Here is a 66,761-nt window from a genome sequence, read left to right as displayed (position 1 = left end):
TAACCTTTTTGGTGGTGATATTCGGTTCAGCTTTTTGGGAAACCAAAACAAACTGCGAGATCAAACCAGGGTGCATGCTTTTAATTTTTATTATCCATTATTGAGATCTGAAATAGCCTAGATTTTTTATATAGGGTAGCTGGAATTTTCACTATGTATAAACATGTGCCTATGAGTAGGGGTGAGGATGGTTCCCAATTTCGGGATTTTCACTATGTATCACCCTGGAACTAGGAACCATTCACTAATGACCGGTTTCAAAAAATTGGAACTGAGAATGGCCTGTTCCAATCCGATTCCCGGATTGGTTCATAAAATCTATCCCCAATCCTTACAAGTATTACCTTGGACCTCGTCCACCAACACAAGAAGGGCATGGTCCAAGCAGTTTCAATGGCCACAAATGGGATCAATGTCTTCCATCAAAGATTACTGCAAGCCTCTCCCAAAAAGCAACAAAAATTGTGAGTTTTCATTTGGAACTGATGCAAGACATATCAGTTTCATTTGGACCGCAATACGGATGGTAAGTGACTATGCCATAGTTTCATTCTACCACTCGGCTTGTTCTTTGCTGAGATTCACTTGACAACCAGGGGATGTTTTGATTCCTACGGAAGTTGGCATCAACATGGCTAAAGTAGGTTGGACAATGAGGCATTGAGCAAGAGGCATTATGCAAGAGCATTTATATTTGCTTCTGGGTCGGTCCGGTCCGGACAATTCCCGATTCTTTTGCACACCCTTAGCTATGTGGTTCATTTTCTTTATGATTTGTACGTTCATGAAATCAAGAATAAGATTTCATCTTTAGTTTTGGTCCGATTCAAAACATAATTTGTTTTCACTTGATACAATTGGGGTCAAATCATGGTAAAACAAATTCTTCGGCGAATGACCGAATCGCACGGGACGAAGCCAATGTTCTCCTTCTTTTTCTCCTCCTAAACGAAGCAAGGAACCCTGACAATCCTCTTTCTTTGTTCTACAGTTGGTTTTGTTTATTTACAAATTGACAAGAGACAATCGCCTGGGACAAACGATGTTTATTATTTGATTGTGGAAATACAAAATCACATGCAATGTATATTTGATTGGTATCTTGTAGGCTATGAATGTATGACCCCAATAGTCTTTTTATACCGTATAGGAAAAAGCAAAATTACAAAGAAAGCCCAAAGGCCACTATAATCCCAAAATACCATTTACCTTCAACTGGGAATCCAATATGTTTTTTGGATCATTAAGGAGGAACAGTTCCTTAAAGTTGCAAACATCAAGTGTCAACTAGAACCTAAAACTAGGACTCATTCTATAGTTTCGTGAGGATTTACAATACACAATTATTGCAGGCTACCCAACAGTTGACAGCGGATAAGTTTTAGTGCTAATATCACGAAAAATTCAAAACTGCTACACCTATGACAAATTTACCATAAACTAATTTTTTTATCACTTAAATCTCCAAACCGGTATACTTATGACAAATTGGATTAATACCATGAAAAATCACAAATTGGTAAACCTTTGACAAACGGCGAAGTAAAATCCCAAACTGGTACACCCTTAAACTATTATGTGTTATCCAATTCAGCAATTTAACGGCAAAATTGAACGGAAACTAACGGAGGGTAAATTTGTGACAGGTGTACCAGTTTGGGGTTTTTTATGGTCAAAAAATTACTCCGGGATAAATCTGTCACATGTGTACTGATTTGGGGTTTTCCATGGTATTAACCTTAGTTTTTATTTCAACGGTTGTGAATGTCTGTCAGTTTAACAATTGACCGTTTGATCTTACCTTCACTTGCTTGCACCCACTCCGACTACAAAACCCCCCCAACTTCAAACTTTTGGCAGCAGAATTCACAAAAACTCGGGAACTGAAAATCCATGGTCGAGAGCTCTGCCCATCGCATGATCCAAGGCAAACTCTCTGGCGAATAACCGAACTGTGAGAAAACAAAGCCAACCTCATTCTTCTTCTTCTCATTCGAAACGAAACGAAGTGAGAACCCCAACCATTTTATCTTCACGATTTCATCGACGCCTAACCCAAAGCCATAATACGCTGCATCTATCCCTCTTGCGCATTGAAGGCATAGTTAAGACCTACGTCCTCTCCAAGTGGTGGCGATGCACCTGGCCTATCGCCACCTACCTCCTTTTCTTCAGCGGCTTCGTGCGCCAGGATGCTTACGCTTGCTAGCCGATCAAAGCCTTCTCTGCCTTTGTAGACGGGGTCCTGGCCCGTGCGGCTCGGCCATGGTGAAGAGGTTTCGGATCACCCACATCCTCTATCGGGAAGCAAATCACCCTATTCATTCCCTCAAGCTCCTAATTCCGATGAAGATGAATCATGACATTCACGCATGAAAGCATAATGTTTGGAGCAAATCTTACTAAGAGAGTGGAAATTGTTGATTGTGATGTCCGTCATCATGGTTTGTAGCATGTACACTTGTGCTGGAGAAGTTGATCATCAAAGCGAGGATGGATATACCTAGCAAAGAAAAATCATTCGAGGCAGGTGATCTTGGGGAGCTGCTTGATTTGATCCAACGTGTGTAGAGCCACCGAAGCGCTTTTAAACTTGCCCGAGTTATCTTCAATTCTCCCTACAGGGATGATCGTTTCAAGGCATACGCAAACCTTGGCCCTAACCTAGGTGTGCTTCGGTTGTTGATGCACTGGTCTTCCCTCATTAGACGTTAGGATTTACACGTGCATGGGTCATGCTTTTCTATGAGCTTCGTTTGGTTGGAATTTTGTTTTTGTCTTGTTCTACTCTAACTCTCAACTCACTTTTAGACTTTTGCTATTCTTCTTTGCAGAGTGTGGGAGTCGAACCTCATACTTGAAACTAAACGTCCCGCCCTCTAGCCCTCTTGAGAATGTGAGGATTATGGGAAGGGTGGCCATTAGGGCAACCCCCGGTGGTTGATTGAAACTTAGGGAAACACTTAATGCAGAAAGGGATCGTCTTGTGATTTTGTCAGTGAGTGCTCTCGACAACTTTTGCTAAGTAATTGTAAAAAAAACATAATCATAGTTATTAGCACACTTTTTTTGCTTAACAAATGTTCCTTGCGAGTCATAATAATCGATAAAAACGGCTTTTGTTAAGGAATTGTTCATCTTGCTCGTTTTGGAGTATAGCCTTTGAATTGCAACATAGTTTTCTCGGAGCCTTCATTGGAGAGGAGACATGGGATTTGAGAATAAGGAAGAAAAGATTTGTAACCTCTGAATTGCAACATAGTTTTCTCGGAGCCCTCATTGGAGAGGAGAAATGGGGTTTGAGAATAAGGAAGAAAAGATTTGCCTCCATATAACCTCGACGAGCTTAGTTATCATGGAATTTGACTAGCTCGTTATATATACTTAAATAGGATTAAAGAAAGAGGTTAGTTGAGGAAGAAGAAAACGAGGGCTATTGGAGATGGATGGCGTGGTTGAACTTTGGTCATTGAATATGTGATATAGTACCACTTTAGATGAACTGCTAGTGATCCTTTTGTAATTAATCTCCATTTGTGCAAAAGTATAGACCCCGATAAGCAATTTTGGACTAGTAGTATCAAGGTGAGACATGTCTACACTTCTCATCATATAAGAATTAACATTACTACTCTATTTATATAACAAGAATGCCGATAGTACTTGTATACTTGTAATTCGACGATTGAAGTTGCTAAACTGTGTAATGCGGTCATGTCGTACTTCTTGCATTGAGATGTTTATCAAAGATCGAGAGTAACGAGAAAATGGGTCCGACCGGTTTCTGATAATGCGCTCAAATCCAAACCGACGTGAGCGAAAATTCATCGAACCAGATCCTTAGGAGAAACCATCGTAATCAAGCCGGATCAAACAGACCGATTTTTGTTCGCAGGGTCAGAACAATTTCAATGGAAATGCACCAGTTTCTCTTCCTTTTAATTTTTTATTCAAATGAACACGAAATTGGAAAGGAAGGAAATGGAATTTGACCCAATAAAAAAGGGAAGAGAAAGGAAGAGAAAGGCACATATTCTCAAGCGGAAAGCACCACACAACAAATATCGTATACCACTACCTGAAAAATAAAAGAAAAGGGGAAAAATAAAATAAAAAAGAAGAAAAAGCAAAAGCGCTTTGTGTCCGGACTTAAGGTATATAGCTTCCGAAGCCCCTCCCGCCGTCGATCCCGCCACCCGCCCGCACCCTCACTCGCGCTGCAGGCGCTACACGTGTCCCATCAGAATCATCGCCCTCCTCAGCAACCCCATTTTTTTTTATAAAAGTTGACGTCAACCCTCCCCGGAGCGATGCGAGGAAAGGCGAAAAGCGGGAGATTATAAAAAAAATTAAGGAAATTATATAATTGGTTCCCGAATTTTTGACTCGATGTGTAGCGCGGTGTCTAGCTAAAATTTAACCTAATGCGCAATATAGTCCATGAGTTTTTAATCTGTTCGATATAATAATTTGGTTTTTGGTAAATGTTCAATTTAGTTTTCGGCTCCCTGGAAAAAGAATTTAGTCCCTACTTTAATATAGTCCCCGAACTTGAATTAATAGAAGGGATAATGACACAAACGGTTCTTGAACTTCGGCTCGAATGTGCAATTTGGCCCATGAATTTTTGATTTATTTAACGTAGTCCCTGAACTTTATCCTAATGTTCAATATGGCCCATGAACTTTGTTTAATTTAGTCCCCGAACTATACGAAAATGTTCAATGTAATCCCAGAATATAGTCCCTGAACTACATGAAAGGAACCTTATTCGGGGACTATATTGAATATTTTCATATAGTTTGGAAACTGAAAAGAAAAGTTCAGGAGCCACATTGCAAAATAAACGTTTAGGGACTATATATTGAACAAATTAAAAGTTCAGGGATGATATTACAAGGTCGAGCCAAAGCTCGGGGACCATAAATCTTCGCGTCACCACCTCACAGAAAAATTGCGACAAAGCCACCCGCCACGTGTTGGGCGGAATCGGGCAAGAGCGGGAGGTCGGGCCACACCCGAGCGTGTGGCGGGGGCGTTGTCGGTTTTTGGTTGTAATTAACGATGTGTTTGTTTCAGGGAAAGTATTTTCCGATAATCCGTTTACCGGACTTTTACCCGTTTGATTCACGGAAAATGATTACTCAACCGAAAACACTTTCCGGTCAAGGAAAACATTCATGTATAAAATTAGGAAAGTGAATTTCCTAATCTAAGAAGGTGAAAACACTTTCCGGAATTACTTCCCTTTACTTTTTTAATATTTTATTCTTTTCTTTTTTTCTTTTTTTAAAAATTCAAATTTTTTTTTTTGCTTGAGATAAAATCATGGGATTAAAATCACTTTCCAAACATTTTTCAAATGAAATCCAAACACTAGAAAATGTTTTTGATAACATATCACCAAACAAAAGAAAACTAACTATTTTCCTGAAAAATGATTTTCCGAAAAATATTTTCCAAAAAAGTTACATTTTCCGTGAAACAAACGTATCCTAAATTATTAATTTTTTAAAATTACGAGATCGAAATCATTTTCCAAACATTTTCCAAATGAGATCCAAACATTAGAAAATGTTTTCGATGACATATTACCAAATAAAGGAAAACTAACTATTTTGCGGGAAAATGATTTTCCGAAAAACATTTTCCAAAAACGTTACATTTTCCGTGAACACAAACGTACCCTAAATTATTAATTTTTTAAAATCATGGGATTGAAATCATTTTCCAAACATTTTCCAAATGAGATTCAGACACTAGAAAATATTTTCGATCACATATCACCAAACAAAGGAAAACTATCTATTTTCCTGAAAAATGATTTTTCGAAAAATATTTTTCAAAAACGTTATATTTTCCGTGAAATGAACACATCCTAAATTATTAATTTTTCCGAAAACGCGTCCTAAACGTTATATGCTTGTGTGATCCATCCTCTATAGGGCGAATTGTCTAACATGCGGGGCGCAGTCGAGGCCCGTGGCTCAGTCTGCCATGCTGAGCGCTGGCTTGGAGCCGGACTTGGCCCAGGGCTACACACCTCAATGAAAATCCGCACCAAGCCAAGCTCGTCCCATGCCGCCACAACATGAGTACGAGACCATACGACACCTCGTTTCATGACCCGTACGTGCCTTGACTCACAGCCATGTTGTACAATAACAAGCACAAAACAAGCATCAAACAAGGTCACCACTCGAGTCCAAACGCGCAACACCACATTCTAACCAAAGTATAGGAAATTCACTTATTACACGGGCTATCCTACGGTGTTTGGTGATGGTGTGGCGGGTGAGAGGGAGTGACCGGGAGTGATGTCGAGACAATGACCGAGAGAGAGTGTGTGGCCGAGAAAAGGGAAGGAGACTGAAGGGAAGAGAAGCCAGTAGAGAGAGAAGGGAGAGAGAGTGAGCTGTTCGGTTTGAGGAAAGAGTAGAATGAAGTGGTAATCTTCCTATTTATAGGCCAAGCTCTCATGATTATCATGCCAAATGGTCAAATAGTACTCAGTGATGTGGCATCTAATAATAGAGGCAGTATCGTGGAAATCGTATCCAAATCTTTAGACCTTATAATTGAATGGTCTAAATGATCACCAAGTGTCATATTAGGATCATCATGCCCTAACTTAGGGTATATGAGTCACCTAAGGCATAAATTTTCTGGAGAACACATAAGCCTCTAATAATGGTCTCTTAATAATTGTTCTTGTCTTGGCCTCCATTATTGTTCTCCAATCTAGGTGGCATGTGATACTCTCTAGATCATGCAAGATCACTCAAGATTCTCAATTAATGAAGATCTTTCAAGATAAAATCTTCCTAATGATTATCTTTCAATAATTGGTTCAATGTTGACTTAGTCAAAATTGGCTTATTGCTCCCCAAGCTTGGCCGAATCTTACTTGTTCTTGACACTTAATAATCCACTAAGGACAATCGGCCTATGGTCTGCCCCTTCATTAAGGATAATCTTCGATCATGTTACTAAGCAAAATGACCAAGTGAATGGGAAATTTCCGGGTTTAATCCGATCGACCAATCCATTCAAATTGAGGTTTGGTGTAGGAATACCTCCAAATATGACCAAATACAACCAAGCCAAAGTCCGAGTCCAATTGTGCAAGTTCGGGCCAGTCGAACTGACCAGGCTCATGGCCTGTACGGTCGGGTTTGACCAGGCATGGGGCCTGGCACACGGCCGGGTCACATGGGCACGAGGCCGGGCACATGGCCAAGTGCACGGGCGCGGTGCCAGGCTACACGAGTGGCATGCCGGGCACAATTCTGGGTCATACGAGCGAGGGACCGGTTCATAGACCAAACACATACATTGGCTTATGAATGGGCACAATGCATGGCTCATGGCCAAGTCCATTAGGCACGGAACTAGGTCGGAGTTGGATCTGACGAGCATAATGTCGAGCACAATGCCTGGCACAAGGGTCAGGCACAATGACTGGCACACGGCTGGGCACAAGGCCAGTCCGTGGCCTAGCTTACGGGCACAATGGCCGGTCATGTCTAGGCACGAGGCTTGGCAGGCGTGGCGGGCACAAAGCCTGGTCCGCGACCAAGCCACTAGGCTCGTGGCTTGGTGTCGCGACCTCCCTAAACCGGCCCCGCCGCCTAAGGGGTTAGGCTAATGGATTACTAAGTTAAACCTAGCTCGAGCTCTCCCAAGCTCATACCAATTCGCGACTTAAGTTAAAGTTATTAACATGGAAATCAATTTCACCTAGGAGTCGCCACTAATCGATTTTGGTGGGTCGATTAGACACCCAAGCAAAGCGAGGGAGAAATGCTTTACTTCTACGAACCGAGATTCAATGGGTACGGGGACTTGATTACACTAATTGACCAACTAGTGCCCTTTCGGTACCTAATATTGCTCAATTCACCACCTAACGTGTTCACACTAACTGGGAGGTTAAAAAATTCATTCCTAACCAAGCTAAGGAAGCAACAATCACTACATGAACCTAACATGCATAATCAACCACATGCGAGTTTAAATTAAACATGCAATTCAAAGCGTGCGAATCAAGCGAGGAGCAATCAAACATACGCTAATCACACAAAAAGGGAGAGAAAAGCAATTCGAGCCCAATTTCCAATTTTTGGATTTTCGAAATTTTTCTATTTTTTTTTTAATTTTCGTTTTTTATTTAAAAATAATAATAATTCCCTAAATCGGCCTATGCTCGGTTTACGTGAACATGAAACAACTCAGAATATGAATATTACGAGAACCGGGCTCAAATCAACCGTTTCAAGATCGAAACTTGGTTTGGGCATTTCGTCGAGCATTTGGTGTGCATTAAAATGCCCCAAATGGCTTCCTCGAGCCATATTCGTGGCCTTCAATCTTACTCCGTGTGTAATATCAAGTGGAACCGAAGTATCAAGGTTATATTATCACATGCAAAGAACAAGATTAGCTAGAAATCACAACCTAAAACGCACGAGAACCAAGTTGGAATCGGCCTCCAATATGTGGGTTCGGGCTGCTTTTGCAAATTTGGGTTTAAACCCAGGTCAAGCAAACCTGTTGCATGCCCAGGTTTAAGCCCCGACACTCATCACGTGCAAGATCTATGGGAAACATCACTTCATCTGAGAGAATATACGTAACATCTACTTTTAAATGAAACAAACATCATGGAGAATGATCAAGCGAACACGTCGAAACAACCCCCCCAAGAAGCATACATGCATGGTTCATAATGACTAGCCATGAATCAATGTTGGATAGCTAGGTTTGACTCAAGTTGCAAGCGATCTCATGGTTCACACGGGGCTTCAAAGACCAAACCAAGTGGATCTCAGCCTAATTTGTACACCCATATAACATTCATCAAGCTCACGAAGGTAGAAAACGCATGCAAAGAGGAGTAGCAAGTCAAACATTTAGGGCTCATGAAGGAGCTCTAACACTTTGAAAAATTCCAGCCTCAGAAATCAGTTCTCTGGGCTGGTTTCTCTTGATTTTTTCATAACTAAAACATATTCAAAATTGAACAAAAATACATGTAGGATACTCACCTTGCTTCCTAGTTTCTCTTTGAAGTATCCCTTGGCCGAGGGAACCAAAACCTGTCTTCCAAGGGCGCGGGGAACTAGGCTTCTTCAAACTGGAAAATGAGATCTGCAAAGAAGGAACTGACAACGAAGGTTTTTGTTGGTCTCCAAAACCAGAATCAACGACCTCCTTTTCTGACTAATTTGACACTAACCAAAACTAGATGTATTCTAGTTTAATTTTCAAGTCACAGGTATCCTCATATATTCCTCATGTCTCTCAAAAACTCCCACTTTCCCTCACCAGTAACCGTCTGACTTCAACACTTAGAAGATTTCTGGGTTTCTCTCTTGACCCGAGAATGGGCTGCTTTTCGAGGGGATTTTGGGTGGCTTCCCGACATCTATTTGGGGCTTGCGACATATGGTTGGAAAGCTCTTTGAATGTAGTTCCACTCTCTAGTTGAAGGTTTTGGCTAATTTTGGCTCGACGTTCACGAAAATCTCACTTTCCTCTCCAAAAGTCAGTCTGGAACTTTTCTGGGTTTGTGTTTCTTTTGAGTTGCGTCTGAGGGTGAGTTTTTGGAACGACCGTGAACTCCCTTCCTCTTGTCTCATCCCTTTATTTTTATCCCCCAAAAGAACGTGCTTCAGAGATCCTATCCATCAAATCCAACCCGATTTTTAGCCCGTGATTGCCCACTTACCAAGCCTGCAAACTGAGTCTCTTCACCAACTTTCTGACTCCAAAATCATCATAATTTGCAGCTGTTGAGTGAGCAGGTTTGACTGAGATTATCACGTGTCTTCAGCAGCTTATCCCTGGCAAATTTTTGTCTATTTGCACTCCTAATGATGGTCTCACACCTCGGCCAGAGTTCACGCTGATCGGCTGGCTGAGTAGGATATGGTGGGGCCACAAATTTGGCTACTCAGCAGCCTCGAATTGAGACCAAATCGTGGACCGGTTTTTGGAAGCTAATTTAAGTGCTTTAATCCATTCATTTGGTCGGAATTTTTGATCAGTTTGAAAGTTGAAGTATATTAGTTTAAGATGATAATCATAATTTGCAATTTTCCATGCCCAAGTTTGCAGGAAAGTCCCTCAAAATTAGCCACTTTCTTGTCCGAGAATGCCCGATTTGAGCCAATTTAGTCTTTTTGGCTTGATCTGATCAATTTTACCTTGCTCGTTTTCAATTTCAAGCTTGATTAGGGGTAAAAATGATGATTTAAGGGCTTGGGGGCAAATTTTACAAATTTTGCGATTTGGTCCCCCAACTTTTGGAAATTGTATTTTGGCCCCAACTTGCTGGTTCATTTGCAATTTGATCCCTCAGGTCTCGGTTAGCTACACTCGAATCCTTGGCCCTTGCTCTTCCGTTTTTTTTTTTTTATAGAATAATTCCAAAATATTTTTGTGGAAAAACAAGCTCCAATTTTTTTGAAAATGATTTTTGGGCAAAAAATTTAGGTGTCAACACTTGGCACATGGCTCGTCCATGGCCTACCCGACTTAACACAACGATCCATGGCTGATTTGCGACCGATCCATGTTCAAGTATCAACGATCCATAGTCAACCCTCGGTTGTCATGTAATAGTATGAAATCAAGTACCACGGGATTAATCCATGGTCATTTGGGACCGATGCATGGCCGTGCGGAATCACCCGCAACCGACACATGCCGACACGCCACTGATCCATGGTCGTCCCGGAACTTCCCACTAACGGCCATTATGGTCGAAGGGTCAATCCACAGTCGTATCACTCTAATCAACTTGCATAATCGGAGAGTCATTACATTGTCGATCTCATGGCCAATCCATGGACAATCTTTCGATCGAACCATGACTAATCCTCAATATACTAGTTTCGGCCATGTTATCCATTCCATTACTGACCCTCAGATCAACTGCTCGCTCATTTTATTATCATTTACCTTCGGTCATGTAAGTCCAAATTCGGGGATGTCACATGGATGACGTGGTTGAATTTGCTTATGCACTTTGGTCATGGAATATATGATATAGTACTAGTATAGATGAACTGCTAGTGATCCTTTTGTAATTAACTCCATTTGTGCAAAACTATGGACCCGATAAGCAATTTTAGACTAGTATCAAGGTGAGGTATGTCTACACTTCTCATCATATAAGAATTAATATTGCTACTCACTTTATATAATGAGATAAACAATAGTACCTATTATTTGACAATTGAAATTGTTAGGGAAAAAATCGCAAAAAATCCAAAACTATGCTCACTGTGACATATTTATCTTAAAAATTTTTTTGTTATTAAAAATTTCAAACTTGTACCCATGTGACACTTTTACTCTTTGTCAAGGTTCTATCAATGAGTATAGTTAAAAATTTGCCTATATAGACGTCGGAAAAAAAAAAACGGTGTTGATATGGCGTCATGCGGCATAAGTGAAATAAGAATAACATTGTTTTGATTGAAAAATCATCTGACGGAATCATAATGGGTAAATATGTCACATAGGTACAAGTTTGGGATTTTTATGTCATAAGAAAAAATTTATGGTAAATGTGCCACAGTAGACATAGATTGGGGTTTTTGATGTCATAAAAAAAGTTCAAGGTAAATTGACACAATGGGCATATGTTGGGACTTTTTATGTCTGTTTCTCAAATTACTAAACCATGTGATGCGGTCATATGGTTCTTCTTGCATAAAGATGATTATCAAAGATCGAAGAGTAATGTGCATATATGTCCAATCCATTTTTGATAATGCACTAAAATCCAAACTGACATAGAGCAAAAATCTGTCGAATAAGATCCTTTAGTGAAATTATCGTAATTAAGTCAGATGGAACAAACCGATTTTATTTGCAAAGTCAATTATTTGAACGATCGAAAAGCAAGTCGTACCAAAATATTCATATGCTCAAGCTCTATTCAATCGAAATGCATCAAATTGGATTTAAACTCAAATCAACTCAATTTTTTTTTAATTCAAATGAACGCAAAATTGGAAAGGAAGAAATGGAATTTGACCCAAAAAAACAAGAGAAAGGAAGAGAAAGTCACATATTCTCTCAAGCAGAAAGCATCACACAACAAATATCAAATACTACTAACTAAATAAATGTTAACTTGTTTAATTAAACGTTTCTACGGACGTGATAAAAGCGTTGAAAGGTTTAAATTCGTGACTTCGTGTTTATTTATGTATTTAAACATGTTCATCGATTCATGGCATAGTATTGATTAAGCTTCGATTGAGCACGCTCAACTTGGTACCATTTAAACACATTACGTCTTCTGACAAAAAAAAAACACATTATGTTGAAAATTGCCAGCCTCAGTTGGAGGCGACCGGACTCCAAAGTATGCTCGGAGGTAAGGGGGGCCGAGTGGCAGGTGCGGCGACGGCTATGGCAAAGTTGACAGAGGAAAGAGAGTTAGGAACATTGGAAATCAGAAATATTTTATCTTAGTATTTGACGAACCTGGATTTCTATAAGGAGAAAAGAAATATTGAGTGAGTTATTACATCACGTAAATTTTGTATGAATTACTTAATATTTTTTCTCTAAACTCGAGTTTAATTTTGATCTTCTTTTTTTTTTTTTCACATTGGGATCGTCTAATTTGTTTTTGCAGTGAATTATGAAGTAAACAAATTATATGTTTCCATAAAAAACTCTAAAGACAAAAAAGATAAAAACAAAAAAACAAAAAAGAAAAAAAAACTCTTATAAATTTTCATTGTTCTTCGCCTTTACCTTGCTCAATGCTCGGCTATGTAAAATGATGCAGAGTTGCAGACAAGGAAAAACCCTTCGGAAACGCGGCCGGAAAATCCGCGGAAACCCTAGGATTTCGATTCCACGACGGAGGCCTCCGTCCACCGCGCCATCCACCGCGAATCCTCCGGCGACGGGCGGAATCGCGCCAAACGAAACCGACCTCCTCCTCATTTGCAGCGGCGACGCAGGAGCCCTAGCGATCTCATCATGGCGGAGACCTCCGTCCGCCGCGAATCCTCCGGCGACAACCGGCGGAATCGCGCCAAAAGAAGCCGACCTCCTCCTCCTATGGACCGTAGGGATCTCATCAGCGACTTGCCAGACGCCGTGATCCACCACATCTTCTCCTTCCTGCCCCTGAGAGACGTCGTGAAGACCAGCGTCCTCTCCAAGCGCTGGCAGTCCACCTGGACCGCCACCACCCACCTCGTCTTCAACAACCTCCGGCCTCGCCATCGCGACCCCTACTACCTGGACTTCCCGTCCCTCGTCGACAGCGTCCTGTCCCGGTGCACCTCGCCCGCGGTGAAGAGGTTCCACATCACCATTTTCAAGTACGACGAGGCCCTCCACCCCAAGCTCGACCTCTGGCTCCGCTTCGCGGAGAAGCGCCGCGTGGAAGATCTCCGCCTACGTCTTGATGCCCATCGGAAGTTCTTGTATAAACTGCCACCGTTCTTGTACTGCTCGAGTCGGTTGGTGCGCCTGGAAGTCAAGGGCTGCTGTTTTTCGTTGGGTACTGCTCTGGTGGCCTTGCCTTAAGGTCTTGTCGATAGGATGTGCGGAGATGAGTGATGATATCCTGCAGGGAATTGTCGGGGGAAGTCCTGTTTTAGAGTCCCTTGAGTTGGATTGTTGCAGGAGCCTGAAGAGCATTGTAATAGATTCGACGAGTGTGAAAGAGTTAATACTCATCCATGGCGCGTATTCTAACTTGGAGAAAATTTGGGCCCCGCATTTGCTGTCGCTACGGGTATTGGGGGTTTGGCCTCTTCATTCCGTGTTCAGACTTGACGACGTATCTTCTTTGGTGGAAGCCGAGTTAGATTTCGCGGTGCCTCGTGACGGGAAGGGCCGCGACTTGTTAAAAGAACTTCTTGAGAAGCTGTGCGGAGTTTCTACAATCACCATTGGCGTTTGGTGTTTGCAGGTACCAGCTCAGTATTTCTGCCCTTTATAAGGCGTGCTCGTGTTGAATGGTGGTTGTGATGGGCACCATTTAGTGCTGCTGTATGTTGCCCCGGGTTGAGAGACCTCAGCTCCCTATGGCATTCTAGTCTTTCATCTGGGGGAATCATTGTGAGCGGGATGATTCATAACTTTGGCTTCGTTCGTTTGGCGGAAAATATTCTCCTTTTGGAAAATATTTTTCCGAAAGTCATTTTCCTGAAAAATATTTTCCCGGAACATAATTTTCCGGTGTTCGGCGATCAATATGAAAAAGTTTCGGAAAATATTTTTCGCCGGCGACCGGCGGCCGGCGGCGGCGTCCGGCGACCGACGGCCAACGTCCGGCGTCCGGTGGCGGAGCGGCGGCCGGCGACCAACGAGCCTTACGTCCGGCGGCGGCGGCGTCGGCCGGCGGCCAAAAAGTCCGGCGGCGGCCGCGGCGGCCACGACCGGCGGCGGCGGCGGCGGCCAGCGACCTTAGTGAAGAAGAAGAAGAAGAAGCTCCGGAAAATGATTTCCGCTTTTGAAGAAGCGGAAGTCATTTTCCGTAGATTTAGGCTATTTTGTGAGGAGGGGAAGGAAAATATTTTCCCAAGGAAAACGTTTTCCGCCCCCCGAACACCGGAAAACCCGGAAAATATTTTCCGGGAGAATATTTTCCGCCAAACGAACAGAGCCTTTGTGTTTTGAGTTATTGTTGCGTAAGAACACAAGGTGAACCTTGGAGCTTCTTCCCTCTGTTTAGTTTCAAATAAATGGATATGGGATTACTCAATTAGGGACACCGAATGCCACTAGATATTTCTAATTATCGTGGATGCTACTCACCGCAACACTGTTAGATGTTTGATTTGCATAAGATAAATGCATGAAGAGATTATTCGAAAAGGTTACATTTTCCATTCGCTCTTTCAGTTTATAGAAAAAATACTATTATCTGGAAATATGAGGAAGAGTAATGGACCTAGTCATCTTAGGTTGCTAGAACTGGGTCATGCTCTCTCGTCACACTAGGCTGATGTCCCATAATCACCTTACTGAGTATTCTTACAATATTTTAGAATGGCAATGGATGGATTTTCTCGAAAGCTTCAGTCGATAACGAGGTTTGTTGTCTCATGTGACCAACTATTAGAATTTTCAGATCCTTCGAGTATCACAAGTTTTATGTAAATAGTCTTGATTCTTAAAGAGATTCACTTGTTCATTTCTACTTGTAGTAACCTTATTGGTCTTTTCCTGGCTGGGAGACTCTGTCAGAGGATATTGCATCTGGATGAACCGTAATTTTGTTATTCTTTATTCATGTTAAACAGGAACAGAAATACTAACTAATTTTTCTGTTTTGCTTGCTCAATGTGGTAAGACTCTGTCCTCTTTGGAGATGGAAGGAGTGCCATGTCCATTGTCAAAACGTCAGAATTTGATACTATGCGCGTCAATTAATCAATGGGTACTTCCCGGGATAGCATGCATGCTACGAAGTTCACAGCACCTGGAAAAATTAGTCATACACCTGACTCCCTCTCGCCCATTGATGGTTTGTTACATTTCTATATTATTTTCAGTTCACTTCTTGTGCTGACATCCTCTTTGCATGAATGAGTTAAAACTTTAGAAGCACATAAAGATGATCAATCTGAAACTCTTATTTGTTCCAGCAAATGAAATTTTCCCATGACTGACATTTATCCAGGGTCGTTTTAAGCTGTTTTAGTTCATGTTCTAAAGTAACTGCAGTGTTATACTGGAGATTCTTTTGCTCCCATGTAAGGTTAGGATCTTGAACTAATGAATTAGCGATGAGCGCCTAGAAAGAGAAGATGTTTTACTGTGTAGACTAGTTTAAGAGCTCAAATTGATGAAGACCCGATATAAAGTAAGACTGACTATTATCCGAGGTGGACAAATGAAAGTTGTTTGTTTGAAATTTTAGTGAGGCAACGAATTCTTTTTTCCGTGGATCCACATCTAATGCGGAGCTTCTTTCTTATATGGGGTATCTATGTGCAGTTGAAGCTCGACGAAGAATCTATAGAACGTTTTAACGAAGATTTTTGGTCACGGAAGGGGAACTTTCAATGTTTGGCAAAACATCTCAAGAGGGTGGAGATAACTGGTTTTGCTAATAGTTTTGAGTCGAAACACCTGCTTACCCTAATTAAGTTTCTTCTTGGTGATGCACTTACGCTGGAGAAGATGATTATCGAGGCTGATTTCCATGCACAATGTGGACGAAAACATCGTGAAGCTGCTGATCTTTCCAAACTACTTGATGTGAGCCGAAATGTGCACAGCTATCGAAGAGCTTCCCAAAATGCTGAAGTTATCTTTGATTCTCCTTTGGAAGAGTTGTCCTTAAAAAAGCATATGAAGAAGATCCAGGTTTCTGAACTTGGATGAGCACTACACTGCTCATTCTAAACAGGTGCTGCGATTTCCCAATTGGTGTGGACTACTATGCCCTCTCTTCCGAGGGATGTGTAATTTCGTTAACTTATCGAAGTTTCCTTTTCGCCTTTTAATCATGAATATGAGTGTGTGTTGCTTGCTCCGATCGTTGTAGATGAAGTTGAAATTCGATGCTTTGACAGCAAGAATTTTGAATGTGGAGTCGATCCCTTCGTCAGAGGCCAAACCTGCCCAGGCACTGCACATTCATCTGATAGTTTATTTGTAGTTTTATAAATTCGATTTAATGTGACATTGTTGGGTGTAAAACTGCAATTTGGGTTGGCATGTTCATTTTTCGATTGGCTTTTGTCTTTGATTTGTAGCCTTTCCTGTTCATTAGGAGTAAAGATATTCTACCGGAATGATCTATAAGTTGCTCAAATTGCAGTTGCCAGATTTGTTTTTTCAGTTCTTGCATTTAGGATGACATTGTAGACCTCTGATTGCACTGTAATTTACCTGTGAAACTTAACTGGGGGAAGAGTCTCTTTGATTCCACGTTTTGATCTGGGCATTGAAAATGATGTGAACTTCTATTTGGCTTTTGGGATTGATAACATTTGGTGGTGGCTGCTTCATTTGAGACCTGGCAATTCATGATTTGTGCAGCAATTAGAGATTCTCCCGAGTATGTTTTTGGTTTCCTTTGCGGGACCATCACGTTTCTTTATTGTGCTGAACTGCATAAGCATGGACAAAATGCGCTTGCTGTGATGGATGGCTTTTGTATGCAGTTGTTGTCGTTGCCACTTTAAGCTTGTAGTCAGTTTGGTGGTCAAAAGCCTAAAACTTTAGGATTTTCTATTTGTAATACTCACATCTGCGACTGGGTTTTGACTCTTTCTTATATGTATCAAGTTCTAATTCACTCTTGTTGTGATAGTAAACATGTTTGACCTGTCTGAGAGGAAAGCCTATATTATGGAGCACGATTTGAACTTCAAATTGTCCAAAACTATATAGAGTAGACGTAATGACAAGAAATTTTTGCAATGTGTTGCAGCCACTTGGGGGCATTTTGTATGTTGGACTGCCATGAGGCGCAGGTTGCCATGGACAAGTTAAGAGAGAAGTTCCGGGGATCAAAGAAAGTCAGAGGAGGGCACATGGCAGAATGAGCAAGATGAAGGATGGCTTTTGACTTTGAGATGATGAAACTAGCTATCCTGACTTAGTGCAGCTTCTTGGTTTTTGTGTTATGAGCCTGCACTTTTACATAGGGCGTGCACTTTAACATAGGGTGGGATCAAGGTGCAAACTTTATTTGCACCAGCAATGTGTCTTTGGGATTTTTACAGTTCACCGGTCGTTCTAGTATCAACAATGCTATGTTTTGATGTTGAATTGTTGATGGATACAACTATCTTATTTTGGGAGTAAGCAGGTTTTTTGGGAACCTATTGTCACTGGCATTATACTTATATAGATATTCGTCAAAAGTTCGTCATACACGGATTTATGGAGCAAGTATTCGGTGAGTGCTGTGCACATCATTTACCATATGTTATTACATATAAGTTGTAACAAATTGTCAGAATTTGTTTGTCTAGCACCAAAAGCATATATATGTTTGTGCAACATCCTGAATTTGAAATTTTATGATTTCATCCATCTCATTGGATCCCAATTTTGGATATATAGATGACCCTAATGATGTAAGTAAGGGGCCAATGCTTCACATGATAATACATCTTATAACGTAACATGTTTACGTGATAGAATAACCCTTGTATAGTTCTGATCCGTATGATTGTTTTAGCCAGAAAAGGTATGTGATTTTTTATTTATAAATTTGTTCATGCATTTCTTTTACATAGTTTTCACTATTCGAGTTGTAAAAGTTGCGGTCTTTTTTTTTTTCCAATTTTAAACAAATTAAAAATTAAAAAGATTAAATTGATCGCACTAAAAAATTTTTCAAATGCGTTTCTACCAAACGGCACTTCTCTGAGAGTTGCTTCCTAGTGTTTTTTTCAATTACAATTACCAAACAATCTTTGCATTTAATTAAAACCCTTTAGATTAAAGTCGTTCGTATTTATTTAAAGGCTTTTCCCAAATATTAAACCAAATAGTCTTATTCACTCTCTTTTGATAGGAAAGTTACATGAACTATATGATAGTATTGGGTTTTTAACACGTACCTAATTTACTCTTCTTTCAAGTGTAGTTTACTTGTAAATATGAACCTCCTAAGGAAAGAGGTAAATAGCAATGTTTTGGATTATGGACATATGAAAGGGTGTTTTGCTTAAGATATTGCTAAGCTTTCTCTTCATTTTCAGGCAAAATAGAACATTAGGGATATATCATTTATTTGCACTCTTGGAAGATTAAGGAAACGCCCAGATCGTTATGATATTTTGGAAATCTTCTTGTATTTGTGCGTAGCTGCATAGACATCATTACAATTTGATTTCAAAGACAAACTTGAAGTACTTCTTTGCTACCCAAAAATACACGAACTCGAATTTTAACATAACCCTTTTTGTGGTCACATTCGATTCAGCTTTATGGAAACCAAAACAAAAGTGCAAGTTCAAACCATGGTACATGCTTTAATTTTTATTAGGGTTAATACCACGAAAAACCCTAAACCGGTACACTTGTGACACATTTACCCAAACTATTTTTTTTACCATAAAAACCCCAACAGGTATACTGTGACAATTTTACCCCAAACATACCACAAAAACCCTAACTGGTACACATGTGACAATTTTACTCGAACTAATTTTTAATATTTTTATTTTTATTTTTTTTGAATTTTTCTTTTTCTTTTCTTTTCTTTTCTTTTTTTCCTTCACCTTCAACTTCCGGCCGGCCACGGATCCGGCGAGGCGGCCCTCGCCGGCGTCGGGCGAGGCGACCCCCGGTAGACGGGCGAGCGCCCCGCCCGTCCGGCGAGGGCTACCCTCGCCGATCCGGCGAGGCGCCCCGCCGGCGTCAGGCGGCCCTCGCCGACGCCGGATCTAGCGAGGGCCGCCATCGCCGGCGTCGGGAGGCCCTCGCCTCGCCGGATGCGGCGAGGCGACCCTCGCTGCGTTGGGCGAGGGCCCTCCTCGCCTTGCCCGGGCGGGCGGCCTCGCCGGCGTAGGCGAGGGCCGCCTCGCAGATCCGGCGTCGGGCGAGGGTGGCCCGACGCCGCCGAGGGTAGCCTCGCCGATACCGGCGAGGCGACCTCCTGCGTCGGGCAAGGGCCGCCTCCGCCGAGTCCGGGCGAGGTTGCCCTGCCACGGGCGGGCGAGGATGGCCCTCGCCCGAGCCGGGCGAGGGCCTCGCCGACGCGGCGAGGCGGCCCTCGCGGCTTCCGCTCTGCGCCACACGGACGGCGACCGCCAAGGTTTGAAGATGAAAAAAAAAGAAAAGAAAAGAATAAAAATAAATAAAAATTCGAAAAAATAAAAAATAATATTAAAATTTTAATTCATGGTAAAATTGTCACATATGTACCAGTTTAGGGTTTTTTGTGGTAAGTTCAGGGTAAAATTGTCACAGTGTATACTATTTGGGATTTTGATGGTCAAAAAAATAGTTCGAGATAAAATTGTCACGGTGTCCGGGGTTTTTTGTCAAAAAATAGTTTGGGGTAAATGTGTCACAAGTGTACCAGTTTAGGGTTTTTCGTGGTATTAACCCGTTTTATTATCCATCATTAAGATATGAAATAGCCGGAATTTTGCTATGAATAAATATGTGTATGAGGTTCATTTTTATAATGGAATAGTAATTTATTGTTTGAGCTATGCAACGTTTGCGTAAATTTTTAAGTTCATGAAATCAACAACTAAGAATTAACTAGTCATGGAAAACATTTTCTACCAATGAAAACACCACCTTCAAAAGCAAGGAAAAATGTTTTTCGCTTTTTAAAAAGCGGAAAAACATTTTCCACATTTTCTCTCACGTCACTTTCTTTCACAAAACACATTTTACTTTTATTTTAATTTTTCTATTCCTTTTTTAAAAAAATCAAATTTTAATCTTTTTCTTTTCTTTCTTCCTATGTCGGTCGCCGGCCACGACGACGGCTGGCGACCGGCCACAGGTGAGGCTTGGCCGTGGGCTAGCTCGAGCCTTGCCTCGCTAGATCTGGTGGGGCATCGCTTGAGGTTGGCAAGGCGAGAGCTTGTTGGCCTTGGGTAAGCGAGGCCGGTAAGGCTCACCTATTGCCGGTTGCCATGGCCGACGACCAATAGAGGATGAAATAAAAAAAAATAAAAAGGAAGAGAAATTAAAAGAAAAGAATGTAAAATATTATTAAAAAGTTCAAAAATAAGAAATAATTAAAAATTCGATTTTTTAAAATAAAAAATTATTAAAATAAGTGCAAAGAGGAAAATCAAATTTTCCATACCAAACGATGAAAAAATATTTTCCAGTTCATTTTCAAGTCTCGGCCGAACACCGGAAAATATTATCATTTTCCTAGAAAATGACTTTCCAGAAAACATTTTCCAGAAACATCATATTTTTCGCGAAACAAACAAAGCCTGAAAAGAAAAAAAATTACTGTTAGTTTCGATTTGATTCGAAAAATAATTTGCTTTCACTTCTCTCGTGAAGAAGCACTAAAACTTCTTCAACTAGCCTTCAATAACCAACCTCAACCAACAATGGTAAGAGCAAAGCCTTCCCCCTCTCCTATAGCCAATCATAAGGCAATAGGAAAAAGAATTTCTAATGAGGTGGTTATTCAGCCAACCAAGGCAGCACCTCAAAAACAAAAGTGTGCTTTCATTCCAAAAGCTGCATACCAAAATGTATGTATAGTTGAAAATGGTTTTTACTGAGATGGTGGCGGTGATGGTGGCTAGTGGTGACGGTGATGGTGGCTAGTGGCAATGGTGATGGTGGCCGGTGGCGATGGTGATGGCGGTGATGGTGGTTGGTGGTCGGCTGAAACAAGGGAGAAAGAGAGAGTGCAGGTGAGAGAGTGAGAAAAAGCCAAAGTGAGAGAGTGATCAACAGAGAGAAAGTGTCTATCAAGACACTCCCAAGATTGATGGCCAAGATCACTTCTTGCCCAACAAGCCAAGATCCAATAGTTAGGATTGAATCTTGTAAGACAAGCTTCACAAATATCAAAGGACAAAAATGTAATAAAGATAAAATGAGAGAGGCAATTTGGTCATTTTCCACCCCTATATGGCCGACCAATAATGGTGGGGGTAGAAAGGCTATTCTACCCTTCAATAAACCAAAGGAATTCAAAAAGGCTTGGGGGTAAAAAGGTCTTTTCACAAATGGGCCAAGCCAATTTTCTCATCATGGCCTAATTCCTTTTAGGCCTTTCCAAATTCGTGAGTCCCCTTGTAACTCCTAATTTCCCGTCCGAATTTCACTTTTCCAATATTTTGCGATTTACCAATTAATAGGTGATCCCTTGAGATTATCCAATAGTCGTCTCTTAATCCTCTATAGTCCGATACCCTTAACTGGAGTAGAATTCGTGGTTAAAATCTCTCAAACGCGCTTTTCACATAATTAGAACAATAGGTGGCTTTTAAGGGTTTCGTGCGTTTAACCCGTAGTTGATTCCAAATCAATCCTCGTTTAAGCTTTCTCGACTCATGGATGACCCTTGGTTGTCATGTAGTCGAGAGGGGTTAGTAGCCCGTTTCGAAGTATACGATTATTATGAATTGATTTAAGGTCGTTCGAAATCAGTATAGTAATCGTGCGGAATCACCCGTAATCCGATTCTATACTATTGTTGAATCGATCTAGAATTATTCCCGGATCAGCTTGAAATGGCTTATGATTGTCTCTCAATAATACTTATAATCGAATCGTCAATCCAGGATTGAGTTCTTTGGTCGCGCGCATCAAAGTCCTAATTTGTCTTTCCCAAAGCTTGGAATACCCTTGAATGATCCAAGAATCAATTCAGAGCCTAATTCTACTAATTGCGCGTTAATGAAATAACCATTCATTACATCTCCAATAGGGTCGAATATGAGGATGTCACATGGATGCCCTCAACCCAGATCTGGGTGAGCCTTGCCAGCCTTTTCTTGGGTAGGCGATGGGTGGTGGGGGTAGCGCCCCGCTGGTGAGGCCTCCCCATCTTTTTTTAATTGTTGTATTTTAAAGTAAAATTTTAGTTTTTTTAGTTTTTTAATCTAATTTAAATATATATAAAAATATGTTTTTAGATTTGAAGATAAAATTAATAAAAAAATTTACATAGGAGAGAGAAATTAATTTTAAAATGCCACATCATAATTTTCCGTTAGACTAATTGACGATGTTAACTTTATGACTCGATTACACAAACTTGACAAGTTTTAGTGTTTAATTGCATTTTTTGGAAATTTTATGACTCAATTGCACTTTCGCGATAAGTTTTAGAACTTCCGGTATACTTATCTCTATTATAAATTGTGAATTTGTAAACTAATTTCAAGAAAAAAAAATGTTGATCTTTCTGCCTCCTCATTTTACTTTTATTAAGAGTCATGTTAATAAATGCATCTACTAAAAAAGGAATAAAGAAAAAGGTTGATTGAGGAAGGAAAAACAAAGGGTTATTGAAGATGGATGACGTGGTTGAATTTGCTTATGCACTTTGGTCGTGGAATATATGATATAGTACTAGTATAGATGAACCTCTAGTGATCCTTCCATTTGTGCAGAACTAAGGACCCGATAAGCAATTTTAGACTAGTATCAAGGCAAGGTATGTTCTACACTTCTCATCATATAAGAATTAATATTGCTACTCGATTTATATAATAAGATAGCCGACAACACATTATTTGACGATTGAATTGCTAGGAAAAAAGTCATAAAAATCCAAAACTATGCCCACTGTGACACATTTATCTTAAAAAAATTTCTGTTATTAAAAATTTCAGACTTGTAATCGTGTGACATTTTTACTCTTCGTCAAGGTTCCATCAATTAACACCGTTAAAAATCTGTCTATAAGGACGTTAGAAAAAAAAAACGGTGTTGACATGGCGTCATGCGGCATGAGTAAAATAAGAATGGCGTTGTTTTGATTGAAAAATCATCTGACGGAACCTTGATAGGTAAATGTGTCAAATATGTACAAGTTTGGGGTATTTTATGTCATAAGAAAAAATTAAGGATAAATGTGCCACGGTGAACATAGATTGGAGTTTTTTTATGTCAAAAAGAAATGTTAGGGTAAATTGACACAGTGAGCACGTGTTAGGATTTTTGTGTGACTGTTTTCCAAATTACTAAACCATGTGATGCGGTCCAATCAGTTTTTGATAATGCACTAAAATCCAAACTGACCTGGAGCAAAAATTTGTCGAATAAGATCCTTTAGTGAAATTATGGTAATCAAGCTAGATGGAACAAACCGATTTTGTTTGCAAAGTCAATTATTTGAATGTTCGAGAAACAATTCGTACCAAAATATGGATATTCTCAAGCTCTATTCAATCGAAATGCATCAAATTGGATTTGAACTCAAATCAACTCAATTTCTTTTCTTTTTAAAATTCAAATGAACGTGAAATTGGAAAGGAAGAAATGGAATTTGACCAAAAAAAATAAGAGAAAGGAAAAGAAAGGCACATATTCTCACAAGCAGAAAGCATTACACAACAAATATCAATACCACTAACTAGATAAATGTTAACTTCTTTAATTAAACGTTTCTATGGAAGTGATAAAAGCGTTGAAAGGTTCAAATCCGGGACTTCATGTTTATTTATGTGTTTAAACATGTTCATCGATTCATGACATAGTATTGATTAAGCTTCGATCGAGCACACTTAGCTTGGTGCCATTTAAACACATTACATCTTCTCACAAAAAAAAAAAACAAATTATGTCGAAAATTCCCAACCTTAGTTGTGGGCGACCGGACTCCAAAGTATGTTCGGAGGTGGGCCGAGTGGCAGGTGTAGTGACAATTGTGGTGGAGTTGACAGAGGAAAGAGAGTTTGGAATATAGGAAATTAGAAATATTTTAGCCTAGTATTTAACGATCTTGCATTTCTATAAGGAGAAAAGAAATATTGAATTGGATGGTTTACAACATCACGTAAATTTTGTGTGAATTACTTAATATCTTTTCAGCTTATTTTCACCTTTCACAAGAGGGTCCACAAAGCAAACTGTTGAAATGTGTTGGTCCGGTCCAGTCGGTCCGTTCCCACCCTAGAACTGGGAACCGGACCGCCCGAAAACCGGGTCCATTTTTAGGAACCGGGAATCGGACCAATATTTCGAGAACCAGACCAAACAGGTCGGTCCGGTCCGATCCCGATTTGGGCGATCCATCTTGCTCACCCCTATTCATCTATAGCCCCTCCCGCCGTCAATCCCGCCACCCGCCACAACATTTATTGACCTGTCGAATCTAAATAAATGTTAACATGTTTAATTAAACATTTCTACGGACGTTAATAAAAGCATTGAAAGGTCCAAATCTGCGACATCGTGTTCATTTATGTGTTTAAACATGTTCGCCGATTCACGACATGGTATTGATTGATTAAGCTTCAATCGAGCACGCTCACCTTGTTGCCATGTAAACACATAATATCAAAAGTTGTTGGCCTTAGTTGGAGGTGACTGGACTCCAAAGTATGTTTGCGAGTAGAATGTCAAGTGCGGCAACAACTATGGTGGAGTTGACAGAGGAAAGAGAGTTAGGAACAGAGGAAATCAGAGATAATTTATCCTAGTATTTGACGAACCTGCATTTTTATGAGGAGAAAAGAAATATTGAGTGGATCACAACATCGCTTAAATTTTTGTGTGAATTACTAAATATCTTTTTTCTCTAAACTCGAGTTTAATTATGATCCTCTGTTTTTTTTTTTCACATTGGGATAGTCTAATTTGTTTTTGCAGTGAATTATGAAGTAAACAAATTATATGTTTGCATAAAAAGCTCGAAAGACAAAAAAGATTTAAAAAAAAGACAAAAAAGAAAAAAGAAAAAAAACTCTTAAAAATTTTCTTAGTTCTTCGTCTTTATCTTGCTCAGCGGGAAAATCCGCAGAAACCCTAGGACTTCGATTCCACGGCGGAGGCCTCCGTCCACGGCGCCACCCACCGCGAATCCTCCGGCGGTGACCGGCGGAATCGCTCCAAACGAAACCGACCTCCTCCTCATTTGGCCCTAGCGATCTCATCATGGCGGAGACCTCCGTCCGCCGCGATCAGCGACTTGCCAGACGCCGTGATCCACCACATCTTCTCCTTCCACCACATCTTCTCCATCCTGCCCCTGAGAGGCGTCGTGAAGACCAGCGTCCTCTCCAAGCGCTGGCGGTCCACTTGGGCCACCACCACCCACCTCGTCTTCCACGACGCCTGTCCCTTGTCGACAGCGTCCGGATCCGGTGCACCTCGCCCGCGGTGAAGAGGTTCCACATCACCAACTTCAAGTGCCACTTGGCCCTCCACCCCAAGCTCGACCTCTGGCTCCGCTTCGCGGGGAGCGCCTTGTGGAGGATCTCCGCCTCAATTTCTTGAACACACAGCAATCCAACATGAATGCACCTCACCATTTCGGTCCTCGAACCATTGTCCAAATTAGGATCTATGAGATTTGAGGGGTCCCATCTCTCCAACTCCTCCATGGCTGCAATGAATCACAAACGCAAACTCAGATGGTAAAAACAGTTTCTCGATTCTTTCAAGTTCGACCCAAAGAATCACTGGAAAAGAGTGGTGCACTCGAACTTGAATGAGTCGAGCAACTGTTTTTACCATCTGAGTTTGCGTTTGTGATTCATTGCAGGCATGGAGGAGTTGGAGGAAGGGACCCCTCAAATCTCATAGATCCTAATTTGGACGATGGTTCGAGACCGAAATGGTGAGGTGCATTCATGTTGGATTGCTGTGCATTCATGTATCCTCTGTCCAGCGGGAGTTCTTTTATAAACTGCCGCGGTTCTTGTACTGCTCGAGTCGGTTGGTGCGCCTGGAAGTCAGGGGCTGCTGTTTTTCGTTGGGTACTGCTGTCAGGTGGCCTTGCCTTAAGGTCTTGTCGATAAGATATGCAGAGGTGAGTGATGATATCCTGGAGGGAATTGTCAGGGGAAGTCCTGTTCTAGAGTCCCTTGAGTTGCACAATTGCAGGAGCATCAAGAACATTGTTATAGATTCGACAAGTGTGAAAGAGTTAATACTCGTTAATGGCTGGTTATCTAACTTTGAGAAAATTTGGGCCCCGCATTTGCTGTCGCTACGGGTATTGGGGGTTTGGCGTCTTCGTTCCGTGTTCAGACTTGATGATGTATCTTCTTTGGTGGAAGCCGAGTTGGATTTTTCTGTGTCTGGTGACAGGATAGGCCGCGACTTGTTTAAGGTACTTCTTGAGAAGCTGTGCAGAGTTTCTACAATCACCATTGGCGATTGGTGTTTGCAGGTACCAGCTCAGTATTTTTGCCCTTTATAAGGCGTACTCGTGTTGAATGTTGTCTGTGATTAGTGCCATTTAGTGCTGTATGATCCCCTGGTTAAGTGACCTCTCAGCTTTCTGTGGCATTATAGTCTTTTGTTTAGTCTTTTGTTAAGGGGAATCATTCTGAACAGGATGATTAATAACTTTATGTTTCGAGTTATTACGTAAGAAAATATGGTGAACCTTGGAGCTTCTTCCCTCTGTTTAATTTCGAACAAATGGATCTAGGATCACTCGATTGGGGACAACGAATGCCACTAGATATTTCTAATTATCATGGATGCTACTCAGCGCAACACTGTTAGATGCTTGATTTGCATAAGATAAATGCATGTTGAGATTATATTTGAAAAGGTTACATTTTCCATTCGCTCTTTCAGTTTATAGAAAAAATACAATTATCTGGAAAAATGAGGAAGAGTAATGGACCTAGTCATCTTAGGTTGCTAGAACTGGGTCATGCTCTCTCGTCACACTAGGCTGACGTCACATAATCATCTTACAGAGTATTCTTACAGTATTTTAGAATGGCAATGGATGGATTTTCTCGGAAACTTCAGTTGATAACGAGGTTTGCTGTCTCGTATGACCAACTACTAGAATTTTCACATCCTTCAAGTATCACAAGTTTTATGTAAATAGATTCTTAAAGAGATTCACTTATTCTTTTCTACTTGTATTATCCTTATCAGTCTTTTCCCGGCTGGGAAACAGTGTCAAAGGATATTGTATCTGGATGAACCCTAATTTTGTTATTCTTTATTCATGTCAAACAGGAACAGTAATATTAATTAATTTTTCTATTTTGCTTGCTCAATGTGCTTAGGTTCTGTCCGCTTTGGAGATGGAAGGAGTGTCATCTCCATTGTCAAAATGTGACTCTGATACGACGCGTGCCGGTTGGTCAATGTGAACTTCCCGGGATAGCATACATCCTGCGAAGTTCACAGTGCCTGGCAAAATTAGTCATACACCTGACTCGCTCTTGTGAATTTAAGGTTTGTTACTTTTCTATAGTATTTTCAGTTCGCTTCTTGTGCTGACTTCCTCTTTGCATGAATGAGTTAAAACTTTAGACGCACATAAAGATGATCAATCTCAAACTCTTATTTGTTCTGGCAATTGAAATTTGCCCAGGACTCTCAGTCTACTCGACATTTGTGCTGGGCTGTTTAAGCTGTATTAGTTCATGTCCTAAAGTAACTGCAGTGTTATACTGGAGATTATTTTGCTGCCATGTAAGGTTAGGATCTTGAACTAATGAATTAGCGATGAGCCACCTAGAAAGAGAAGATGTTTTGCTGTGTGGACGAGGTTAGAGCTCAAATTGATGAAGACTCGATATAAAGTAAAATCTGAGGTGGACAAATGAAAGTTGTTAGTTTGAAATTTTTGTGAGGCAATGAATTCTTTTTTCTGTGGATCCGCATCTAATATGAAGTTTCTTTCTTAAATGGGGCATCTATGTGCAGTTTAAGCTCGACGAAGAATCTATACAACGTTTCAACTTTGACGAAGATCTTTTGTGTTCACGGAAGGGGAACTTTCAATGTTTGGCGAAACATCTCAAGAGGGTGGAGATCATTGATTTTGCTTGTGGTTTGGAGTCGAAACATCTGCTCGCCCTGATTAAATTTCTTGTTGGTGATGCACTCGCTCTGGAGAAGATGATTATCAAGGCTAATTTGCATGCACAACATGTACAAAAACGTGTTCGAGTTGCTGATATTTGCAAACTACATGGTGTGAGCCAAAATGTGCTCAGCTATCGAAGAGCTTCCCAAAATGCCGAAGTTATCTTCGATTATCCTTTGGAAGAGGTTTCCTTTGAAAAGCATCTGAGGAAGATCTTGAATTCTAAACGTGGATGAGCACTACCCTGCTCATTCTTATTAACTCTCTCTTGACAGTAGAGTTACATGAACTGTATGACAGTATTGGGTTTTTAACATGTACCTAATTTGCACTTCTTTCAAGTTTAGTTTAGCTGTAAATGTGAAAACTCCTCAGGAAAGAGGTTAGTAGTAGGTGTTTTGGATTATGGACATATGAAAGGGTGTTTTGGTTAAGATACTGCTCAGCTTCCTTCTTTTTTTTTTTTCAGGCAACGTAGAAAATTTAGGGGTATATCAGTTATCTGCACTCTTGGAAGATTAAGGAAACGTCCTGATCATTATGATATGCATTTTGGAAATCTTCTTGTATTTGTGTGTAACTGCATAGATATCAATTACAATTTGATTTCAAAGACAAACTTGAAGTACTTCTTTGCTGCCCAAAAGAAGATAAACTCTAATTTTGACATAACATTTTTGGTGGTCACATTCGGTTCAGCTTTTTGGAAACCAAAACGAACTGCAAGATCAAACCAGGGTACGTGCTTTAATTTTTATCATCCATTATTGAGATTTGAAGTAGCTTAGATTTCTTATGTAGGGTAGCTGGAATTTTCACTATGCATAAACATGTGCCTATGAGTAGGGGTGAGGATGGTTCCCGGTTCTAGGATTTTGACTATGTACCACCCTGGAACCAGGAACCATCCACTAAGGATCAATTTTGAAAAATTGAAATCGGTAATGACCTATTCCAATCCGATTCTCGAATTGGTCCATGAAATCTATCCCCAATCTCTACAAGTATTACCTTGGACCTCGTCCACCAACACAAGAAGGGCATGGTCCAAGCAGTTTCAATGGCCACAAATGGGATCAATGTCTTCCATCAAAGATTACTATGAGCCTCTCCCAAGGAACACTAAAAATTGTGAGTTTCATTTGGAATTGATGCAAGACTTATCAGTTTCATTCAGACTGCAATACGGATGGTAAGTGACCATGCCATAGTTTCATTCTACTACTGCGCTTGTTCTTTGCTGAGATTCACTCGACAACTAGGAGATGTATTGATTCCGGCGGAGGTTGACATCAACATGGCTAAAGTAGGTTGGACAATGAGGCATTGTGCAAGAGGCATTATGTGAGAGCATTTATATTGCTTCTGGGCTGGTCCGGTCCGGACAATTTCCAGTTTCTTTGCACACTCCTACCTATGAGGTTCATTTTCTTTATGAGAATAGTAATTTATTGTATGAGCTCTGCCGTGTTTGTGTTGATTTGTAAGTTCATGAAATCAAGAATAAGATTTCATCTTTAGTTTTGGTTCGATTCAAAACATAGTTTGTTTGCAATTGATACAATTGGGGTCAAATCATGGTAAAACAAATTCTTCAGCGAACGATTGAATTGCACAAGACGAAGCCAATGTTCTCCTTCTTTTTCTCCTTCGAAACAAAGCGAGGAACCCTGACAATGCCTCTTTCTTTGTTTTACAGTTGGTTTTGTTTATTTACAAATTGACAAGAGATAATAGCTTGGGAACAGACGATTTATATTATTTGATTGTGGAAATACAAAATCACATGCAGTGTATATTTGATTGGTGTCTTGTAGGCTATGAATGTATGACCCCCAATAGTCTTTTTATACCGTATAGGAAAGAGCAAAATTACAAAGAAAGCCCAAAGGCCCCATATAATCCCAAAATACCATTTACCTTAAACTGGGGAAAAGTGTCAAAAAAGTCCTAAACCTTTTGCATTTTGTGTCAATTTAGTCATAAACATTTTTTTGGTGTCAATTCAGTCATAAATCTTTTGCATTGTGCCAATTGAGTCCTAAACTTTTTTTTTTGTGCCAATTCAGTCCTAAACCTTTTGCATTTGTGTCAATTCAATCCTAAACTTTTTGCATTGGTGTCAATTTAATCCTTCGACACGTGAATAACTATTAGCCGGAAGCACTGAATTGGCACAAATGCAAAATGTTTAGAACTGAATTGGCACAAATGCGAAAGATTTAGCACTGAATTGACACCAATACAAAAGGTTTAGGACTAAATTGGCACAAATGCAAAATGTTTAGAACTGAATTGGCACAAAAAAAAAGGTTTTGGACTAAATTGGCACCAATGCAAAAGGTTTAAGACTTTTTTGACACTTTTCTCTCTTAAACTGGGAGTCCAATATGTTTTTTGGATCATTAAGGAGGAACAATTACTTAAAGTTACCACCCGCCTGAGTGGCGCTGCTGGAGCGCGCACTCTTCCTCTCGCAAAAGGTTGAGTGTTCGAATCCCGGGCGCCGCAGGGTGACTTAACCGATGGCACGTGTGTGGTGGCTAGCACGTGTCGCCCCCAGGGTTTACTCCTCGGCTGTCGGCCGTGCGGGGGTTCCTTAGGTTACCAAAAAAAAAAAAACAATTACTTAAAGTTGCGAACATCAAGTATCAACTAGAACCTAAAATTAGGACTCATTCTTTAGTTTCGTGAGGATTTAAAATACACAATTATTGCGGGCTACCCAACAGTTGACGACGGATAAATTTTAGCACTAATATCATGAAAAATACAAAGCTGCTACACTTGTGACAATTTTACCCTAAACTAACTTTTGACCATCAAACACTCCAAACTAGTACACTTGTGATAAATTGGATTAATACCACGAAAAATCATAAATTGGTAAACCTTTGACAAACGGAGGGGTAAAACCCCAAACTGGTACACCCTTCAACTATTACGTGTCATCCAACTCAGCAATTTGACGGAAAAATTGAATGGAAACTAACGGAGGGTAAATTTATCATAGGTGTACTAGTTTAGGGTTTTTGGTGGTAAAAAAATTAGTTTGGAATAAATTTGTCATATGTGTACTGGTTTGGGGTTTTCCGTGTTATTAACCCTGGTTTTTATTTCGACGGTTGTGAAAGTCTGTCAATTTAACAATTGACCATTTGATCTTACCTTCACTTGCTTGCACCCACTCCAACTACAAAACCCCCCCGACTTCAAACTTTTAGCAGTAGAATTCACAGAAACCCTAGAACTGAAAATCCGTGGCCGAGAGCTTTGCCGACCGCATGATCCAAGGCAAATTCTCTGGCGAACGACCAAACCGTGCAAAAACAAAGCCAACCGCATTCTTCTTCTTCTCATTTGAAACGAAATGAAGTGAGAACCCTGACCATTTTATCCTCACGATTCGCCTAACCCAAAGCCATACTACGCTGCATCTATCCCTCTTGCGCATTGAAGACATTGTTAAGACATGTGTCCTCTCCAAGCGGTGGCGATGCACCTGGCCTATCGCCACCTACCTCCTTTTCTTCGGCGGCTTCGTGCACCAGGATGCTTACGCTTGCTAGCCGATCAAAGCCTTCTGTGCCTTTGTAGACGGGGTCTTGGCCCGTGCACCTCGGTCATGGTCAAGAGGTTTCGAATCACCGGCATCCTCTCAGGAAGCAAATCACCCTATTCATTCCCTCAAGCTCATAAATCCGATGAAGACGGATCATGACATTCGCGGCATGAAAGCATCATGTTTGGAGCAAATCTTACTAAGAGAGTGGAAATTGTTGATTGTGATGTCCGTCATCATGGTTTGCAGCATGTACATTTGTGCTGGAGAAGTTGATCATCGAAGCTAGGATGGATATACCTAGCAGAGAAAAATCATTCCATTTATATAATGACATGGCCGATGGTACTTATTATTTGACGATTGAAATCACTAAGGAAAAAGTCACAAAAAATTTTAAATTATGTTAACTGTGACACGGTTATCTTAAAATTTTTTCTGTGATATCAAAAATTTCAAACTTGTACCTGTGTGACACTTTTACTCTCCGTCGAGGTTTTGTCAATGAGTATCGTTAAAAATTTGCCTATATGGACGTCGAAAAAAAAACTGTATTGACATGGCGTCATGCGGAATAAGTTAAATAAGAATGACATTATTTTGATTGAAAAATCATCTGACGTGTCACATAAGTACCAGTTTGGGGTTTTAAGAAAAAGTTTAGGGTAAATATGTCACAATGGATATAGATTGAGGTTTTTGATGTCACAAAAAAAGGTCAGGGTAAATTGACATAGTGGGCACAGATTGGGATTTTTTGTGGCTGTTTCGCAAATTACTAAACCATGTGATGCGGTCATATCATTCTTCTTGCATAAAGATGATTATCAAAGATTGAAGAGTAATGTGCAGATGGATCCAATTAGTTTTTGATAATGCACTCCTTCAGAACTTCCTCGCCACTTCACTCACGGATCACACCTGCACACAAAAGAAAATTCTTTCGTTTTCTATTTTGACCAAGCCATCCCACGTTCCAGTTTTTAACCAAATTCAGCTCTTTTTGCTGTGAGTCTTCTTGTCCTTTTTTTTTTTTTATCACTTTTGCTTCCCACAACATCAAACAAAAAACAAAACCACCGCTTCAAGCTTCTCTGTTCTATCAACTCTTGGCATCTCTCTGTGTTGAGAACATTGATATGGAATGGACTCCGGAGACGATCGCGGATGAAACACCCTGGGTAAGAAGTCGCCGGGATTGGGTCAGGATCGTCAGAAGACTTCAAAGGCTTGCATCGCTGTTGCTGGACTACACGCCAAAGGAACTTCAAGGGCCGCCAATTCTCGCTTAGGAACTTCACTGGTGCAATAGAGAGACCAGACTTGAAGACTCCCGGCACTGAATTTGTTCGAGTTGAAGTGGCAAGGTTTGGTGCTTCGTCAATGCGGCTGGTTGGCGTCGAGATTTTGGCACCGGGCTCGTCAGGAAGCAGCAGAGTTGATAGAGGTCGCGGAGTTGTTGGTCAGCAAGGAGAATCGGTTAGGGGAAGTCAGGGGAAGTCCTGTTTTAGGGTCCCTTGAGTTGCACAATTGCAGGAGCATCAAGAACATTGTTATAGATTCGACGAGTGTGAAAGAGTTAATACTCGTTAGTGGCTGGTTATCTAACTTTGAGAAAATTTGGGCCCCGCATTTGCTGTCGCTACGGGTACTGGGGGTTTGGCATCTTCGTTCCGTGTTCAGACTTGACGACATATCTTCTTTGGTGGAAGCCGAGTTAGATTTTTCAGTGCCTCGTGACGCGAAAGGCTGCCACTTGTTTAAGGTACTTCTTGAGAAGCTGTGCGGAGTTTCTACAATCACCATTAGCGATTGGTGTTTGCAGGTACCAGCTCAGTATTTTTGCCCTTTCTAAGGTGTACTCTTGTTGAATGGTGTCTGTGATGGGCACCATTTAGTGCTGTATGTTGCCCCGGGTTGAGAGACCTCAGCTCCCTGTGGCATTCTAGTCTTTCGTCTGGGGGAATCATTGTGAGTGGGATGATTCATAACTTTGTGTTTCGAGTTATTATTGCGTAAGAACATAAGGTGAACCTTGGAGCTTCTTCCCTCAATTTAATTTCAAATAAATGGATCTGGGATCACTCAACTAGGGACACCGAATGCCACTAGATATTTCTAATTATCATGGATGCTACTCACCGCAACACTCTTAGATGTTTGATTTGCATAAGATAAATGCATGAAGATATTATTTGAAAAGGTTGCATTTTCCAGGTTGCTAGACCTGGGTCATGCTCTCTCGTCACACTAGGCTGATGTCCCATAATCACCTTATAGAGTATTCTTACAATATTTTAGAATGGCAATGGATGGATTTTCTCGGAACTTGCAGTCGATAACTAGGTTTGCTGTCTCATGTGACCAACTATTAGAATTTTCAGATCCTTCAAGTATCACAAGTTTTATGTAAATAGTCTTGATTCTTAAAGAGATTCACTTGTTCATTTCTACATGTAGGCTCCGTTCGTTTGGCGAAAAATATTCTCCTGGAAAATATTTTTCGGGTTTTCCGGTGTTCGAGGGGCGGAAAACGCTTTCCGTGGGAAAATATTTTCCTTCCCCCTCACAAAATAGTTTGTTTACGGCAAATGACTTCCGCTTCTTCAAAAGCGGAAATCATTTTCCGGAGCTTCTTCTTCTTCTTCTTCACTAAGGTCGCCGGCCGCCGCCGCCGGCCGTCGGGCCGCCCCGCCGCCTCGCCCCGCTGCTGGCCGCGCGCCGCCGCGCCCGCTGGTCGCCGGCCGCCGCTGCCGCTGCCGCCGCTGGTCCGCCGGCCGCCGCCGACGGACGCCGGACGTTGGCCGTCATGCCGGCCGCCGCCGCGCCGCCGGTCGCCGCGCGAAAATATTTTCCGAAACTTTTTTCATATTGGTCGCCGAACACCGGAAAATTATGTTCCGGGAAAACATTTTCCAGGAAAATGACTTCCGGGAAAATATTTTCCAAAAAAAGAATATTTTCCGCCAAACGAACGAAGCCGTAGTATCCTTATTGGTCTTTTCCTGACTGGGAGACTGTGTCAGAGGATATTGTATCTAGATGAACCGTAATTTTGTTATTCTTTATTCATGTTAAACAAGAACAAAAATACTAATTTTCTGTTTTGCTTTCTCAATGTGGTAAGATTCTGTCCTCTTTGGAGATGGAAGGAGTGCCATGTCCATTGTCAAAACATCAGAATTTGATACTACGCGCGCCAGTTAGTCAATGGGAACTTCCCGGGATAGCATGCATGCTACGAAGTTCACGGCGCCTGGAAATATTAGTCATACACCGGACTCGCTCTCGCCCATTGACGGTTAGTTACATTTCTATATTATTTTCAGTTCACTTCTTGTGTTGACTTCCTCGTTGCATGAATGAGTTAAAACTTTAGAAGCACGTAAAGATGATCAATCTGAAACTCTTATTTGTTCCAGCAAATGAAATTTTCCCATGACTAAGGCGTACATGGAATCCATTCTGGAGCAGAAATTCTACTCCAGAATGCATTTCAGAACAGAAATGCGTTTGTTAAAAAATTTTCGAAATGCATTCTGAAGCAATTTTTGCATTTTGGAATAAAAATGCGTTTGTTAAAAATACTTGATTCCAGAATGTATTCTTGATTCCAGAATGAGTTTTGGGCAAGAAAAAGAGAAGCTACTTTTTGTAACTTCTCTATTCCAGAATGCATTCTCCCTCTTTTCTCTCTTTTTCATGGCCATTACAACACATTTTGAGATCTCATTAATTTTTTTTTCAGAAAATGCATAAAAATTGAAAAATTCCAGAAAAATTAATAAAAATTTCCAGAAAAAAAAAAAAGTCAGATTACGGGAAAATAGGAAATTTGGTGAATTTTTTTAAAAAAATATAAAAAAATCAAAAATTTCAAAACTTCACAGAATGGCTTAGAACACATGTAGTCACCCTTGAGTGAAATTTAAATTTTTTTAGGTGTCCAAAAAATAAAAAAATCAAAAATTTCAAAACTTCACGAATGACTTAGAATACCCGCGCCACCCACTTTGAAATGAAATTTAAATTTTTGAGGTGCCCAAAAAAATCAAAAATTTCAAAACTTCACATAATGGATTAAAAATACATGTGGCCACCCATTTTGAGTGAAATTTAATTTTTTTGAGGTGCCCAAAAAAAATCAAAAATTTCAAAACTTCACAAAATGGCTTAAAATACCTTTAGCCACCCACTTTGAGTGAAATTTAAATTTTTTGAGGTGCCCAAAAAAATGAAAAAATAAAAAATTTTAAAACTTCACAGAATGGCTTAGAATACATGTGGCCACCCACTTTGAGTGAAATTTAAATTTTTTTAGGTGAAAAAAAATCGACAAATCAAAACAGATTTCTGTTCCAGAAATCAATTTATGAAGCAGAATTAGTCATGTTTTATCAAACATATTTCTCCTCCAGAAATTAATTTCTGGCAAGAATTCCAGAAATCAATTTCTAGCAAGAATTCCAGAAATCAATTTCTAGCAAGAATTTGATTTTTGGAGCAGAATGGTTACCATTCGCGTCCTAACAAGCCCCGTTTGGTTCAGCATTGGGAATGCTCATTGGCCTCAAATGAGCATTCCCAAAATGCTGAACCAAACGGTTCAACATTTGGAGTTCCAAATGCTAAATGCTAGCATTTGGAAGCAATCAGCATACCGCAAATGCTGACTGTTCCCAAAAAAAAAAAAAGATATCTTCTTTAGCAAAGCGTGGCCGGCGAGCTTGCTCGACCCAGGCGACGGCCGCCTGGGTTACAACCTTAGGCAACGGCCGCCTGGGGTCGCGCGACTCCAGGCGACGACCGCTTGAGGTTGCGGTCGCACGACCTCAGGCAACGGCCGCATGATGTCGTACAACCTCAGGCCTCATCGCCCGAGGTCAGGCGACGGCCGTCGGCGCCAGATCTGGCTTGCTGGCGGCTGTAGCCCTTCACCGGAGCCGGCGAAGGGTACTTTTAAAAGAAAACCTCCCAAAGCCCATTTGTAAAAAAAAAAATAACCAAACACAATTGCATTTCCCCAAGTGGCTTTCAAATGATTTTTTACCACATGCCACTTGCATTTCCCCAAGTGGCTTTCACTTAAAGGTATTTGCATTCTCCCAATAAACATTCTAAATGCCGAACCAAATGGGGCCTTAGTCTACCCGACATTTATCCAAGGCCGTTTTAAGCTATTTTAGTTCATGTTCTAAAGTAACTGCAGTGTTATACTGGAGATTCTTTTGCTCCCATGTAAGGTTAGGATCTTGAACTAATGAATTAGTGATGAGTGCCTTGAAAGAGAAGATGTTTTACTGTGTAGACTAGTTTAAGAGCTCAAATTGATGAAGACTCGATATGAAGTAAAACTGACTATTATTTGAGGTGGACAAATGAAAGTTGTTTGTTTGAAATTTTAGTGAGGCAACGAATTCTTTTTTCCATGGATCCGCATCTAATGTGAAGCTTCTTTCTTAAATGGGGTATCCATATATGTGCAGTTTAAGCTTGACGAGGAATCTATAGAACGTTTTAACGAAGATTTTTGGTCACGGAAGGGGAACTTTCAATGTTTGGCAAAACATCTCAAGAGGGTGGAGATCATTGGTTTTGCTATTAGTTTTGGGTCGAAACATCTGCTCGCCCTAATTAAGTTTCTTCTTGGTGATGCACTTACACTGGAGAAGATGATTATCGAGGCTGATTTCCATGCACAACGTGGACAAAAACATCTTGAAGCCGCTGATCTTTCCAAACTACTTGATGTGAGCCGAAATGTGCACAGCTATTGAAGAGCTTCCCAAAATGCTGAAGTTATCTTCGATTATCCTTTGGAAGAGTTGTCCTTAAAAAAGCATATGAAGGTTGCGCATGACAAAATTTCTGTGCCCGAAAACAGATTCTGCTCAGAAATGATTTTTTTTATTCTGTGCCCAGAAACTGATTCTGAGTATTTGAAGGTGTTTGGTAACGGCCCAAAATTTTCATTCCCGGAATAGAAAAAGAACAGAAATGCTTTTGGTAACTACACAAAATTTCTTTTTATTAATAATATTTTGAATTTTTTAATATTTTTTTCTTTTTTTTCCTTTCTTCCCCTTCCCTTCCTTGGCTGTGGCCGGTCACCGGCACCGGCAACCGGCCATAGGCCAGGGCTGGAAAGGGTGTCACAGCCCTCGCCAGTCGCGACGGCGAGGTCGGCCTCGCCAGATCTGGGCGAAATCGCGACCGGCCTCGCTAGATCTAGGCGAGGCTTTGCCCAGCCAAGGCGAGGCTGACCTCGCCGTTGCGACCCAGGTCCCTCGCCTGGGTCGCAACGGCGAGGTCGGCCTCGCCTTGGCTGGGCGAAGCCTCGCTGTCACGGCCGCGAGCCGCCTAGCGAGGGTCCAACCCTCACCCTTGCTGGCGAGCGGGACCCTCGCCAGCAAGAAGAAGAAGAAAAAGAAAAAGAAAAAGAAAAACAAAGAAAAAAAAACAGATTTTCATTTTGTTCCCAGAATCAAGAAGCTACTTTTTTTTTGCTTTTTGATTCTGTTCCAAAACTGATTCTAGGAACAATTTTTTGCAAAATTGTGCCCAAAATAAAAAATTAAACAAACGGATTTCTATTCCCAAACTGATTCTGGGAACAAAAGAATAAAAATTTTCACTATTTGGCAAGTTGCCATGTGTACCCAAAGAAGATCCAGGTTTCTGAACTTGGATGAGCACTACACTGCTCATTCTAAACAAGTGCTGCGATTTCCCAATTGGTGTGGACTACTATGCCCTTTCTTCCAAGGGATGTGTAATTTTGATAACTTGTCGAAGTTTCCTTTTCGCCTTATAATCATGAATATGAGTATGTGTTGCTTGCTCCGATCGTGGTAGATGAAGTTGAAATGCGATGCTTTGACAGCAAGAATTTCCAATGTGGAGTCGATGCCTTTGTCAGAGGCCAACCCTGCCCTGGCACTTCACATTCATCTAATAGTTTATTTGTATTTTTATAAATTCAATTTCACGTGACATTGTTGGGTGTAAAACTGCAATTTGGGTTGGCATGTTCATTTTTCGATTGGCTTTTGTCTGTGATTTGTAGCCTTTCCTGTTCATTAGGAGTAAAGAAATTCTTCCGGAATGATCTATAAGTTGCTCAAATTGCAGTTGCCAGATTTGTTTTTTCAGTTCTTGCATTTAGTATGACATTGTCGACCTCTGATTGCACTGTAATTTACCTGTGAAACTTAACTGGGGGAAGAGTCCCTGTAATTCCACGTTTTGATCTGGGCATTGAAAATGATGTGAACTTCTATTTGGCTTTTGGGATTGATAACATTTGGTGGTGGCCGCTTCAATTGAGACCCGGCGATTTATGATTTGTGCAGCAATTAGAGATTCTCTTAGAGTATGTTTTTGGTTTCCTTTGCGGGACCACCACGTTTCTTCATTGTGCTGAACTGCATAAGCATGGAAAAAATGGGCTTGCTGTGATGGATGGCTTTTGTATGCAGTTGTTGTCGTTGCCACTTTAAGCTTGTAGTCAGTTTGGTGGTCAAAAGTCTAGAACTTTAGGATTTTCTGTTTGTAATACTCACATCTGCGACTGGGTTTCACCTCTTTCTTACATGTATCAAGTTCTAATTCGCTCTTGTTGTGCTAGTAAACATGTTTGACCTGTCTGAGAGGAAAGCCAATATTATGGAGCACGATTTGAATTTCACATTGTCCAAAACTATATAGAGTCAAAGTAATGACAAGAAATTTTTGCATTGTGTTGCAGCCACTTGGGGGCATTTTGTATGATCGACTGCCATGAGGCGCAGGTTGCCATGGACAAGTTAAGAGAGAAAAGTTCCGGGGATCAAAGAAAGTCGGAGGAGGGCACATGGCAAAATGAGCAAGATGGAGGATGGCTTTTGACTTTGAGATGATGAAACTAGCTATCCCGACTTAGTGCAGCTTCTTGGTTTTTGTGTTATGAGCCTGCACTTTTACATAGGGTGGGATCAAGTTGCAAACTTTATTTGCACCAGCAATGTGTCTTTGGGACTTTTACAGTTCACCGGTCCTTCTAGTATCAACAACGCTATGTTTTGATGTTGAATTGTTGATGGATACAACTATCTTATTTTGGGAGTAAGCAAGTTTTTTGGGAAGCTATTGTCACTGGCATTATACTTATAGAGATATTCGTCAAAAGTTCTTCATACACGGATTTATGGAGCAAGTATTCGGTGAGTGTTGTGCACATCATTTACCATTAGTTATTACATATAAGTTGTAACGAATTGTCTGAATTTGTTTGTCTAGCACCAAAAGCATATATATGTTTGCGCAACAACCCGCCATTGTTCTGATCCAGTGCATGGTTGAAATTTGTCCTCCTCAAAACATCTTGAATTTGAAATTTTATGATTTTATCCGTCTCATTGGATCCCAATTATGGATATAGAGTTGACCCTAATGATGTAAATAAGGGGCCAGTGCTTCACATGATAATACATCTTCTAACATAACACGTTTACGTGATAGAATAACCCTCTTATAGTTATGACCCTTATGATTTTTTTAGCCAGAAAAGGCATGTGATTTTTTATTTATAAATTTGTTCATGCATTTCTTTTACATTGTTTTCACTATTCAAATTGTAAAAAGTTGCGGTCTTTTTTTTTTTCCAATTTTAAACAATTTTAAAATTAAAAAGAGTAAATTGATTGCACTAAAAGACTTTTCAATTGTGTTTCTAGCAAATGGCATTTCTATGAGAGTTGCTTTCCTAGTGTTTTTTTCAATTATAGTTACCAAACAATCTTTGCATTTCATTAAACTCCTTTAGATTAAAGTCATTTGTATTTATTCAAAGGCTTTTCCCAAATGCTGAACCAAACGCGGTCTTATTCACTCTCTTTTGATAGGAAAGTTACATGAACTATATGATAGTATTGGGTTTTTAACACGTGCCTAATTTACACTTCTTTCAATTGTAGTTTACTTGTAAATATGAACCTCCCAAGGAAAGAGGTAAATAGTAATGTTTTGGAAGGGTGTTTTACTTAAGATATTGCTAAGCTTTCTCTTCATTTTCAGGTAAAATAGAAAATTTAGGGATATGTCATTGGGTTAATACCACGAAAAACCCTAAACTGGTATACATGTGACACATTTACCACAAACTATTTTTTTTATCACAAAAAATCCCAAACTGGTACACCTGTGACAATTTTACCCCGAACTATTTTTTTGACCACCAAAAACCACAAACCGATATACCTGTGACAATTTTACCCTGAAATAATTTTTTAATATTATTTTTTATTTTTTCGAATTTTTTAATTTAATTTTTTTTTGAATTTTTTTTTCTTTTATTTTCTTTTTTTTTTCCTTAATCTTCTTCTGGCCGGGCAGGTCAGCCCCGCCGGCCGCTGGCGAGGCCGACCTCGCCATTGCTGGGTGAGGCCGACCTCGCCATTGCTGGGCGAGGCCGACCTGACCAGTTGCCGGCAAGGGGTCATCCTCGCCAACGACGACGAGGCTCGGCCCCGCCAGCAAGTGGCAAGGTCGGCCTTGCCCACCCCTGATGAGGTTCGACCTCGCCAATTGCCAGCAAGGGGTCGTCCTCGCTAGCGCCGGCGAGTTCAAGCCCTCGCGGCGAGGACAACCCCTCGCCGGCAATTGGCGAGGTTGAGCCTCGCCAGGGTCGGGCGAGGCTACCTTCGCCAGTTGCCGCGGGGCCGAGCCTCGATGTCGCTAGCGAGGACAAGCCCTCGCCAACGGCAGGCAAGGCCGACCTCGCCAGTTGCCGACGAGGTCGGCCTCGCTAGCGGCCAGCGGGGCCGACCTAACCGACCCCCACCTCTGGCTGGTCGCCGGGCCGGTGACCGGCCAAAAGAAGATTAAGGGAAAAAAAAAAGAAAAGGAAAGGAAAAAAAGAAAAGAAAAAATAAATAAAAAAATTCGAAAAAATAAAAAATAATATTAAAAAATTAGTTCGGGGTAAAATTATCACAAATGTACCAGTTTGGGATTTTTGGTGGTCAAAAAAATAGTTCGGAGTAAAATTGTCACAAGTGTACCAGTTTGGGGTTTTTTGTGATAAAAAAAATAGTTTAGAGTAAATGTGTCACAGATGTACCAATTTAGGGTTTTTCGTGGTATTAACCTTATATCATTTATCTGCACTCTTGGAAGATTAAGGAAACATCCTGATCGTTATGATATTCACTTTGGAAATCTTCTTGTATTTGTGCGTAGCTGCATAGACATCATTACAATTTGATTTCAAAGACAAACTTGAAGTACTTCTTTGCTACCCAAAAATAGACGAACTCGAATTTTAACATAACCCTTTTTGTGGTCACATTCGATTCAACTTTGTGGAAACCAAAACAAAAGTGCAAGTTCAAACCATGGTACATGCTTTAATTTTTATTATCCATCATTAAGATATGAAATAGCTGGAATTTTTACTATGAATAAATATGTGTATGAGGTTCATTTTCATAATGGACTAGTAATTTATTGTTTGAGCTATGCAATGTTTATGTAAATTTTTAAGTTCATGAAATCAACAACCAAGAATTAACTAGTCATGGAAAACATTTTCCACGAATGAAAACAACACCTTCAAAAGCGAGGAAAAATGTTTTTCGCTTTTTAAAAGCGGAAAACATTTTCCACATCTTCTCTCACCTCACTTTCTTTCACAACATACATTTTACTTTTATTTTTATTTTTCTTTTCGTTTTTTTAAAAAAAATCAAATTTTAATCTTTTTCTTTTTTTTTCTTTTCTTTCTTCCTTTGTCGGTCGCCGGCCACAAGCGAGGCTTGGCCTTGGGCAAGCTCGAGCTTGCCTCGCTAGATCTGGTGAGGCCTCACTTGAGTTTGGCAAGGCGAGAGCTTGTTGGCCTTGCGTAAGCGAGGCCGGCAAGGCTTGCCTGTTGCCGGTTGCCGTGGCTGACGACCGATAGAGGAAGAAATAAAAGAATAAAAAAGAAGAGAAATTAAAAGAAAAGAATATAAAAAATTATTAAAAAGTTCAAAAATAAAAAAATAATTAAAAATTCAATTTTTTAAATAAAAAATTTATTAAAATGAGTACAAAGAGGAAAATCAAATTTTCCATCCCGAACGACGGAAAATTTTTTCCAGTTTATTTTCATATTTCAATCGAACACCAAAAAATATTGTCATTTTCTTAGAAAATGACTTTACGGAAAACATTTTCCAGACACGTCATATTTTTCACGAAATGAACAGAGCCTAAAAGAAAAAAATTTACCGTTAGTTTTGATTTGATTCGAAATATAATTTGCTTTCACTTGAATACAATTGGGTTATCAAGCCGCATATCTCTACCTCAAACACGAGGATCCTAAAGACGTGATACATTTCTACACGTATATAACTTCTTCTTTTTTGTTTCTTATTTCAAAGGTCTTCATAACATAAAGGGAAAACGACACAAGCAATTCATGAACTTTTATTTAATGTGTAATTTGGTCCCTGAACTTTTAATTTATTCAATGCAGTCTCTGAACTTTAGCTTATTGTTCAATTTAGTCCATGAACTTTTAGTGTATGTTCAATTTAGTCCCTCAACTATTTTTTTTTTAGTCCCCGAACTATTTGAAAATATCCAATGTAGTCCTTCCATTAATTCAAGTTCAAAGACTACATTGAACATTTTCATATAATCCAGGGATTAAATTGAACATGTACTAAAAGTCCAGGGACCACACTTAACATATTAAAAGTTCATGGACCAAATTGAACATTAGGCTAAAATTCAGAGACTACATTGAAGAAATTAAAAGTTCGGGGATCAAATTACACATTGGACCAAAGTTCAAGTTCTCTTTGTGTCATTATCCCAAACATAAAACAAACTTATCTACCCATGGTCCACAAAGTCACGGAAAATAGATTCTAAATGGATCCGGTCTTTAGTTGCTTGCTCACACCATTCGAATACATAACCTCCAACTTCAAAATTCCTTTACGCGGCAGAATTCACAGGAACCCTTGAAATGATATCCATGGTCAAAAGCTCTGCCCATGGCTTGATCTGCAGCGAATTCATCGACGAACGAAGCCAATTTTCTCCTTCTTCTTCTCCTCCGAAACGAAGGGAGGAACCCTGCCTTTACTAGATGCCCTAATCCGCGACATCTTTTCCTTCTTGCGCATTGAAGGCATCATCGAGACCCGCCACGTCCTCTCCAAGCAACGGCGATCCACTTGGACCACCGCCACTCACCTCCTTTTCTCTAATACGGCGATTCCACGGCGGAGGCCTCCGTCCACCGCGAATCCTCCGGCGGCGACCGGCGGAATCGCGCCGAACGAAACCGACCTCCTCCTCATTTGCAGCGGCGAAGCAGCAGAAGCCCTAGCGATCTCATCATGGCAGAGACCTCCGTCCGCCGCGAATCCTCCGGCGGCGACCGGCCGAATCGCACCAAACGAAACCGACCTCCCTCTCCTATGAGCCCTAGGGATCTCATCAGCGACTTGCCGGACGCCGTGATCCACCACATCTTCTCCTTCCTGCCCCTGAGAGACGTCGTGAAGACCAGCGTCCTCTCCAAGCGCTGGCAGTCCGCTTGGACCACCACCACCCACCTCGTCTTCGACGGCACCTACTCCTCGGACTTCCCGTCCCTTGTCGACAGCGTCCTGATCCGGTGCAGGTCGCCCGCGGTGAAGAGGTTCCACATCACCCGCTTCAGGTACGACGAGGCCCTCCGCCCCAAGCTCGACCTCTGGCTCCGCTTCGCGGAGGGGTGCGGCGTGGAGGATCTCCGCTTCGCCCAGCGGGAGTTCTTTTATAAGCTGCCGCGGTTCTTGTACTGCTTGAGTCGGTTGGTGTGCCTGGAAGTCAGGGGCTGCTGTTTTTCGTTGGGTACTGCTGTCAGGTGGCCTTGCCTTAAGGTCTTGTCGATAAGATATGCGGAGATGGGTGATGATATCCTGGAGGGAATTGTCAGGGGAAGTCCTGTTTTAGAGTCCCTTGAGTTGCACAATTGCAGGAGCATCAAGAACATTGTTATAGATTCGACAAGTGTGAAAGAGTTAATACTCGTTAATGGCTGGTTATCTAACTTTGAGAAAATTTGGGCCCCGCATTTGCTGTCGCTACGGGTACTGGGGGTTTGGCATCTTCGTTCCGTGTTCAGACTTGACGACGTATCGTCTTTGGTGGAAGCCAAGTTAGATTTTTCTGTGTCTAGTGACAGGATAGGCCGCGACTTGTTTAAGGTTCTTGAGAAGCTGTGCGGAGTTTCTACAATCACCATTGGCGGTTGGTGTTTGCAGGTACCAGCTCAGTATTTTTGCCCTTTATAAGGCGTACTCATGTTGAATGGTGTCCGTGATGGGCACCATTTAGTGCTGTATGTTGCCCCAGGTTGAGAGACCTCAGCTCTCTGTGGCCTTCTAGTCTTTCGTCTGGGGGAATCATTGTGAACTGGATGATTCATAACTTTGTGTTTCGAGTTATTACGTAAGAACATATGGTGAACCTTGGAGCTTCTTCCCTTTGTTTAATTTCAAATAAATGGATCTGGGATCGCTCAATTAGGGAAAACGAATGCCACTAGATATTTCTAATTATTATGGATGCTACTCGCCGCAACATCGTTAGATGCTTGATTTGCACATGATAAATCCTTGAAGAGATTATTTGAAAAGGTTACATTTTCCATTCACTCTTTCGGTTTATAGAAAAAGTACAATCATTTGGAAAAATGAGGAAGAGTAATGGACCTAGTCATCTTAGGTTGCTAGAACCGGGTCATGCTCTCTCGTCGCACTAGGCTGATGTCCCATAATCATCTTACAGAGTATTCTTACAATATTTTAGAATGGCAATGGATGGATTTTCTTGGAAACTTCAGTTGATAATGAGGTTCGCTGTCTCACGTGACCAACTACTAGAATTTTCAGATCTTCCAAGTATCACAAGTTTTATGTAAATAGATTCTTAAAGAGATTCACTTGTTCATTTCTACTTGTAGTTTGCTTATCAGTCTTTTCCCGGTTGGGAGACAGTTTTTAAGGATATTGTATCTGGATGAACCGTAATTTTGTTGTCATTATTCCTGTCAAACAGGAACAGTAATACTAATTAATATTTATATTTTGCTTGCTCAATGTGCTTAGGTTCTGTCCACTTTGGAGATGGAAGGAGTGTCATCTCCATTGTCAAAATGTCAGAATCTGATACTACGCGCGCCAGTTAGTCAATGTGAACTTCCCGGGATAGCATACATGCTACGAAGTTCACAGTGCTTGGAAAAATTAGTCATACACCTGACTCGCTCTTGCCCAGTTCCGGTTTGTTACTTTTCTATATTATTTTCAGTTCGCTTCTTGTGCTGACTTCCTCTTTGCATGAATGAGTTAAAACTTTAGAAGCACATAAAGATGATCAATCTCAAACTCTTATTTGTTCCAGCAATTGAAATTTGCCCATGACTGTCAGTCTACTTGACATTTGTGCAGGGCCGTTTTAAGCTATTTTAGTTCGTGTCCTAAAGTAACTGAAGTGTTATACTAGAGATTCTTTTGCTGCCATGTAAGGTTAGGATCTTGAACTAATGAATTAGCGATGAGCACCTAGAAAGAGAAGATGTTTTACTGTGTAGACGAGTTTAAGAGCTCAAATTGATGAAGACTCGATATAAAGTAAAACTATCATCTGAGGTGGACAAATGAAAGTTGTTTGTTTGAAATTTTAGTGAGGCAACGAATTCTTTTTTCCATGGATCCGCATCTAATGTGAAGTTTCTTTCTTAAATGGGGTATCTATGTGCAGTTTAAGGTCGACGAAGAAATTATAGAACACTTTGATGAAGATCTTTTGTGTTCACGGAAGGGGAACTTTCAATGTTTGGCGAAACATCTCAAGAGGGTGGAGATCATCGATTTTGCTTATGGTTTTGAGTCGAAACATCTGCTTGCCCTGATTAAGTTTCTTCTTGGTGATGCACTCGCTCTGGAGAAGATGATTATCAAGGCTGATTTGCATGCACAACGTGTTAAAAAACGTCTTCGAGTCACTGATCTTTGCGAACTACTTGGTGTTAGCCGAAATGTGCTCAGCTATCGACGAGCTTCCCAAAATGCCGAAGTTATCTTCGATTATCCTTTGGAAGAGGTGTCCTTTGAAAAGCATCAGAAGAAGATCTTGGTTTCTAAACGTGGATGAGCACTACCCTGCTCATTCGTATTAACTCTCTCTTGACAGTAGAGTTACTTGAACTGTATGACAGTATTGGGTTTTTAACATGTACCTAATTTGCACTTCTTTCAAGTTTAGTATAGTTGTAAATATGAAACTTCTCAGGAAAGAGGTTAGTAGTAGGTGTTTTGGCTTATGGACATATGAAAGGACGTTTTGGTTAAGATACTGCTCAGCTTCCCCTTCTTTTTCAGGCTAAGTAGAAAATTTAGGGATATGTCTTTTATCTGCACTCTTGGAAGGTTAAGGAAATGTCCTGATCATTATGATATGCATTTGGGAAATCTTCGCGTATTTGTGCGTAGCTGCATAGAGATCATTATAATATGATTTCAAAGACAAACTTGAAGTACTTCTTTGCTGCCCAAAAGAAGATGAACTCAAATTTTAACATAACCCTTTAAGTGGTCACATTCGGTTCGGCTTTCTGGAAATCAAAACAAAAGATCAATCTGTGGTGCATTTAATTTTTGTTATACATCATTAAGATTTTAAATGATTGGAATTTTCACTGTGAATAAATAAGTGTGTACGAGGTTCATTTTCTTTGTGAGAATAGTAATTTATTGTTTGAGCGATGTCATGTTTGTGGGGATAGTTGTCCCAAATGTTATAAACTTATTATACGGTGGCAAATTCAATCCTAAACATATCGATTGTGTCAATTTAGTCCTAAACCTTTTGACGATTTGTCAATTTAGTCATAAACTTTTTAATTGTGTCAATTTAGTCCTAAACTTTTTGAAGATTTCCAATTTAGTCATAAACCTATTGTTTAGATAATTGGTTGGAATTACTATATTGATAAATCGTTAAAAGGTTTATGACTAAATTGGCAAATTGTCAAAAGATTTAGGACTAAATTGGCACAATCGACTGACCAAAAAAAAAAATTTGGCACAATCGAAAGGTTCGGGACTAAATTGGCAAATTGTCACTATTAAAAGGTTTAAGACTGAATTGGCTGACATACAATAGATTTAGGACTTTTGGACAATTTTCCCCATGTTCACGTGATTTTGTAATTTCACGAAATCAACAACGAAGAGCACTATAAAAGAATCGAAGATTTTACCATAAGTTTCGGTTGGATGCGAAACATAATTTGCTTTCGCTCGAATACAATTAGGGTCAAATCATGGTAATACAGATTTGTTCCATTCGACATCCATTAAGCCGAATCAAGGCGCATTATGTTTGCCCCTACTGTCTAGCTCAAACACGGGGATCCTGAAGGCATGATTACATTTCTACACGGTTTAGGACCTCCTACTTCAAAAGCCCTTTTGGCGGTAGAATTCACAGAAACCGTGGAAATGATATCCATGGCCGAGAGCTCTACCCATGGCTTGATCCAGAGCAAATTCTTTGGCGAACGACCGAATCGCATAGATCGAAGCCAATTTTCTCCTTCTTCTCATCCGAAACGAAGTGACTAACCCCGATAGTTTCATTAGTGCCTTTACCAGACGCCCTAATCCGCGACATCTTCTCCTCCTCGCGCGTTGAAGACATCATCAAAGACCTGCGTCCTCTCCAAGCAGTAGCGATCCACCTGGACCATCACCACTGACCTTCATTTCTCCGGTGGCTTTGTCCGCCAAAACAAACCATGGTAGATGTTACTTCAAAAGTTAATACCATAATACATTTCAAATTGATATACTACAGTACATTTACCTCAAATTAACTGTTTTATTTCACCAAAAATTCCAAACCAGCGCCCCAATTCACATTTACCTAAAATATATTTTCTTTGTTTTCTAGTAGCTTTTGTTTATTTACAAATTGATAAGAGATAATTGCCCGGGAAACCGTGTATGTTATTTGATTGATGACATGCAAAATTCACATGCAATGTATATTTGATTGGTATCTTGTAGGCTATGAATGTATAACCCCAATAGTCTTTTTTATATCGTATAGGAAAGAGCAAAATTGCAAAGAAAGACCAAAGGCCCCAACGATTTTATCCGGGGAAATTACCCCAAAAGTCCTAAACCTTTTGCAATTGTGCCAATTCAATCATAAACTTTTTTTTGGCCAATTCAGTCTTAAACCTTTTGCAATTGTGTCAATTCAGTCCATCCGGCCAATTTTGGCCTGCCGGCGCCAGCCCTCCCGCCGACGCTGACGTTCCAATATTTTAATATTTTTTTCGAATTTTTTTGTCTTCTTTTTCCCCTTTTTTTTCCTTTTCTTCTTCTCCTGGCCGGTCTGGCCAGGGGCTAGGGTCAGCGACACTGGTCGTCGACCCTAGCCTCTGGTTGGTCGTCGGACCGGCCAGCGGAAGAAGAAAAGGAAAAAAAATGAAAAAAAATTTGAAAAAATTTGAAAAAATATTAAAATATTGCCACGTTAGCGTCGACCAGAGGGCCGGCAGGCCAAAATTGGCCGAATGGACTGAATTGACACAATTGCAAAAGGTTTAGGATTGAATTGGCAAAAAAAAAATGTTTAGAACTGAATTGGCATAATTGCAAAAGGTTTAAGGCTGCGTTTGGTTCAGCATTTGAAAGGGGTTTTTGGCCTCGAAAGTCCCTTGGCCAAATGCTGAACCGTTTGGTTTAGCATTTGGATCAACATTTGCCAAATGCTAGCATTTGGAATACCGAACCCAAATTTTTTGCCCCCAAATTACTCTCACTTATTTTGGCTTATTCCGATTTTGCCCCTCATGTTACTATTCATCTTCTTCGTGAGGCGGCCAGCGAGGGCGGTCGACATTGAATCGGGCCGGCGAGAGGCCGGCAAGGTCGCACGACCCAGGCGACGGTCATCTGAGGTCGCACGACCGCCCAGGCGCCGCCGGCCTACGTTGCGCGACCACTGTCGGCCGTCACTTGGGTCGTCTGAGGTTGCGTGACTGCCCAGGAGCTGTCGGCCTGAGTCACACAACCATAGGCAGCCATCGCTTGGGTTGCGCGACCTCAAGAGGCCGTCGCCTGGGTCGCGTGACTCAGGCGGCCGTCACTTGGGTCATGCGACCTCAAGCGGTCGGCGCCTGGGTCCTGCGACCCTCGCCGAGGGTCACCCGGCCTCGGGCAACGGCCGCCGACGCCAGATCTGGCTTGCCGGCGGTCCCCCAACCTCGGGCGATGGCCGCCGGTGTCAGATCTAGCTCGCCGGCGGCCGGCTCCGACGAAGGGTAAATTATTTTTTTTTTAATAAAAAATATAATTCCCAAAACCCTTTTGCAAAAAAAATTTACCAAACACTACTTGGCCCAAAGTAGCTTTACAAAGAATTTTTTACCAAACGCCATTTGCATTTCCTCATGGGGCTTTGGTCCTGTTTGGTTCAGCATTCCCAATGCTCATTTGACCTCTAAAGTCCCTTGGCCAAATGCAAATGGCGTTTGACAATTTTTTTTACTCACTTTGGGGAAATGCAATTGCATTTGGAATGCTCCCCAAGGGACCTTTGGCCAATGCACCTCTGAAGGTGCTTTAGGAAGTTGCATTTTCGGAATGCAACTTGTACTATTCATCGACACCGTTCATCTTCCCTAAACCGAGGTCCGGCGGCCGCCGCCCGAGGGCTAGCCCGACTCCGGCGACCACCGCCCGGGTCGCGCGACCCGCGACCGCCGCCTAGGGTCGCCGAACCTCGGCGCCGCCCTGGGTCGCCGGGACCTCGGCGATTGCCTGGGTCGCGCGACCTGTGCGACCGCCCGAGGTCCGCGACCCCAGCGCGGTCGTCGTGGTTGCCGGAGGGTCGCGCGACCCCGTGCGGTGGCGCCGGCGACGATCTCGCCCGTCTGGCGGCTGGCCTACGACTAGATCTGGCCAGGCGGTGGCCGACGGTGTAGATCCACCGGAGCTTTTTTTTTAAAAAAAAAAAAATAGCAAAAGTCCTTTAGCCCAAGTTGATTTTATAAAACATTTACCAAACGCTACTTGCATTTCGAAAAACCCCTTTAGCCCAAAGGTATTTGCATTCCCCCAAATGCATTCCTCCAAAGTCGAACCAAACGGGCCCTTTAACCTGAAGGCATTCCCCAAGTAGCATTTTCAAAGTTGAACCAAACGCACCCTAAGACTTTTTGGGTAATTTCCCCATTTTATCCTCATGATGTCATCAGCAGGTAAGCCATAATCCGGCACATCTATCCCCCTTCCGCATTGAAGATATTGTTAAGACCCGCGTCCTCTCCAAACGGTGACGATCCGCTGGACCACCGCCACCTACCTCCTTTTCTTAGGCGGCTTCGTGCGCCAGGATGCTTGCACTTGCTAGATGATCAAAGCCTTCTCTGCCTTGGTAGACGGATTTCTGGCTCATGCGCCTCAGCCACGGTGAAGAGGTTCTCGATCAACGGCATCCTCTATCAGGAAGCAAATCACCCTATCCATTCCCTCAAGCTCATAACTCCAATGAAGACGAATAATGAGATTCACAACACGGGAGCATCATGTTTGTAGCATATCTTACTAAGAGAGTTGAAATTGTTGATTTGCGAAGTCCGTCATCTTGCTTTGAAGCAGGTACACTTGTGCTAGAGAAGATGATCATCAAAGCTAGGATGGATGTCGCGACCTAACCTCCCGTGAAGAAGTGCACGGGATGATTATGTCAGATGTATCGTCCAGAGAGCACACTTGTGCATGTGATGGCATTTCGCATGCATCCTAATTTGGGCTTGCGATGAGAGACTTTCGGATTTGTGGCTCACGATGCAAGGCCTGGTGATTGGCCGAGGAAGGGCTGCTCGGCGGTAGAGCTCGAGACACGGGGATCAACTTCTCGGTGGCTGCTCGAGGATGAGTCTCGACCGAGTGCGTCGCAGTACTCGCGTTCTCCTCGTTTGTGAATGATCCAAAGTGCACTCCTTCAGAACTTCCTCGCCACTTCACTCACGGATCACCCCTGCGCACAAAAGAAAATTCTTTCGTTTTCTATTTTGACCAAACCATCCCACGTTCCAGTTTTAAACCAAATTCGGCTCTTTTTGCTGTGAGTCTTGTTGTCCTTCTTTATCACTTTTGCTTCCCACAACAGCAAACAAAAAACAAAACCACCGCTTCAAGCTTCTCTGTTCTATCAACTCCTGGCGTCTCTCTGTGTCGAGAACATTGATATGGAATGGACTCTGGAGACAATCGCGGATGAAACACCCCAGGTAAGAAGTCGCCGGGATTGGGTCAGGATCGTCAGAAGACTCCAAAGGCTTGCATGGACTGGTGCCTGGGTGTCCGATCGTTGGAAGGCTGTTGCTGGACTACACGCCAAAGGAACTTCAAGGGCCGCCAATTCTCGCTTAGGAACTTCACCGGTGCAATAGAGACCAGGCTTGAAGACTCGCGGCACTGAATTTGTTCGAGTTGAAATGGCAAGGTTTGGTGCTTCGTCAATGCGGCTGATTGGCGTCGAGATTTTGGCAACGGACTCGTCAGGAAGCAGCAGAGCTGATAGAGGTCGCGGAGGCGTTGGTCAGCAAGGAGAGTCGGCTAAGGAACCTATTTATAGTGGAAAATTAGGTCTATCCCTCTCGTATAAGGCCGAAATTTCGGCCTCATAGGCTTAATTAAGCTCCAAGCACCTTTAATTAAATCTCAGATTAATCACATGGGCTCAATTAAATAAATTCCAGCCCCAATTATAAATCCAATCAAGTCCACAAGCTCTCCTTTATCATGTGATTTTCGGCCATTTGACTCCATGCATTGGCCAAACTTCCCTGATGTGCGAGCTCAGTCCACGTGACTGTTTCATGCTCATTTACCACCGATGCAATTAATTAAAATAAGTTCCTAAAACTACATGATATATGCTATACGATTTTGATATTTTTGTTTAGGGGTTAAAGTTTAATCCCTAATTTTCTATGCAATTAATCACTAAATGATTAGTCAAAATTTAGGTGTCAATAATTGACATACCTAGCAAAGGAAAATCTTTCAATGCAGGTTATCTTGGGGAGCTGCTTGATTTCCATGTGCATAGATATTGCTTTTCTATGAGCTTTGTTTGGTTGGAACTTGAGAAGCATTTCATGTAGAAAGGGATCATCTTGTAATTTTGTTAGTGATGAAAGCTCTCGACAGCTTTTTTTAAGGAATTGTAAGAGGACATTATCATAGTTATTAGTGCGCTGGCTTCTTTTGCTTAACAAATGTTCCTTGTGAGTCATAACAAGCAATAGAAATGGTTTTTGTTAAGGAATTGTTCATCTTGCTCTTTTTGGAGTATCGCCTCCGAATTGCAACACTAGTTTCCTTTCTCGGAACCTTCATTGAAGAGTAAATGGGATTTGAGAATAAGGAAGAAAGATTTGCCGCCGTATAACCTCTTACGAGCTTAGTTATCACATAATTCCAACAACTGTATCAGTCATCAAATTACTTTCGTATCACGACTTTTTAGCAGTCGCAACGGTCTGTTAGAGTGATCAGTGCACAAATTAAGAGGATCAAAAGTATGTTATTTTCCCTTTCATGTTATTTTCCCTTTCCTTTATCTCTTCTCCTTCTCCTTCTCCTTCTCCTGCTTCTCCTTCTCCTCCTCCTCCTTCTCCTTCTCTCCTTCTCCTGCTTCTCCTTCTCCTCCTCCTCCTTCTCCTTCTCTCCTTCTCTCCTTCTCCTTCTCCTCCTTCTCCTTCTCCTTCTCCTTCTGCTTCTTCTTCTTCTTCTTCTTCTTCTTCTTCTTCTTCTTCTTCTGCTTCTCCTTCTCCTTCTCCTTCTCCTTCTCCTTCTTCCTTACAACAATTCATGTGGTCTCTTGATCAGTGCACAAGGTACACATTTTCTCTCCTTTCTTCTTTCCTTTATCAGGTTTTACATTCTCTCTCGTCTAGCAATTCATATTGTCTCATCATTATCATTGTGTCTTGATAAAATTACGTCATGCCAAATTTAGTCTGATTTGAGCACAGCAAATTTATAATTGACCTTTTTGTTTTTGACTGGAACTTTCATCATTTTCTCTCTTCTTCTCTTTCGGATCGAATTGGTCATTATTCCAGCCAAATTAACCTTTTGGGTCAGGGGAAAAATTGTTTTGAATTTTACACATGCGATCCTGAGATCAAGACATGCGATTCTTTTTTCTTTCTTGTGCTGAGTATCACCATGCACACACACGTCTATGCGAAAACTAACATCAATCTAATCATATAATTTGTGAATTTGTAAACTAATTTCAAGTAAAAAATGTTCATCATGCTGCCTCGTCATTTGATTTTTATTAAGAGTCATGTTAATAAATTAATAAATGCTTGGGAAGAGCTCGTCATACATACTTAAAAAGGAATAAAGAAGAGGGTTGATTGAGGAAGGAAAAACAAAGGGTTATTGAAGATGGATGACATGGTTGAATTTGCTTATGCACTTTCGTCATGGAATATATGATATAGTACTAGAATAGAGGAAGTGCCAGTGATCCTTCTGTAATTAACTCCATTTGTGCAAACCTATGGACCCGATAATCAATTTTAGACTAGTATCAAGGTGAGGTATGTCTACACTTCTCATCATATAAGAATTAATATTGCTACTCAATTTATATAATGAGATAGCTGATGGTACTTATTAATTGATGACTGAAATTGCTAGGAAAAAAGTCACAAAAAATCCCAAATTATGTTAACTGTGACACATTTATCTTAAGATTTTTTTTGTGATATCAAAAATTTCAAACTTGTACTCGTATGACACTTTTACTCTCCGTCGAAGTTCTATCAATGAACATCGTTAAAAATCTGCCTATAAGGACGTAGGAAAAAAAAACGGTGTTGACATGGCATCATGCGGCATAAGTGAAATAAGAATGACGTTGTTTTGATTGAAAAGTCATCTGACGTGTCACATAGGTACAAGTTTTGGGTTTTTTATGTCATAAGAAAATTTTAGGGTAAATGTGCTACAGTAGACATAAAATGAGATTTTTGATGTCACGAAAAAAATTCATGGTAAATTGACATAGTGGGCACAAATTGGGATTTTTTGTGGCTATTTCCCAAATTACTAAACCGTGCGATGCAGTCATATCGTTCTTCTTGCATAAAGATGATTATCAAAGATTGAAGAGTAATGTGCAGATGGATCGAATTAGTTTTTGATAATGCACTAAAATCCAAACTGACATAATCAAGCCAGATGGAACAAACCGATTTTGTTCGCAAAGTCAATTATTTGAATGATCGAGAAACTAGTTATACCAAAAATATGCATACGCTCAAGCTTTATTCAATCGAAATGCATCAAATAAGATTTGAACTCAAATCAACTCAATTTCTTTGTTTTATAAATTCAAATGAACGCCAAATTGGAAAGGAAGAAAAGGAATTTGACCAAAAAAAAACAAGAGAAAGGCACATATTCTCTCAAGCAGAAAGCATCACACAACAAATATCAAATACCACTAACCAAAAAAAAAGAAAAATAAAAAGCAAAGGCGCTTTGTGTCTGAATCTGCGGTATATAGCTTCTTCTATAGGGGTGAGTGGTTCCAGTCTAGTCCGGTCCAATCCAAGAATTGGGAACCGAATTGGGAGGACCGGTTTTGATGTTTAAAACGCAGGGGCCAGGACGCTAGTCGTAAATAGACTCGTGGACCGGATCGGATCGATGGTCTGGTCCGGTTCCAATGGGACCAATCAGACATGCATTTCAATCAAGTGCTATTGAATCTGGGCTCAATTCGTTTCTCCATCTCGTTTTCGAGTGTTTTTCTGGTTTTCATACCAGTAAGCAAAGGAAAAGCTGAGCTATTCGTCAAATCAATTAATCTTTTTTTCTCCATAAGTCATCTGGGAAAATCACGTAAAATTGGCAATAGATTGTGATTGACGTATTTAAAAAACACGATTAATCAAGGAAAACTAGCATCTGTTAATAGTTGGCCAATCGTTCTTTGTTCTCATCTTGCACTTCAGCTTCGGTTGAAGCCATGTGCATTGAAAAATTTTCAGCTTATTTTCACCTTTCACAAGAGGGTCCACAAAGCAAACTGTTGAAATGTGTCAGTCCAGTCCGGTCCAGTCCGGTCTGTCCGGTTCCCACCCTAGAATCGGGAACCGAACCACCTAGAAACCGGTTTCATTTTTAGGAATCGGGAATCGGACCAATATTCCGAGAACCGGACCAAACAGGTCAGTCCGGTCCGATCCCGATTTGGGCGGTCCATCTTGCTCACCCCTATTCTTCTATAGCCCCTCCCGCCGTCAATCCTGCCGCCCGCCACAACATTTATTAACGTGTTGAACCCAAATAAATGTTAACATGTTTAATAAAATCATTTCTACGGACGTTAATAAAAGTGTTGAAGGGTCCAAACCTGCGACATCGTGTTCATTTATGTGTTTAAACATGTTCGCCGATTCACGACATGGTATTGATTGATTAAGCTTCGATCAAGCACGCTCACCTTGGTGCCATGAAAACACATCATATCGAAAGTTGTCGGCCTCGGTTGGAGGCGACTGGACTCCAAACTATGTTTGCGAGTAGAGTGTCAAGTGCGGCAACAACTGTGGTGGAGTTGACAGAGGAAAGAGAGTTAGGAATAGAGGAAATCGGAGATAATTTATCCTAGTATTTGATGAATTTGCATTTTTATAAGGAGAAAAGAAATATTGAGTGGGTCACAACATCACGTAAATTTTTGTGTGAATTACGAAATATCTTTCTTCTCTAAACTCGAGTTTAATTTTGATCCTCTTTTTTTATTTCACATTGGGATAGTCTAATTTGTTTTTGCAGTGCATTATGAAGTAAACAAATTATATGTTTGCATAAAAAGCTCGAAAGACAAAAAAAGATTAAAAAAAAAGACAAAAAAGAAAAAAGAAAAAAAACTCTTATAAATTTTCATTGTTCTTCGCCTTTACCTTGCTCAGCGGGAAAATCCGCAAAAACCCTAGGACTTCGATTCCACGGCGGAGGCCTCCGTCCACGGCGCCACCCGCCGCGAATCCTCCGGCGGCGACCGGCGGAATCGCTCCAAACGAAACCGACCTCCTCCTCATTTGGCCCTAGCGATCTCATCATGGCGGAGACCTCCGTCCGCCGCGAATCCTCCGGCGGCGACCGGCGGAATCGCGCCAAAAGAAGCCGACCTCCTCCTCCTATGAGCCCCAGGGATCTCATCAGCGACTTGCCAGACGCCGTGATCCACCGCATCTTCTCCATCCTGCCCCTGAGAGACGTCGTGAAGACCAGCGTCCTCTCCAAGCGCTGGCGGTCCACTTGGACCACCACCGCCCACCTCGTCTTCGACGACGCCGGCTACTCCTCGGACTTCCCGTCCCTTGTCGACAGCGTCCTGTTCCGGTGCACCTCGCTCGCTGTGAAGAGGTTCCACATCATCAACTTCAGGTACGTTGAGGCCCTCCGCCCCAAGCTCGACCTCTGGCTCCGCTTCGCGGAGGAGCGCCGCGTGGAGGATCTCCGCCTACGTCCTCGTCTTCATCAGCCTCATCAGCTGATGGTTCATTATAAACTGCCGCGGTTCTTGTATAGCTTGAGTCGGTTGGTGCGCATGGAAGTCAGGGGCTGCTGTTTTTCGTTGGGTACTGCTGTTAGGTGGCCTTGTCTTAAGGTCTTGTCGTTAGGATATGCGGAGGTGAGTGATGATTTTCTGGAGGGAATTGTCAGGGGAAGTCCTGTTTTAGAGTCCCTTGAGTTGGACCGTTGCCGTGGCGTGAAGAACATTGTAATAGATTCAACAGGTGTGAAAGAGTTAATACTCGTCGATGGCGGGTATTCTAACTTGGAGAAAATTCGGGCCCCGCATTTGCTGTCGCTGCGGGTATTGGGGGTTTGGTGTCTTCATTTCGTGTTGGGACTTGACGACATATCTTCTTTGGTGGAAGCCGAGTTAGATTTTTCGATGTCTCCTGACAGGAAAAGCCGCGACTTGTTTAAAGTACTTCTTGAGAAGCTGCGCGGAGTTTCTACAATCACCATTGGCGGTTGGTGTTAACGGGTACCAGCTCAGCATTTTTTCCCTTTATAAGGCGTACTTGTGTCGAATGGTGTCTGTGATTGGCACTATTTAGTGCTGTATGTTGCCCCGGGTTGAGAGACCTCAGCTCTCTGTGGCATTTTAGTCTTTCGTCTGGGGGAATCATTGTGAGCGGGATGATTCATAACTTTGTGTTTCGAGTTATTACGTAAAAACATATGGTGAACCTTGGAGCTTCTTCCCTCTGTTTAATTTCAAATAAATGGATCTGGGATCACTCAATTAGGGACACCAAATGCCACTAGATATTTTCTAATTATCATGGATGCTACTCACCGCAACACTGTTAGATGTTTGATTTGCATTAGATAAATGCGTGAAGAGATTATTTGAAAAGGTTACATTTTCCATTCGCTCTTTCAGTTTATAGAAAAAAATACAATTATCTGGAAAAATGAGGAAGAGTAATGGACCTAGTCATCTTAGGTTGCTAGAACCGGGTCATGCTCTCTCGTCACACTAGGCTGATGTACCATAATCATCTTACAGAGTATTCTTACAATATTTTAGAATGGCAATGGATGGATTTTCTCGGAAACTTCAGTTGATAACGAGGTTTGCTGTCTCATTTGACCAACTACTAGAATTTTCACATCCTCCAAGCATCACAATTCTTATGTAAATAGATTCTTAAAGAGATTCACTTGTTCATTTCTACTTGTAGTATCCTTATCGGTCTTTTCCCGGCTGGGAGACAGTGTCAAAAGGATATTGTATCTGAATGAACCGTAATTTTGTTATTCTTTATTCATGTCAAATAGGAACATTAATATTAATTAATTTTCTATTTTGCTTGCTCAATGTGCTTAGGTTCTGTCTGCTTTGGAGATGGAAGGAGCGTCATCTCCATTGTCAAAATGTCAGAATCTGATACTACGCGCGCCAGTTAGTCAATGTGAACTTCCCGGGATAGCATACATGCTACGAAGTTCACAGTGCCTGGAAAAATTAGTCATACACCTGACTCGAAACGTATTTAAGGTTTGGGCCTTACCAAAAAAAAACGTATTTAAGGTTTGTTACTTTTCTATAGTATTTTCAGTTTGCTTCTTGTGTTGACTTCCTCTTTGCATGAATGAGTTAAAACTTTAGAAGCACATAAAGATGATCAATCTCAAACTCTTATTTGTTCCGGCAATTGAAATTTGCCCAGGACTGTCAGTCTACTCGACATTTTTGCTGGGCTGTTTAAGCTGTATTAGTTCATGTCCTAAAGTAACTGCAGTGTTATACTAGAGATTCTTTTGCTGCCATGTAAGGTTAGGATCTTGAACTAATGAATTAGCGATGAGCCACCTAGAAAGAGAAGATGTTTTGTTGTGTGGACGAGGTTAGAGCTCAAATTGATGAAGACTCGATATAAAGTAAAATCTGAGGTGGACAAATGAAAGTTGTTAGTTTGAAATTTTTGTGAGGCAATGAATTCTTTTTTCCATGGATCCGCATCTAATATGAAGTTTCTTTCTTAAATGGGGTATCTATGTGCAGTTTCAGCTCGACGAAGAATCTATACAACGTTTCAACTTTGACGGAGATCTTTTGTGTTCATGGAAGGAGAACTTTCAATGTTTGGTGAAACATCTCAAGAGGGTGGAGATCATCGATTTTGCTTATGCTTTTGAGTCGAAACATCTGCTCGCCCTGATTAAGTTTCTTGTTGGTAATGCACTCGTTCTGGAGAAGATGATTATCAAGGCTGATTTGCATGAACTACGTGGACAAAAACGTCTTTGCAAACTACTTGGTGTGAGCCGATATGTGCTCAGCTATCGAAGAGCTTCCCAAAATGCCGAAGTTTTCTTCAATTATCCTTTGGAAGAGGTGTCCTTTGAAGCATTTGAAGAAGATCTTGGTTTCTAAACGTGGATGAGCACTACCCTGCTCATTCTTATTCACTCTCTCTTGACAGTAGAGTTACATGAGCTGTATGACAGTATTGGGTTTTTAACATGGCCCTAATTTGCACTTCTTTCCAGTTTAGTTTTGATGTAAATATGAAACTCCTCAGGAAAGAGGTTAATAGTAGGTGTTTTGGATTATGGACATATGAAAGGGCGTTTTGGTTAAAATACTGCTCAGCTTCCTCTTCTTTTTCAGGCAAAGTAGAAAAGTTAGGGGTATATCAGTTATCTGCATTCTTGGAAGATTAAGGAAACGTCATGATCATTATGATATGCATTTTGGAAATCTTCATGTATATATGCATAGCAGCATGGAGATCATTACAATTTGATTTGAAAGACAAACTTGAAGTACTTCTTTGCTGCCCAAAAGAAGATAAACTCTAATTTTGACATAACCTTTTTGGTGGTCACATTCGGTTCAGCTTTTTGGGAAACCAAAACAAACTGCGAGATGAAACCAGGGTACATACTTTAATTTTTATTATCCATTATTGAGATTTGAAATAGCTTAGATTTTCTATATAGGGTAGCTGGAATTTTCACTATGTATAAACATGTGCATATGAGTAGGGTTGAGAATGGCTCCCGGTTCCGTGGTGTTTCCACCTTGTAATCGAAAATCATCCATTTAGGACCTGTTTCGAAAAATGGGAACCGAAAATGACCTATTCCGATCCAGTTCCCGAATTGGTCCATGAAATCTATCCACAATCCCTACAAGTATTACCTTGGACCTCATCCACCAACACAAGAAGGACATGGTCCAAGCAGTTTCAATGGCCACAAATGGGATCAGTGTCTTCCATCAAAGATTACTACAAGCCTCTCCCAATAAACACCAAAAATTGTGAGTTTCATTTGGAACTGATGCAAGACTTATCAGTTTCTTTCGGACCACAATACAAATGGTAAGTGACCATGCCATAGTTTCATTCTACTACTCGGCTTGTTCTTCGCCGAGATTCACCCGACAACTAGGGGATGTATTGATTCCTGCGGAGGTTGACATCAACAGGGCTAAAGTAGGTTGGACGACAAGGCATTGTGCAAGAGGCATTATACGAGAGCATTTATATTTGCTTCTGGGTCAGTCCGGTCCGGACAGGTCCCGGTTCCTTTGCATACCCCTACCTATGAGGTTCATTTTCTTTATGAGAATAGTAATTTATCTTATGAGCTCTGCCGTGTTTGTGTTAATTTGTAAGTTCGTGAAATCAAGAATCAAAGATTTTATCTTTAGTTTTGGTCCAATTCAAAACATAATTTGTTTTCACTTGATACAATTGGGGTCAAATCATGGTAAAACAAATTCTCCGGCGAACGATCGAATCGCACTGGATGTTCTCCTTCTTTTTCTCCTCCGAAATGAAGTGAGGAACCCTAGACGATGCCTCTTTCTTTGTTTTACAGTTGGTTTTGTTTATTTACAAATTGACAAGAGATGATCGCCTGGGGACAGACTGTGTATATTATTTAATTGTGGAAATACAAAATCACATGCAGTGTATATTTGATTGGTATCTTGTAACCTATGAATGTATGATACCAATAGTCTTTTTATACCGTATAGGAAAGAGCAACATTACCAAGAAAGCCCAAAGGCCCCATATAATTCCAAAATACCATTTACCTAAAATTGGGAATCCAAGATGTTTTTTGGATCATTAAAGAGGAATAGTTACTTAAATTTGCAAACATCAATTATCAACTATAACCTCAAATTAGGACTCATTCTTTAGTGCCGTGAGGATTTGCAATACACAATTATTGCGGGCTACCCAACGGTTGACGACGGACAGTTTTTAGGGCTAATATCACGAAAAACTCCAAACTGGTACACCCGTGACAAATTTGCCCTAAACTAATTTTTTGACCATCAAAAACTCCAAACCGGCACACTTGTGACAAATTTATCCTCCATAAAATTGAATTAATACCGTGAAAAATCTCAAATTGGTAAACTCGTGACAAACGGAAGGGTAAAATCCCAAACTGGTATACTTTTCAATTATTACGTGTCATTCAACTCAGCAATTTGACGGTAAAATTGAACGGAAACTAACGAAGGGTAAATTTGTCACAGGTATACCAGTTTGGGGTTTTTGGTGGTCAAAAAATTAGTTCGGGATAAATTTGTCACATGTGTACCGGTTTGAGGTTTTCCGTGGTATTAACCCTAGTTTTTATTTCGACGGTTGTGAATGTCTGTCAATTTAACAATTGGCCGTTTGATCTTACCTTCACTTGCTTCCACCCACTCCGACTACAAAACCCCCCCAACTTCAAACTTCTGGCAGCAAAATTCACAGAAACCTGGGAACTGAAAATCCATGGCCGAGAGCTCTGCCCACCGCATGATCCAAGGCAAACTCTCTGGCTAACGACCGAACCGTGCGAAAACAAAGCCAACCTCATTCTTCTTCTTCTCATTCAAAACGAAATGAAGTGAGAACCCCGACCATTTTGTCCTCACGATTTCATCAGCACCTAACCCAAAGCCATAATACGCTACATCTATCCCTCTTGCGCATTGAAGACATTGTTAAGACCTGCATCCTCTCCAAGCGGTGGCGATGCACCTAGCCTATTGCCACCTACCTTCTTTTCTCGGTGGCCTGTGCGCCTCGGCCATGGTGAAGAGGTTTCGTATCAGTGGCATCCTCTATCGAGAAGCAAATCACACTATTCATTCCTCAAGCTCATAAATCCGATGAAGACGAATTATGACATCCGCGACATGAAAGCATCATGTTTGGAGCAAATCTTACTAAGAGAGTGGAAATTGTTGATTGTGATGTCCGTCATCGTGGTTCGTAGCATGTACACTTGTGCTGGAGAAGTTGATCATCGAAGCTAGGATTGATATACCTAGCAGAGAAAAATCTTTCGAGACAGGTGATCTTGGGGAGCTGCTTGATTTTATCCAACGTGTGTAGAGCCACCGAAGAGCTTCTAAACTTGCCCAAGTTATCTTCAATTCTCCCTCCAGGGATGATCTTTTCAATGCATAAGCAAACCTCGGCCCCAACCGAGGTGTGCTTCGGTTGTTGATGCACTGGTCTTCCCTCATTAGACGTCAGGATTTACATGTGAATGGGTCATGCTTTTCTATGAGCTTCGTTTGCTTGGAACTTTTTTTTTGTCTTGTCCTACTTTAACTCTCAACTCACTTTCAGACTTTTGATCTTCCTCTTTGCAGAGTATGTGAGTCAAACCCAATACTTGAAACTAAGGGTGCGAATGGTAATCATTCGCTCGAAATCAAATTCTTGCCGAAATTGATTTACGAATTCTTACGAAATTGATTTCGAGGAGAAATCTGTTTGGTAAAACATGACTAATTCGCTCCAGAAATTGATTTACGGAATAGAAATCTGTTTTGATTTGTTGATTTTTTTTCACCTAAAAAAATTAAAATTTTACTCAAAGTGGGTGGGCACATGTATTATAAGCCATTCGTAAAGTTTTGAAATTTTTGATTTTTTTAATTTTTTTGGGCACCTAAAAAATTTAAATTTCACTCAAAGTGGTACTACACGTATTCTAAGCCATTTTGTGAAGTTTTGAATTTTTTTATTTTTTTTTTTTTATTTTTTTGGGCACCTCAAAAAATTTAAATTTTACTCAAAGTGGGTGGCTACTGATATTCTAAGCCATTCTGTGAAGTTTTGAAATTTTTATTTTTATTTTTTGGGCACCTCAAAAATTTAAATTTCACTCAAAGTGAGTGGCACAGGTATTTTAAGCCATTTTGTGAAGTTTTGAAAATTTTTATTTTTTTATTATTTTTCTTTTTTTGGGCACCTCAAAATATTTAAATTTCACTCAAAGTAGGTGGCCACAGTATTTTAAGCCATTTGTGAAGTTTTGAAATTTTTAATTTTTTTGGCACCTCAAAAATTTAAATTTCACTCAAAGTGGGTGGCCACATGTGTTTTAAGCTATTCATGAAGTTTTGAAATTTTTTATTTTTTTTTATTTTTTAAAAAAATTCACCAAATTTCATATTTTACCGAAATCTGACTTTTTTTATTTTCTGGAAATTTTTATGAATTTTTCTAGAATTTTTCAATTTTTATGCATTTTCTGAAAAAAAAATTGTGAGAAAATAGGAGAATGCATTCCGGAATCAAGAATGCATTCTGGAATCAAGAATGCATTCGAATCAAGTATTTTTAACAAACGCATTTTTATTCCGAATGCAAAATCGCTCCTAATGCATTTCGGAAATTTTTTAACAAACGTCATTCTGTTCCGGAATGCATTCCGGAACAGAATTTTTATTCCGGAATGCATTCCATGCGCACCCTAAACGTCCCGGCCCCTAGCCCCCTTGATAAGGTGAGGATTATGGGAAGGGTGGCCACTAGGGCAATCCTCAGTAGTTGATTGGAACTTAGAGAAGCACTCCATGTAGAACGGAATCGTCTTGTGATTTTGTCATTGAGTGCTCCCGACAACTTTTGCTAAGTAATTGTAAAAAAATAAAAAAACATAATCATAGTTATTAGCACACTTTCTTTGCTTAACAAATGTTCCTTGTGAGTCATAATAATCGATAAAAATAGTTTTTGTTAAGGAATTGTTCATCTTGCTCGTTTTGGAGTATAGCCTCTGAATTGCAACATAGTTATCTCGGAGCCCTCGTTGGAGAGGAGAAATGGGATTTGAGAATAAGGAAGAAAAGATTTGCCTCCATATAACCTCCACGAGCTTAGTTATCATGGAATTTGACTAGCTCGTTCTATATACTTAAATAGTATTAAAGAAAGAGGTTAGTTGAGGAAGAAGAAAAAAAGGGCTATATGGATGGCGTGGTTGAACTTTGGCCATTGAATAAATGATTTAGTACTACTTTAGATGAACTGCTAGTGATCCTTTTGTAATTAATCTCCATTTGTGCAAACGCATGGACCCCGATAAGCAATTTTGGACTAGTAGTATCAAGGTGAGGCATGTCTACACTTCTCATCATATAAGAATTAACATTACTACACTATTTATATATCGAGAATGCCGATAGTACTTGTATACTTGTAATTTGACGATTGAAGTTGCTAAACTGTGTAATGCAGTCATGTCGTACTTCTTCCATTGAGATGTTTATCAAAGATCGAGGAGTAACGAGCAAATGGGTCCGACCGGTTTCCGATAATGCGCTCAAATCCAAACCGACGCGAGCGAAAATTCGTCGAGCCGGACCCTTTGGTGAAACCATCGTAATCGAGCCGGATGAAACAGACCGATTTTTGTTGGCAGGGTCAGAACAATTTCAATTGAAATTTGCACCAGATTGTATTTGCACTCGAATCAACTGAATTTGTCTTCCTTTTAATTTTTTATTCGAATGAACACGAAATTGGAAAGGAAAGAAATGGAATTTGACCCAATAAAAAAGTAAGAGAAAGGCACAAATTCTCAAGCGGAAAGCACCACACATCAAATATCATATACCACTACCTGAAAAAAGAAAGGGGGGAAGAAAAAAGGGAAAAATAAAATAAAAAAGAAGAAAAAGCAAAAGCCCTTTGTGTCCAAATTTGCGGTATATAGCTTCCGAAGCGCCTCCCGCCGTCCATCCCGCCACCCGCCGCAGCTCCACTCGCTCTGCTGACGCTACACGTGTCCCATCAGAATCATCGCCCTCCTCAGCAACCGCATTTTTATAAAGTTGACGTCAACCCACCCCGGAGCGATGCGAGAAAAGGCGAAAAGCGGGAGATTAAAAAAATAAGGAATTATATAATTGGTTCCCGAATTTTGACTCGATGTGTACCGCGGTACCTAGCTAAAATTTAACTTGATGTGCTATATAGTCCATGAACTTTTAATCTATTCGATATGATCGCTGGTGCTTTTGATAAATGTTCAATTTAGTCTCCGGTTTCCTATAGTCCCTGCTTCAATGTAGTCTCCGAACTTGAATTAATAGAAGGGATCATGACACAAACAGTTCTTGAACTTTGGCCCGAATGTTCAATTTAGTCCATGAATTTTTGATTTATTTAATGTAGTCCCTGAATTTTAGCCTAATATTCAATATGGTCAATGAACTTTGTTCAATTTAGTCCCCGAACTATATGCAAATATTCAATGTAATATCCGAATATGGTCCCTAAACTACATGAAACATTGAACATAACTACACGAACATTTTCATGTAGTTTAGGGATCATATTTATGACTACATTGAATATTTTCATATAGTTCACGAAACAAAATAAAAGTTCAAGCTATGTTTCATATTTATTTTGGAAAAGATTTCAAAAAAAGTTACATATATATTGAACAAATTAAACATTCTTGGATGACATTGCAAGTTCGGGCGAGAGCTCGGGGACCATAAATCTTCGAGTCGTCACCTCATGGGAAAAATCGCGATAAAGCGGCCCGCCACTTGTCGGGCGGGAGTCGGGCGAGTGCGGGAGGGTCGGGCCGCACCCGAGCGCGTGGCGGGGGGCGACCGTGGCGTCGTCGGTTTCCGGTCGCAGTTACATTATTAATTTTTCCGAAAACGCGGGGCGAAGGGTAAAAAACAGGAAAATCAAAAAAAAGAAAGAAAAAAAGAAAAGAAAAACAGGGCACGAGGCGATGGGCTGTCTGGTTCTGTGCGAAGACTCGTTGGATGGTTGGTTTTTATTCTCTCTCTCTCTCT

The 66,761-nt window shown here is 40.8% G+C and overlaps 2 protein-coding genes and 3 pseudogenes across 2 annotated transcripts; all 5 read left to right on the top strand.

The window, feature by feature from the left end:
- The first annotated feature begins 12,820 nt into the window (after nucleotides 1-12,820).
- On the top strand, nucleotides 12,821-17,666 carry LOC115663832 (F-box protein At5g03100-like; annotated as a pseudogene).
- Nucleotides 17,667-26,236: 8,570 nt separating this feature from the next.
- On the top strand, nucleotides 26,237-28,926 carry LOC130135274 (putative F-box protein At1g49610; annotated as a pseudogene).
- Nucleotides 28,927-33,522: 4,596 nt separating this feature from the next.
- LOC130135284 (uncharacterized) lies at nucleotides 33,523-37,818 on the top strand. The gene is made up of 3 exons (XM_056304023.1): nucleotides 33,523-33,852; nucleotides 35,155-35,328; nucleotides 37,514-37,818. The coding sequence occupies exons 2-3, from the start codon at nucleotides 35,173-35,175 to the stop codon at nucleotides 37,802-37,804; spliced, it is 447 nt and encodes a 148-aa protein (XP_056159998.1). The 5' UTR covers nucleotides 33,523-33,852; nucleotides 35,155-35,172; the 3' UTR covers nucleotides 37,805-37,818.
- Nucleotides 37,819-44,027: 6,209 nt separating this feature from the next.
- Nucleotides 44,028-47,432, top strand: LOC115694212 (F-box protein At5g03100-like). Its single transcript, XM_030621331.2, has 3 exons — nucleotides 44,028-45,310; nucleotides 46,157-46,330; nucleotides 46,812-47,432. Exons 1-3 carry the CDS (start codon nucleotides 44,399-44,401, stop codon nucleotides 47,202-47,204), a joined length of 1,479 nt encoding a protein of 492 aa, XP_030477191.2. The 5' UTR covers nucleotides 44,028-44,398; the 3' UTR covers nucleotides 47,205-47,432.
- Nucleotides 47,433-57,189: 9,757 nt separating this feature from the next.
- LOC115694209 (putative F-box/LRR-repeat protein At3g18150) lies at nucleotides 57,190-60,280 on the top strand (annotated as a pseudogene).
- The last annotated feature ends 6,481 nt before the right edge of the window (nucleotides 60,281-66,761 follow it).

Source organism: Syzygium oleosum, unplaced genomic scaffold, assembly GCF_021117445.2.
Source record: "Syzygium oleosum isolate NSW1041296 unplaced genomic scaffold, Sole_v2.1 Sole_v2.30, whole genome shotgun sequence".
NCBI classification, from domain to species: domain Eukaryota; kingdom Viridiplantae; phylum Streptophyta; class Magnoliopsida; order Myrtales; family Myrtaceae; genus Syzygium; species Syzygium oleosum.
Note: the sequence above shows the minus strand (reverse complement) of the source record. Positions and strands in the feature narration are given on the sequence as shown.

Excerpts from the sequence above, each read along its gene's own strand:
- LOC115694212 (XM_030621331.2), top strand. The coding sequence starts at position 44,399 with ATGGCAGAGACCTCCGTCCGCCGCGAATCCTCCGGCGGCGACCGGCCG. Across the intron at positions 45,311-46,156 it reads TTGGCGGTTGGTGTTTGCAG|GTTCTGTCCACTTTGGAGAT; the intron begins GTACCAGCTCAG and ends CAATGTGCTTAG. Across the intron at positions 46,331-46,811 it reads CTCGCTCTTGCCCAGTTCCG|TTTAAGGTCGACGAAGAAAT; the intron begins GTTTGTTACTTT and ends ATCTATGTGCAG.
- LOC130135284 (XM_056304023.1), top strand. The coding sequence starts at position 35,173 with ATGGAAGGAGTGCCATGTCCATTGTCAAAACATCAGAATTTGATACTA. Across the intron at positions 35,329-37,513 it reads CTCGCTCTCGCCCATTGACG|TTTAAGCTTGACGAGGAATC; the intron begins GTTAGTTACATT and ends ATATATGTGCAG.